General features: G+C 42.8%; 1 protein-coding gene across 1 annotated transcript; it reads left to right on the top strand.

Moving 5' to 3' along the window:
* The first annotated feature begins 23,123 nt into the window (after nucleotides 1-23,123).
* On the top strand, nucleotides 23,124-43,295 carry LOC147679926 (gastrokine-1-like). The gene is made up of 6 exons (XM_086943494.1): nucleotides 23,124-23,235; nucleotides 26,348-26,401; nucleotides 29,080-29,217; nucleotides 40,200-40,310; nucleotides 42,348-42,492; nucleotides 43,049-43,295. Exons 1-6 carry the CDS (start codon nucleotides 23,224-23,226, stop codon nucleotides 43,138-43,140), a joined length of 552 nt encoding a protein of 183 aa, XP_086799620.1. The 5' UTR covers nucleotides 23,124-23,223; the 3' UTR covers nucleotides 43,141-43,295.
* Nucleotides 43,296-72,089: the final 28,794 nt, after the last annotated feature.

Below are 72,089 nucleotides of genomic sequence, written 5' to 3'. Positions count from 1 at the left end.
ATTTAAAATATGTGTGAGTACTGGCCATGCCGGCTTTCTTCCAACCCATATAAAGTCTCCAATGAGATGTTGCAATTTAGCCAGAGCCGAAGTGGGGGGGTGCAACAGTAAGGTTTTCATAACATATAACATCTTGGAGAGTAGGGTCATTTTAACCACTGCCTGCCCACCTAGCCAGGACAGTGTGTGTCTTTTCCAGGTCGTAAGCCCTGTTTAAACTGTGGCAAGGAAGGTAGAGTAGCTTTCCTCAGATGTGTGCTCAATTATAGAGAAGATCTAGAGTCTCAGATATGTCACTCCATTGATCGCCCAGACAAAGGTAAACATATTTGCCAGTCGTATCTGGTCATTCCTGGGGATAGTCGGACCGAGGGCCTGTGTTTTCTGTATGTTGATCTTAAAACTGGACACTAAACCAAAGTCCTCCATTTCACGCAAAAGGGGGCGGGGGTAAGGAGGCAAATGGTTGTGTTAAAATATACATAACATCATCAGCATATAGTGATAATTTATGCTCTCTTGTCTCCCATGCAGATCCCGCGATAGTGCTGTGCTGGCGAACTTGTTCTGCAAAGGGCTCCATGTAGAGTGCAAAAAGAAAGGGAGACAACGGACACCACTGGCGGGTGCTCTGCTTAATACCAAAGGGGGGGGGACGAGATACCATTAAATCAGACCTTGGAGTCTGGTGCGGTGTCGCTACAGTTCACCCAACACCGTAATCTAGACCCCAGCCCAAATCTAGCAAGTAATAGGTGCAGGTATGGACAATGTACCCAGTCAAAGGCTTGTTCGGCATCTACCGACAAATGCTGGGCAGGCATTTGAGAGCATTGTGATTTATCAAGGAGGTGCCATTGCTACAGCCTTTCTCTGGAATAATCCCAGACTGATCTGGAGGTTTGAGGACCTGCATGTATGACACCAGATGACAGTCCAGCACCCTAAAAAATGAATTGAAATCAACATTCGAGGAGCGAGGAGCACCGTGTCCGATCCCTGCCCGGCTTTGGAATAATTACAATTGCACCAATCCGCATGGAGGGGGTGAGATTCAGAAAGTCACTGAACAAATTGTAAAGACGTGTGAGTAGTGGAGTGAGGGCAGATGCAAATACTTTGTAAAATTCTGAGTTGAGGTGAAGCCATTTTCCCCGGGGCTTTACATGTAAGAAGCTTTTGGAGAGCCCGGAGTACTTCCTCAGAGCGTATGTTGATGTCCAGTTTGGAGGACTCCAAGTCTGTGAGCAGAGTCACCAGAGCTCATGCCACAAAATCGGCAGCAGCAGCCGCATTAAGCATCTCAGCTGTGTATAGTGGGGAATAAAGGGGTGCAAACTCTTACGCTATAAGGTTGTGGGTCTGCAGTCTAGTCCCCTGCATTCCCTCAATGTTTGAGACCTGTAGATGGGCAATCTGCGCCCAGAGCCAATGTGCCAGAGGCTTACCGAATTTATTGCTCCCCTCATAATGTCGTTGTCCAGTGGGTAGGGGCGAGTGTTCTGCCCTGTCTAAGTCAAGTGCCCTCAGCTGTTTTCAAGGAGCTGCAAGTTAGCGTCTAGCTTGAAAGGAGCTCGTTCGCAAGTGCACTCCCTCTAGCTCATTAACCATCCCTTCTAACTGCTCCCGTTAATCCTTCATGTCCCTATTAAGCCTGGCCGCTATAGCAATAAATTGCCCTCAAATCACCTCCTTTAATGTGTCCCACAACAACACAACTGGCACAGTGCCATCATAATTAGAGTTCTGAATAGCCTGAATTGATTTCGAAATCTCTGTATGTGAGCAATTTGTGATTCAACCATCACACCCGTTGATGAGATGAACCCCCAGGTAGATGCAGTGTGAGAGTGATTGGGGAATGACCCAATAATGCTTCCGCTACTATCTCGGCCACCACCATGGCCAAGGTAAGGTGGGGAGATGTCGGGAAGAGATCTATTCTGGCATATGTCTGGTGTCTTGCAGAGAAAAGGGTACACTCCCTGGTAGAGGGATTGTGCTGGCACCACATATCCACCAACCCCACATCCGCCAACCATTTCTGCATTTTGTCCAAGAGCGCCCCAATCAGCCCCATCATCCACACCGATCTATCTAATTGAGAATTACCAACTATATTAAAATCCCCCCTATCAATAGATGATCTGGGGACACCAGCACACTGGCCAGCACATTCCTGAGAAAAGTTTCTTGCAGATCATTTAGGGCACATATAGAGGCCAAAGTCTATGTATGGTTCCACACCTCCACCCGAAGGGCAAAAACCTACCAGATACTTTGGCTTGAATCTTAAGAATCTTCCCCGGGAAATGTGTCGGAAATAGGATGGCCACTCCCACCTTCTTCCCTGGTATGGATGCATAATATTGGCGATCAAACCACTGTGAATAAGACATTTCAAGTCGAAACAGAGTAAATGTATTTCCTGTAATAAACAATCATCACATCTTGCTTCTCTGAGAAGAGTAAGGACTACCAATAGCTTTGCCTGGCATTAAGACCCCGTACATTGAGACTCAATATCTTGGGCATACGGTTAGGCATAAGAGGGATGTAGAGCTGGCAAATAGATAAGGGGTAACCCTTCCCCCATAATTGAATCTGGAGCCTAGCAACACAGGAGCTATACTGTAGCTAAAAGGAGAAAGCTGTCAAGTCAAGAAGAAAGAGTCCCTTCGAATGCAGAGCAAATATACACTCCCAATGGCGGGTCACAGGGAATGCAGTGAAAATCATTCTTAAACCCTTTCTAAAGTAGAACCAAGCACACAAAGACATTACTACCCAAGAGTTCCCCCCCTTGAAGAGTATGCAAAGGCATTAGAGAATAGCGGAGTTGGGGGAGAGGGAACATATGCAGAGGGTCATCAGATTCTGTCATTAACAGCGCGTGCAAATAAACCCCCATCGGTGGTCATTAAGAAATAAGCGAGGTAAGGCTTTAAACTGACCCCATGGGTGCACCTCCAGTGGACTTGGTGGGAAAGGAAACGGAGACCCAGAAAGATATAACAACATCAGAGAACTCAATATTATAAGAACATCCCATTTCTGGGTAACAATGTCACCATTGAGGAAGGGTCTATATGCCAGGCGTCTTGCCATTCCAGCACCACAAAGTTGAGAAAGGAGGGGGGAGCCCGACCATGCAAGGCAGTTGCAAATGGAACACCCCAGCATTTCCATTCAGGGAAGGGCCATAGACATAGAGCTCATGCGAGTTCCAGGGGGACTCCCTATATTCCCACAGCCTCCGACGATTCTTCTCGTTGTTGAAGTTGGCTAAGGAGTACCTCCCTTTCCTTATGGCTTTCACAGTCGGAAGGTTTTCACAGTAAATACTTCCTGGGCCGGCGCTGACATCTCGACTTGGTGCCAGGCTGCATTGAAAATTTAGGTTGAGTATGACTGGGCTCACTATCAGAGGCTAGTTCAAAGCCCAGCACAGAGTGTGCTTCCTTCAATGAGCAGGCTGCATGGGTCTCCAGGTTCCATATGAAGATAAACCAAAAGGGATGACCCCACTTATATCTAACCCCTTTCTCACGCAGGAAGGCTGTGGCCATTTTCAAAGCTTTATGCCTTTGGATGGTAAGTGATGAGAGGACTTGAAAGATTCCAATCTGTCTCCCCTCGAACGATATAACTGACAAGTCTTGAGTTGCCGCCATGATCATCTTCTTTTGCTTGTAGGAGTGGAGACAGGTGAGTATATCTTGCACCTGCCCTGGCCCCATGGATGGGTGCTCAGCTCTATGGGTACGATCGAGAGGGATCTTTTTGTCTCCCAGCACCGGAACAACATGCCTGTAGAGCTACACCACAAAGTAGTCTAACCTTCCTGCATCCGCTTGAAGAGGAGCACTCTTTATACGAATGTTGGAACATCAACACCCCTTCTCCAAATATTCCAGGCAGTAGTACATCTCCTCATTCTTATCTCTCATTCCAGCAGCTCACAGTTGTGATCGTGGAGTTCCTTCTCCAATCGGTCCCCAGCTCTCTCTAGGGAGTCCACTGGTACATCAAACAGTAGGAAGACGAACCCCTAAGAAGTTATTTGAGTCGTTGACTACCTGACCGCCTCGTTCCTGTGGTAGCCAGTATATTCTAATTTTTATTCACATATGCAGAGTGACGATCTAAAATAAAGGTCCTGATGAATTCCGCTGGATCGCTTTAAGGGGAACGGTTCATGCCAGAAGCATGTTGACCCATATTAGAGGTATATTGGTTTAATACCTAGTCCTCTCTTTTAATTTGTCCAGAAGACTACCCAATCAAGATTCAGTGGACCCATGGAGATAATTTTAAATCACTTTTAGATTACACTTTTTGCATTCTGCTTCTCATTCACCTCTTGTCATCACTCATCTTGAGAAAACACCTCAGCTCCTCCCCTTGGGGACCTGTAGCCCACACCTTGGTGTGAGGAGGGAGCCCATATGATGAAGCATGTCACCTAACGGTGTGTGAGGGTTCTCGTCCTGAAAGGATTTCTCCTTCTTCACATCCTTTGACAATACACTACGTCCACTTTCTCTTTTTTTACATATAGCTAGGCATATTTTGTGCGAGATATTAATATGGCATCATCTGCGTTCGAAGGGAGCATAAGGCATTGCTCACATACTCTTGAGTACTAGTTGATTTTCTAAGTAGATTATGTACAGTGTGGAGAAGAAAGATGCTAGTTCACACTTCTAGTGCACTCCTGTGTCTCATTTAAAAGGCTTGCCACATTCTCCTTTTCAGTTGTTCCGTAGGATGCTAAACAGAGATGTACGCACGCTCTGTAGATACACCACCATCTGCTCCTCGACCAACACGCACCTCATAATATTCCAGAGCTTCAACTCATTCAACAATCCACAGGCAAATAACAGAACCATGAATTCCATGTGCAATGTTCCCTTTCTGCCAACTGCTGTGGCATACAAAGGCCTTATGTGGATTTTGCCACATCTTTTGAAATTTCACTTGAAAATGCCAATTAGGGCTTGAGCTTTTGACAGTCTGAACTTTATAGCTTTTACTATTTATTGCAAGGAAGAAAACGATCTTATTTACTGTCTATTTTTACCCCCACCACTGTGCTAAAGCCCTCACTCAAAGAACTATAGCTAAACAAAATATCTATCCTTCAGTGTTGAAATGGGCACATTGAAATAAAATGAGAGAAGAGCACCTTTGCCAATAAAAACTACAAAAATTGAAAAAGGTCTTGTCTAGAATATCTGAGTGTTTTTTGAAAATTTCCTGCATTAATTTTTGACAGTTTTTGCTTAGGTTTCCTGCTTGTGCCCTACTTCCTGTGTGTCCAGTTGTCTTACATGCTTGGCAATTGCGCCTTCTACAAGCAAGGTTAAACCACCTCGAGCTTTGTCAGGAAAGTTCTTCATGAGGCATCACATGAAAACCTGCAATCACTAAGCAGTCATCTGTTTCTGGCAATGAAGCAACTCGTCTAGAGCAGGAATGATCACTGTTCTAATGAACTTGATTGCATTTATCCTCTGTCTAGCTGTTGTTCTTACTTGTGGCCTCAACCTGCATGCCAAATTGGTTATCCTTTCTGCCAAATGAGCTCTGACTAATTTAATTCAGTACAATAGCTGAGATCAATAAATGGCAGAAGTCCACAGACCACAAACGTTGGGTGGGCAATTATACATAAAGCAAATCGACCACTCATATACCATACAAGTGGCAGTCAGAAAGTATAACAGAAATTTCTTTCACACTGCTTATGTTTGGTCTATTACATGTTCCCTGCAAAGCTGCTCTCACTGCTTCCAGATCAGGGTCAACAAGATCTGTATCATGTCTTATGACTAAGTTGGTATTGAAGTCACGTATAAGTATGCCAACCAAGTGAGTCTAACTGGCATATTGATTGTATGACATTAGTTCGAGGAAGTCCAATAATTCCACTAAAAAGAGTGAAATATTACTGAAAATGTACAGTAAGTATTACAAGCAAAGTCAAATCATTCAGAAACTTAAGTTACAGGTATTTCACATAGTGCTATTGTATGCAGTAGTACAGGAAAACCAACCACTATCCAGATCGTCAAACACCCTCTGGGTGACCTTTCTTGCCAGCGCAAGCTGATACATTTTAATATGTGGTAGTTATCAATGTGTCAATTTTCTTAAAACATATTTTATTGATTTTCTTATAACAGAGATTAGTACAGAATACATGATCAATTACTTGCATCATCTCTAAACCACCCCTGCTCAATCCCCCCTCTTCTTTGCCTCCATTTCTCAGGACTAATCAATGCTTGGTAGAGTAGGTATGAACACCTGCCTCCAGGGACCAAGAGTTCTGAGGGCATGGTTCCAGGAAAATTCCTAACTATTATGCCCATTCATTCCATATGTTCTGGTGCTTATGTGCACATCCTCGTCCTCATAGATTGGCCTCTCTAGGCTGATATAGAAGTCCTAACCATAATTCCAACTCTGCAGCAATGGCATAGCCTCTTGTTTACATTTCTGTGCACTATATCTCTTTTGGTTACAGTAGGCCAATCCACAACATTGCCAGTTTGTATCTATTACTGTCAAGCTCCACTCCAATACGTAACAGTGTCACCTTTGGATCCCAATGGAGGTCCACCCCACCTCCAAGGCATTTAATACTCCATCCTTAACAGTTTCAGACCAAGGGGTATATTCTCAAGGATTTATCGCTAAGTTATTTGTACTTTATCACAGTCAAAGCAGCGATAAATGTATTGCCCCATTCACAAGCTTGTGCTAACAGTCGATATCACCAGTGTACCTGCGATAGCAGCTGCAAAAAACATTGCCACAGATGACACCAGCAACTATCGGTAATGAGATGCAGAGTAGGCGTTCCCGTGTAAAACACAACTCCGCAACATTCTCAACGACCAGCCACATCGGCGATAAGAACCCAAAACCGGCGATATGGCGCATTAGCTGCAGGAAATCAACTAGTGTAAAGTCGGACGACAGCCTGCACCAGAAAAGGGAGCCAAGCCGAGACCCACACCTGAAGGGCAACAGATGCCATGGAGCTACTGATCATGCAGCTGGGAGCCCCAACAGGGCCACAACAACCACCGCCACCGTCCCGGTACCCCACCCCCCCCAGCCACCCCCATCCCCCGGGAAAAGACAGGTCACATCACCTTCACGAAACCATGTGCAAAAAAATTGGCCTGATGTCGCACAATCACAACAGGCAACATGCATGTGTTGTCACAAAAATGAGCACTACACATTCACTTTCGAATCCCCAGGTGAAACATTTTATTAAAAAAAACTCAAAACAAAATTTATGAAGACTCATGGTGGGTCTCCTCGGGACAATCTGTAGGTCACAGCCTGCAATACATAAATACTGATAAGAAGGTGTGTTATGCGCTCATCAAAGGACAGAGAGAGAGCGAAAGAGAGCGAACCAGTCCTGTGATCAGCAGATCACTACAGGGAAGACCTGGGACATGTAGCATTGTCGTCCTCCCCTGTGAGCTTAAGTGGAGTGGGCTGGCCTGGCGTATGCCAGTCCAGGGTAAGGGTGTGAATAAGGACCCTGGGGCTCTGGGTGTGGTCCTGTCCCGGGCTGTACAAGGAAGAAACTAATGCGTGTGTCTCTGTTGTAGTGTTGGGGCTACCCAGACCACGTTCGGTAATGGGTCACCTTGTGACTCAAGTCCAACGACATGAGCAACACGTATGTAAGGGGGAATCACTGACCCTACATTCATCCATACTTCTACCCTTGAAAGATCATAGACATGACACATCTGTGTGATTATGAATGTTTAATGCACATTCAGTGGAGTGTTGCATTTGGAGCAGAACAGGGCCATGCAAACCCCACTTTATAATTTTGGCCGGTGGAGGACAAGCCAGAGTCCTTCAGGGAATGACAAGTCCAAAGGAAGATGAAGAGTTCAGTCCGCAGTCTTATTGTTGTATCATTGGCGATCAAACAGATTATGGCAGTCCCTTTCGAGGTCCAAGGTGAGTGTTGCAGAGTGCATTGGGGGACAGTGGAAGGTCATGATGCAGAGGGCAGAACCAAGCAGAAACCGGCCATGTGGCGGAGATGAATGCTACAGTTTTCTTTTTACCAGTAAGGCAGATTCATCCATATCTTCTTCCTCTGCTGTTTCATGTGCCTAACGTGTGGGTGGTGGTGTTCTGTCTCCAGCACTGTGTGGTACTGACACTTCAGGGGGCGTAGATGTGGATGTAGTGGTAGCAGGAGCATGCATCAGCACCAGGCCTTGTGGCAGCAATGCCATGAAGATGGTCCTGAGGTCGACCCAGCTACCTCTTGCTGGTGTGCAGCTGTAGCAACTGCTCTATCCGCCTGCATCCGCTCCATGGTCTCCATTACCCTCCGCATGTGTCTCAACTACTGTGTGACATCACTAAGGCCACTCGGACAGTTGTTCTAGTCTCTGAGTCAGGGCTCCAGCACTGTCAGCCATGGTCCATTGAAGAGCATGGAGTGCACTGTGGGTGTCCATTAGGGTCTGTGAGTTGTCCCTAATGGGACTTAGACACCCACGAATGGCATCTAGTTTGGCTGCCATGCGGTCGAACCCCACACGCACCTGTTCAGCCAGATTCTCCTGGCACCCCAACACAAGGCATTGGAAGACGATGTGTTCTTCGTGGGAGTCCTGGAAGGCAGCTGTGGTGGTGTCTGCTGCCTGCTGTGTGGTTTGTGCAGGAGGTGGGGTCTCATCAATGCAGCTGGGCGGCCCTGCTCCTGGATGTGGGATGTGGAGGCTGTCAATGAACTCTTAGAGGGCAATGATGTCGTAGGTGAGGTGGTCCTCTTCGTCATCAGAGAAGAGAGGTTCGGACTGCTCTGCAGGACCTGTTGGACCTCCCTCTGCAATGTGAAGGGGAGATGCAGTTTAACATTGTGTTCACATGTATGTTGTTGCCTTTTACATGTTTACATACAGACTGCATGACTGTGTACATTGTGGCTGTTTGTGAGGAGCTGCCTATTTGATGCGGGACAGTGGACATTTCGAAAACATCACGGATGTGCGTTGGTACTTGTACATTAGCAACTCACATTTCCCTGCAATGGCAAAGTGTTCTGTTGTGGATGTGTTGCAGTTTGTACATCATTATCAATGTCAATGTGCTCTGCATGTTATGTGTGTGTGCTGCATTTTGGGTGAGTCGCCCCTGCAGCTCTGACTTTGCTGCTCCTTCTCCCTTACATGCGGTGTGCCTTTGACTTCTGTGCTTGTACAGTGCTGTGATTTTGCATACTTGGGTACATTGATCTCTTGATGGGAGTTGGGGGTCTGGGGCATGGTTTGTCTGCAGATTTGCTCTACTTAATTGTGCATGTGTGCCATTGTGCCCATCTCCTCCCGTCCCCCTAGTCTCTGGTCATCACTCACCCTGTTGCTGTTGTGTCCGGTCATGTAGAGCAGTGCCCAGTCCCCCAACTCCTGCCACTGTCTCCCCACTGATGACTGTGGACACCATTTCCTCCATATCGTTCAGCTACTCCTGCGGCGCTGGACTCCCAACTCCAGTCTGCATTGCTGCCTTCCGGTTGTCCGCGAGTTTCTGCTTGATTTTGCGTTTGACATCATTCCAACACCTCTTGACCTCTTCCATTGTCATCTTCAGCACTCCGACTGCATTCACCTTGTCAACAACGGACTGCCATACTCCACTTTTTTTTGCCAATGACACAGTGGAGGTGAGGAACAGTAGTTAATGGTGTTCTACCACCTCCGGTATCAGGATCCTTGTCTTCCTCTTCTTCTTTGTCCTTCCCCTTCCCTGACCTCGAGGTCCCAGGCTGGTCCTCCAGGGGGCTTATGGGGTTCTGGTTGTTCTCTGTACTTGCTCCGGCAACATCCATTGTGCATCGCTGTTGTTTGGCTTTTATTTGAATGTTTTTTTTCTACTTTTATGGTGATTTTTCCCACCTGACGAGTGTGAATTGCAGGCCTGTTGCTGGTTCTCGCAGATTCTTGTATCGAGATTGGCCTCATCGCAGCTTTTTTTGCGTTCATGTTTCGCATTTTTGTGGCGTAGCATTGACTTTATCACTGACATTTGACGTGTTATTGTGGGCCTATCGCATGGTACCACCGTGCTGTGAATACAACGTTAACACAGCGTTATTTTCCCGTGATAGACTTCAATAAGAAGATTTGCGTTAAGTTACTTTTGCAATAAATAATACACATTCTTGACAATATTCCCTCCATGTGTATTGAAATCGTCATTTTCTGTGTTACATCTGAGGCAAGGCAATAAGGCTATCAGCCCCCGGCGCCACAGTTTTTTATCTAGTGAAGTATGTAAATATTTCAGTTGTATCAGCCTAAACTGAGAGGCAGTGGCAGGTTCTCTGGGGGAGCCTCATAGATACTTATAGTACGGCCCGCGGGCCTCCATCGGCCCGGAAGGCCTTACTTGGTGGCCCGCGGACCTTGCAGGTAATGCGCCCAAGGCCCCCCAGCTTTTGTTTAGAGAGAGTGGAGAGAGAGAGAGAGGAGAAAGAGTGGAGAGAGAGGCTGACTGACTGAGAGAGAGACTGACTAAGAGAGACTTAGAGAGAGAGACACTGACTGACTGAGAGAGTCTGAGAGAGAGAGACAGACTGGTTGACTAACAGAGAGAGAGAGAGAAAGAGAGACTGACTGAGAGAGACTAAGAGAGAGAGACTTAGAGAGAGAGAGAGACACTGACTAACTGAGAGAGAGAGAGACTGGCTGACTGACAGAGAGAGAGAGACTGACTGAATGACTGCCAGAGAGAGAGAGACTGACTGACTAACAGAGAGAGAGACTGACAGAGAAAGAGAGATACTGACAGAGAGAGAGACTGACTGAAAGAGAGAGACTGACTAACAGAGAGAGAGAGAGACTGACTCAGATAGAGACTGACTGACAGAGAGAGACTAACATAGAGAGACTGACTGACTGAGAGAGAGGCTGACTGACACAGAGAGCTGACAGACTGACAGTGAGACTGACTGACAGAGAGACTGACTGACAGAGAGAGATCCTGACTGACAGAGAGAGACTGACTGACTGACAGAGAGAGAGACTGACTGACTGACAGAGATAGAGACTGACTTACTGACAGAGAGAGAAACTGACTGACACAGAGAGACTGACTGACTGACAGATAGAGAGAGACTGACTGACTGACAGAGAGAGAGTGACTGACTGAAAGAGAGGCAAAGACTGACTGACAGAGAGACTGACTAACTGACAGAGAGTGAGACAGAGAGAGATATAGACTGACGACAGAGAGAGATAGAGAAACTGACTGAGATAGAGACAGACTAACTGACAGAGATAGACTGACTGAGAGAGAGACTGACAGAGAGAGGCTGACTGGCTGACAGAGAGAGAGAGAGACAGACTGACAGAGAGAGAGACTGACAGAGAGAAAGAGAGACTGACTGAGATAGAGACAGACTGACTGACAGGGAGAGACTGACTGAGAGAGAGCCTCACTGAATGAGAGAGAGAGAGAGAGAGAGAGAGAGAGAGAGAGAGAGAGAGAGAGAGAGAGAGAGAGAGAGAGACTGACTAATCGACTCAGAGAGAGAGACTGATTGACTGAGAGAAAAGCCATAACATCAGGATTTGGCAAAGAAATGTATAAAAAGCCTTGCAATCATAAGCAGGGAGCCGCTCCAAAGCCCACTCTATTTAATATTGTAGGTAAAGCTGTGAAATACTACTGAAGCTGTCTATAGCTAGCCCACAAAACTGATCAGAACAGTCAGCTAAACTGACTAAAGACCTGTCTCGGACCTACAATGTATATCTGGTTACAGTGGGCTTTACATATTTGGTGGTACGCATTACACAGAATATACATAGATCATGAAAGATTAAAAAGCAACCACAAAGATACAGACTCTAAATAGATAACAAATTCTGGACACCTTTGCCCTATCACTTCTAGGGCTATCAACAGTTTTTTTTAATTGTAGCTCTACCATGCTATATACCAATAACAAAACTATCCATTCCAAAAACCATTTTGATAAAAATGTAACTGCATATTCAGATAGAATCTCTTGCAGTACAGAATAACAAGGACCACAACTATTTCTGCCATGCACATCTTTGTTGGTAACCTCTTCTTTCCAAGGACACCATAATTACCACAGAAAAAACATGCGGCCCAGGAGATTTATTCAAATTGTAACTGATGTAACCCTGTAACTCCTACTCAGTAATTGCTTCTTTTTTATGTGTCTATTGCCAATCAACTTAAGATGGTCAGTGAAGGAAGGTGTAGGAAATGTGCCTTCTCTGTGAGGTCCCCCTGTATGTTTCACTTTTTGTTGTATCCTATGCTATACTTTGCTATACTTTGCTGGTGTTGAAACTGTGCATTGTTTTCTTCCTAATCAGTGGTAAAGTTCCCGTGCTCCATCTTAAAAATAGTTGAATTGCATATTCCCAATTTGTATTTTTAACTTAAGTATAAGTCCCAGTACATGGTACAAAGTGCACCCAGGACATGTACGTTTTAAATTGTGCAACCCACTACCATGACAGTGAAAACCATGGCTTCAGGCCTACAATTGTAGCCTGGATGTGGCTGTTTAAAAGCTGCAATGTGACCTGTCAAAATAAACCCTTTAACAGGTCAGAACCTCCCTGTTAGATATGAATATGTCACCCCAATGTAGTCCTTGTCACCCACAAAGCAGAGGGCAAGATATTTAAAAGAAGGCCATGTGGAAATGTAATGTTAACATACACATTGTTACAGTTACTAGCACGCAAAAGTTTTTTGTCACTGTGGCAGGCCTAGCTGTTCTTTGTAGAAGACAAGAGTACAGATTATAATCCTAATAATGTCTTTTGGGAATAGTACTAGCTAGAAAAAAAATAAACACGTATTTTGAATAGCTATTAAAAATCCAATTCAATGGTATAGTCAGATTGTTATTAAATAATAAGCCAAAGTACTTTTTTTAATGTACCTTTTCCCTGCCTGAAGTTACTGGAGCTTAAATTTGTAGGTGCTCTCCCACTTCTGCCAGCCAGCAATTAGCATTTGAATAGGTGTGAAAGTCCTTTGAAATGGAGCAAAAATTGGCTGACCTAAATGGGTAGAGAGGATTCCTCTGAACCTCCCAGAATATGCAGTGTGGGGGCTGTGAGCATCTTTCTTGACATTCCAGTCAGATCCTGCTTGAGTGTCAAAGCCTGCTTCACAGGTCTGTTGTATTTACATATGACACCGGAGGTATACTTAAAAAAAACCAACAGTTTTTTCTGCATGCCACAGCGCGGTCGCACTGTTGGGAGAAGGAGTGCTATATGTGAAGAATTGTTTTAACTCTACCGAAGCTGAAGTACTGTTATGTGTGATTTTAATAATTCTTTTTATCGTGGAGAGTGTTTTTGCAAGTCTGGTGGTTCCGTGCTCTGATTGGTTATTTTCCATCAATCAGAGGCGTGCCTGGGAGGAGCCAGTTGTGCCCCCACAGCACGGATGCACAGCGGACGCGCCGCTGGCGTGCCAAAGGCAAGCCCGTCTGCACCCATCCGTGCCTGGACATCACCAGTAGTAGTAGTTATTTATTCATCACCAGGAGCCTGGCACTATGCCCATGTATCCCCCCACAGGCTGAAATATTCACATGATGCATTGCTTACAGTACGAATGGATATGTCCCTGTGTGGGACACATAGTTGGTCTCTATATGGGGGTACATTACACTGTAGCCGATGCATTTTCTAGCCCCATTACCGCTTAGGTGCCCCGACAGGCAGGCTGCAGATTGAAATTAATATCGGTAGTATTAACTGCTGTTCGTTAGTTAAACATCATGTGTCATGTAGTTCCTATATACCCTATACAGGATTTGCACGCTTGGATAACATAAACTGTGGGATTGGTGGCAGACTGGTTCAGTGCACCCCCACTGGATATGTTAGCCTGTCTGTATCAGATAGCTCACAGTGTCACTATAATCTCCTCTTACCAAGGAGAGAATAGATCCTGGCAACCTCCGAACATTACAACCCTGATCCCTCAGGATCGTGGAAACAATATACTACCTTTCGCTCAGTCATTCGTGCTCATTTAGGCGGTCTCAGAGATACACAGAATAAACATACTGGGCGTTTTGTCAATAAGAATGTACTGAACAGTTGTTAATTGTTATTCTAGTGTAGAATAGATGAGTTGTAACAACCATTAGACAATAGCAGCGATATATGATTAACAGTACTATGAAAGTGAAAGGATGGTACAGTTCTACCACTTTGCAGTATTCATGAATAAATTCAAGTACATAAAATACATGATAAAAAGTGTGTACCCCTACCATGCCTCCCTAACTGGATGTACCTAAATGTACCTAAATGTACTGTCATCTATGTAGGTGTTATGCCAAGAATCCCTCTAGGATCTAGTCAACCCCATTACCTGAGAATGAGAGAATATGGGACCCCGTCCTGGTCTCGAGTTGGACAACCCACAAGGGATGTTTGACCACTGCGAGCTGGAGTGTCTGCATGCAGGAACCTCAGCGTCTCTGGTCAGTATGCCAGCCGGGAAGTCACAGTCTCCACTCTCACTGGAGTGAAGTCTATAGGCTCACTCACTTTTAAAGTTCTGTAGCTGTGAGCTTGACTTGAATAAGGGGTTGTCTTAATGTTGCGCTTTTTATTGTAAAGGCAATTAGTATAAGCAAAAGTATAGTCTTATTGACACCATGATGAATCTTTGATGTTTTTTAATCTTATAGGAATTTCTGAACAGGAACTTTGGCATGTTTCTGTTCACAATGATGCGTAATGGGGAATGTTTTTTACTTATATTTTTACAATAACTGTGTGCTTTATTGTGTTTGTTTCTATTTTCTCATGTACGCTTTTATGTTTTTTTTTACATGCTGAATAACGTTTCTAATCAAAATCGATCAACTCACCCTTGTCCTTCATCATATTGGTATGAAGTGCTGCACAGCACAGAAGTAGTGTATCTGTCCTGGGTGTATGTGGGCCTCAGAATGAGGCAATAAAGGGATAATGCAGAACTGAGCAGTGTGTGCACAGTGTATGCTGGATGTACACGTGTCAATGAAGTGTACAGTGCCCGAAGGATGTAGTGCAGTGCGTGCATAACAAAGGCATGTGCTGGATGTATGTATACTTGTAAGTGGTACAATATATGAAGACTATAGTGTGTACATGTTAAATGAATACACTGGATATATGCTTGTCTGTGAGTGTTACAATACCTAAGGATACAGTGCAGTGTGTGCATGTTAAATACAAATGCTGGATGTATCTGTGCCTGTGAGTGGCACACTGTGTGGAGGATGCAGTACTATGCATATTTTGTATGCTGTATACGTGCACTGGGTGTATGTTATGTTATGTTATGTTATGTTGTGTTAATAACATTTGTAGAGCGCTCATATACCCTTAGGTGTCTTGGCGCTGACCGATATGTGTGCTTGTGGATGGTAAAATACAAGGAGGGCCCTAGGTTCCATTTTGGGAGATCCAGGCCTGCATGGTGAAACATGGAGAGGAGGTAGAGAGATTGCCCAGACAGATTTGTGTATTGTTGTATTTCCAGAAGCTGGGTGGACATGCTGGAGGGGAGTGCCAGGTTTCCCCTGTAAACTTCAAAGGGTGCTCTTTGATTCTTGAGAGGCCACAAGGAAGGGGCCTGGGCACATATCAGGAAAGAGATTGGGCTGATAAGAGAATCATAAAAATTAGTGCTCAGCCCTGGGCTAACCTTTTGTTGCACATATCACTGTGGCTGACATCCAGGTGTGAGCTCTAGTCACTCCCATGGCCTGTGTTATGGGACTATCAGCTTTGCAGACACTCCTTTTGTGACAGACTCCATTTCAAGATGAAGACACAACAGAGGGGTGGGTACTTCAAAAGAAGCAGAACCCCAATGTATAACTTCAAAGACTCAGACCCTAAATCACATTTGGAGTCTGGAATCAACTATAAGAAGGGGAGGTTGAGATCACAAAAATTGTCATCAGCCTGATGGACTTTCAAAGGAGGGGAAGCTCTGCAATCTCAAGTTCAAAGTATTGTCATTTAAATAATCAAAGAATCCTTTAAGTTCTTCCACAGATCCAGTCCATATCAATAGGCAATCGTCTATGAAACGTCCCCAGTAGTAGACGATTGCCTATTGATATGGACTGGATCTGTGGAAGAACTTAAAGGATTCTTTGAATATTGATCATAAATTTGAATACTATTTGGGTCAAGAATGATCTACTCTAAGTATGGAATGATAGTATTGTATCACAATATTTAATAGCCACCTGTATATGTGTGTGAATTTGCATAGTAACTGTATAGTTTTGTAAACAGAAATCCCTGGTGGACCTGTACCAAATATTCTATTGGATTAAGCCTTAATTGTAATGTACACCGTATGATGTCATTTAGGAGGAGTACCTATATTACTAACTTGCTTCTCTCCTGCTCTATTTTCACATCTATTTGATCCCCTTTTCAAGTCTTTATAAATTTTATTTTATTTACTGTAAATAATGGAGACTTGTGTGGAGGCACAACATTATGCTATAAGTGTGGATATTATATTATGCTAGAGGCGTGAACATAGTATTATATCGTCACCCGCTATAGTATGAGTCCCCATATTATGGATAGAGATGGTTGATATACACATAATAGTGCGATAATTTGAAGACGGCTACTTTAATAAGGTATACCGTATATCGATATAACTATGAACTTAATTTAGAGAAATGGTTTAGTGACTATCAGGGATACGCTAAACGTATTACGATGATTGGTTATTTCAAGATAGCGCCTATACTAAACGCGAGTACCATCATGGATTAGACTTATGATAGAAAGTGAACTTCGTAACTGAAAGTTATCAATAGCCTGTGCAACGATAGACCTGGTGATGGAAATTTATTTTGGGTTTTGTTCGCCCTCTGAGACATGTATATATTCAGTAGTTGGATGTTCATTGAATAAGTTATACCAAAAATATTTTACCCATTACAAGATGGCGCTCATGCACTATTACTATAAATTGCCACTCTAAGATGGCGCCTTTGCAGAACGCCAAAGATTATTACGGACTTTGCGAAGGAATTACAGGTGAGCCCCGTAACAGGGAAACTAACGAAAACTAGTGCAACTATGAATTTATTATGGGGATCATATTGTATATCTGTTTAATTACAGAACACGTACACATGCATTTTGACCTGAGAATTGAAACAAGTGGCGATCGGTGTGTTACGGATAGAGAATCTTAAGGTGAGAGCGATTAAGTCTATTGGGCTCTGCTATCATTACACTTAAATTGCTTTTGAATTTATGATAAACAAGCTTTTTATTATACTCTTCTCAGAAACGGTCACGCCGGACTATAATGACGAGACAACTTTCTCGTTTGGTTTAACTTGGTGAGTTTCAGATGAAGATATTTGTAATCTGAGGACTCTTTCTGTTGGGTGAAGGGCATGCTATGTCAGTTGACAGGATATATGGATAATTCGTGGATAAATAGTATATGGATGGTTACTTGGAATTGACAGATATTACTTTGACGCTACTCTTTATGTATAACTCTATTGATATAAAGATACTGAAGGAATTGTTTATAACGTCTTTAAGGAAACGGGAAATTGATGAGCTGGGTATGTATTTATTGCCTCCACTTTTCTTTTGTTCTATTGCACTTTAGCTAATAAGCTAATGTGAACTATATCAACTTTATAACATTAACTCTACCAGAGCACTTTTATATATATTTAAACAATCTTTTGGGTGACTTTAGTTTGAATTTGGTCGTGGTAACTTCTTTCCTTTACACTTTCACTTATCGGATATCTTATGGTGTGAGGGTGTATCCCTTACAGTTCAGTTTTACGTTAAAGATGTTGCTTCAATTTGTAACATCACCATGATGGTAAAATTTGTTTTATTACTGTTATTTGTGTTGCAGTCCTGAAGAAGTCTTTAAGTCATTGTACTGACTAGACGAAACACGTGTTGGCTGAATCTGGACAATGGAAAGAATTGTGAAGAATATTAAACCTGGATATTGTCAATAGAAACACTACGTTTGAAGGACTGTTGAAAATATTTATTTGAGAGTGCTCGGATGAACCCCTCTTCTTGTCTGTTTAAACTACCTTTGGTGGTTTATTAGTTGGGGTCGTGGTAACCGGCCTCATTCTCTCCTTGAGCACAATTTGGACTTGATTATTGTACTCACCTTTACTTGCTGTGCGCTCTTTTCTAACTGTTACCTTGTTGTACATCCTTAAATGCAATGTATTAAGCAAAAAAAAATCCAAAATGCCCTTAAGGAATCGCAAATTACCACCAACTTCTAGTTGGTGGTAAGTTGCGATTTCCTTGAAAAATGCACATTTCAGCATTTTTCAAAGTGCCTTGTGTCGCACATACTTATTTCAGGGGTGCAACAGGGGGTCCTTTGGACAACCCTGCACCCTTGAAATTATTATCAATTTGCGATTAGCAAATTGCGAATCGCAAATTGAGAATAAATTCCCATTCCTTCCTATGGGCCCGGAGGCCCATAGAAATGAATCGGAAAGTATTCCTTAATTGCAAATTTGCAATTTGCGAATTCGCAGTTAAGGAATATTAAGAAATCGCTAAAAAATTGCGATTTTCTTGATACATACCAATTAGCGATAAAAATCTCTATTACATAATCGCTAATTGGTATCTTGACACATATGGCCCCTTGTCTCAAGGGTTGTGTTTCAATGTTTGAGTAAAACATTGAAATAGGCTTGTGTTTGGCAATTCTTTATTCCAGGTCCCCATAAATCCGTATTTATAAAGCAAGAATTACTCACCTTACTGGTCTCATGGTGCTGGGGCCGTCGTGGAAATTAAGTGAGCTATTGCACAGAGTCACATGGTGCTGAGCTGAGCTGCCATCGGCAGCCGGGGATCGAACCGTGAACCCTGTGCTCCGAAGTCAGCTGCCCTGTCTGCTGCAACACACCTCTCCACCTCATAAAGTAATTGCTTTACGTTCTCCAAGTATTCTCATCCATGTTAGCTCAACAAAAAGATCCATTTCAGGACCGTGACTTATGGTAAACAGGATGGATTTTATAAGCTTTCCCCTGCATCATTGTCAATGAAAGATGGGGCACCCAGCCTGTTTCTTCCATGCAGTGTATGTGCCCACCCTATGGCCTGTGCCCAGTCCGATCTAGTTGCGTCACGGTGCTACACACAGTCTTAGGCTATCCCCATCCTGTGCAGTAGTCAGAGACAGGAACAACAAATAGCTACAAGAAGCAAGAAAGTACTTTTGAGATGTGTGATCCCATGAGGACAGCAACAGTACTTCTTGTGTACCCACAAGAACACCCTCACGCTCCGGATAATCTGACGTTTCACAGGGGAGTCATTTTGTTCAGAGCAGCAAAGTCATTCAGATCAAAAAGGGACATATAACACTAAATTTGGACCATGCATTGAACAGTCTGGCTGTATCTTTAGCAGGAATTGAGGGTGGGTGCTTCAGTAGCTGTGAGTGGGAGAAGAAACATCTGATTGTATCAGCAGTACTATGTGCATCTTGTGTTAGGGGAGGTCCATAGTGGGAGGAACAACATAGTTATCTATGCTAAAAATGAGACGTTGAGGAAATGGTAGGTTTTCTTACTGTGCATGCAGAGTATTTCAGGAGCAGTTTCTGCCTCTACAAAAGAGCACTTAGCTTACGCCTTATGAACTTGAAAATAATATGCCAGAGAAGGACACGTGCACTCTGCACAGATTTAGTCGGTACAATAAGCAAAGAGAAAAGTTTTTAGTCAACCAGCAGCATGTCCCTCAAGGAGCATTCAATGCTAACTCCAACCCTATTTGCATGACTTTTTGTAGGTTTTTCTCACACATTGAGTCGAATGTAAACTCGGAGAGGCTGAACTGGTCATGTGTGAGTCGTTGCTTAGAAATGCCAAACATGAGAACAAGGCTGTGTAGTCAGAAGCGAGAAAGCTGAGCAGGCCTACATAGAAGAGGGGCCCAATATACACACAAGATGGCAGCTAGTAATCCATCATAGCGGCAGCAGTTGCGGTGGTTTTAAAGTAAAGATTAAAACTTTATACAGTTTCACAACTGCACTGACATTTCTAGAAGGTTCAAACTCCTTTTAATGAAGCACATGAAGAGGCCACCTATTTAAGAGCTACAAGCAGAATCTGACAGAAAGACATTTGTTTATTCAGAGGTTCCTAGATTTCATTTCCAGCTGTAGTGCTGTGGTGTTGGCAACCCCGAGAACCACAAAGTATTCCAAACAAACCAACATGCAGTCATAGGTAACCAACACACCCCACACAAACCAAAACACGCCCTCCCAAACACTGAGTATACCATTCATCGTACCTTTTAATTAAACAGCAAAAAACAAGATATAAAGAAAACTAACCATACTCATAAAAATAACAAGGGAGATTGTTATGTGAAAAAGGACATCTAAATCTCTTCTGCTGGGCCAGTCGATGTAATTAACGTACACATCTCAACATCTTGAATTTTACATGTCTCAAATGTATAGACAAATAATTCATGTTCCATGTACGTTGATTGTATGTTTGCATGCATGTGGTATTTCAAGAATGCGAACCTACCCAAAAGGCACTGTACAGCGTCAAAGAAAAGCATAAATTCAGAGTGATAAAATAGGTAGCTGTATTGTGCACGGTTAATGCATTGTAATGTGGTGCTCTCTAAAGAGGTGCATCTTCAGCTCTTTCCAAAATTGGAACAGCATTTGTGCAGTCTTGAGGAAAATGGGGATGTTCCATATCCAGGGCGCACAGATGGAAAAGGCCTAGTGCTTTCTTTTTCCTTTTCTAGATTCCTTATTCTAGAGGGTTCCTGCTTTGGGTGTGCTGAGAACGAAGAGATGGTGACCTTGTCTGCTAGATGTGCGAGGGTGCTGTTCGTGATAACTTTGTAAATTATGCAGCTAGTTTTGAAGATGATGTGGGCGCACAAGGTGAGCCACTTGAGTTCCATCAGGATGGCGGCGATGCGATAACATTTCTTCAGGTCCTAGGTGTGATGTGTTGCATCATGTACGATGCAATTAAGGGATGCCTGAGAGGCCATGGAGCTGGGGTTGCCACCATCCAGATGCGAAAATATGAGGACTTGAAGTCGCATTCTGGGAGAAGTGGTTTAAAATTATTTAGAGGAGAGAACTGGCTCCAGTTCATTGTTGTTTGTTTTTTTGCAACATGTTCCTTTTTCCTGAGGATGAGGTTGGTGTCCCGGGTGAACCCGATGGGCCTAGCGTTCTACGAGAGTTGGGTTCAAAGCTGTCAAGGCTCGTGGCATTGAGCCAGGTTTGTACTGTTTCTTATTCTTAGAAAATATTTGGAAATGTCTTTGTTTGATTGAGAGTCATTAGACATCCATGTATAGAAGAAGTGCAGGCAGTGCTTGTGGTGCTGGATATCTCAAATAATAGAGGAGACTTTTAAGTAGAGTTTTGTATCATTGGCCTATTGAGGAACCTAGGTGCTGTTGTGTGTTAGAAAAGCACCAAATGGCTCCATGTGGACCTTGAAGATGGGAGGAGAAAGTGTGGAACCCTGGTGAGCTCTGCAGATGATCATTTGAGACCTGGAGTATCCCACGTCAAAAAAGTAACTGGTATTGGTTGGAATTGTTTACATGAACAGCACATGATTGTCCTCTGATTCTCAAATAACTGGAAAACATGAAGAACTTTTCTTGTTATAAGTTGGCCAGTTAATTTGCATGCAATCATCTTCTCCCACTTACTGTCCACAATTTTCAAGTACCAAATAATTCAAAAGTGTTACTTAGAGATGTGATTTCTTGGGCTACATATCCCTCATTGAACTCCAATAGGGGTAACGTAAACATAGGTTTGCTTTTTTAACTGCAATCTATTTAGCCTTGAGTAATTATTTGCGGGACTTCGGTGTGCATTACCATATAGTGTTGTTGATTAATACATTTAAGAAACTTGTTTGGAGTGAGGCATTTGTCTTCCGCTCTGAGAATGGATTGATTATTTATAGGTGTGACTGCAATCTTTTTTCAATTAGAGAGTTAAACATGGAGCAAATTCACAAGGGTAAACATAGACGTTTGTTGTAAACTTGGACCAAACTTGTAAGTTTACAACTTTGGGAATTCACAAAGGGCATTTAGAAGTACTATGTTTATGTCCGCACTGGTAAAACAGCATACTGGATATCCATCTTGTGATGAAGCATCCCATCTGCCCAAATCAGGCTAAATCAGGCTCTTAAGTTCTTTTTCAGATAAAGCATACTGACAAAAAGTACGGGCAAGTTCTCAGTTTCCATTGAACATGAATTCATAAGAGGCAGAAGCCAGAAACAAAACCAGTTCCACAATGCCCTAGTGGAAATGGCATCAAGTAAATGTACTACATCAGTAACATTATTTGAGGTGCTTAAACTCTCAGGGGCACATCTAAATGTAGAGCTCTGTAAAGCAGAAGTGTTGGAAATAATGTAACCCAAGCAGAGCATGCGGTAGTCTGTACACTGCATAACGTGCAGAATTAGTAGCCTCCATCAAGAGGGACTCCTTAGGTAAAGAAACTTTGCAACTTATCAGTGAAATCTATCTTTTTCTGAGCATGAATCTGATCAAGGAAGCCGTATTCCTAGAAACTCTACACCTATGGTAAATAAAGAAACTTTAAATAGGCAGCTATGTTTGAATTAAGTTTTTGTTAATCTTGAACGTGATTTGGTGAAAATGGAGGTAGCAATGGTTCAGAAGGGTGTGTACTGCTGAGAAGGTGATAAATGTTCTGACCCCTAATGTGATTTTTTTGTTGGTTCTACCTACACAGGAATTTCAGCTTTGTGTGCACCAGCTTTTCAAAAAGCTAATCAGGGTGGGCCAGTGTGTGGGTGGGTCTTCATTTTGAACTTATGGCGATTCTCAATGGAGAACAAATAAATCAGGTGGTGGGGGTTATGCAAATATAGGGATTGGTTTACCACTGCAAACATCAGGGGGAAGTAGATAAGAGAGATCAGGTCTAACATGGTGCAAGCCCTGGTCTTTCCACACAAGGTACGGGTTCAAATTCCCTATAAAAGCACTGGGTAGAGGGGACCATCTCAGGCAGATCTTTACAGACTCTCAACACAACACCATGAAGCTGACTGTAAGTATTTGATCCTGACTCGAACATGTGTCATTGCTGAGTGATTTGAATGGTCTATGAGTGAGGGTAAAAGTAACATGGAAAGGCAGTGGGTCTCACATTAATATATAGAACTGTAAGGCCTTATCTCTCAGACTTTTACAACAACAGCTAAGACAGACGAGCGGCCAATCTTCATGTATATAGCCTTGTCTCATGCAGCACAGGCCTCATACCATTGGCCAATTGGAAGTCATACACCTGATGCACAGTTAAGGGTACCTATCTGGATTTTGTGAATTGCTTATTGGAGACACATACATTTCAAAATATTTGAAGACTAATCCTGGTTTCCAATCTGTTTCACAATATGGATGCAGAAGATCTTCTGTATTCCACTTTGGTTTTCATGCGTCAGTAATGGTCATCATGTTATTCCTGGTTTAGTCTCTGTCAACTGACAAGTAAGGGTCTACTTACACATACCCTGTAAAATTCCTGACTTTCACAACAACAGCTAAGACAGACGAGCTGCCAATCTTCATGTATGCAGCCATTTCTCATGCAGAACAGGCCTCATACTATTGGCCAATTGGAAGTCATATGATTGGCAGGAAAAACCTGGTGCACAGTTAAGGATGTCTTAATGCATATCGTGAATTGCTTATTAAAGCCACATAAACAACACAATATTTTAAGACTAGACCTGGCTTACAATCTGTTTCAGAATATAGATGTAATATATCTGTTGATAACACTTTGGTTGTCATGCCTCAATAATGGTTCATCGTGCTATTCCTGGTTTAGTCTCTGTCAACTGGTGAGTAAGGGTCTAAATACAACTAGCCTGTAAAATTCAAACCCCTGCAGAAACTCCTGTACCTTTCTTCAGTCAAACCTGCAAGAATTTAAGGGAAGCAAAAGGTTAGGTTAACCGGGATGTGGATTTTGATGTACTAAGAACCAAAATCCATATGGTACACTCCATTACTGTGTAAACCTCCGCATAGGAAGAAATTAACTCCTTAAAAAAATTGGAACCCTGAGTTTGAAGATGTATTGCGTGTAATAAATTCTGTATATCCCCGTGCGCGGGTAATCATGTCCTTAGTGTGCTCTGCGTTAAATAACATATGACAAACAGCTTCCATATTGGTTGAAGGGAAATATCCAATTTGTTTTTTTATTTAACAATTGTGTGAACTGTTAACTGCACCAGGTGTCAGAAGTACATGTTAAATGAAGAAGAAAATGACAAGGAACGAGTGCAACCACTGAAGAGTAGAGTATTGGAGAAGTAATGAAAGATGCCATAGTGTAAAACAAAACAAGCCACATTGGGAAAGACAGTAGTGGGGCCCTGTGTTGTGGTAATGGGCTTAGTTTAGGTGCACACAGAAAGGCTCCATTGTGAGAGCTCTAGTGAATGACATGAGAGCCAGTTGAGTTCTCTGATGAAAGGGTAGAATGTTCCATACTTTATTAGCTACCTGGGAAAAAACTTCATGGCAAGGAATGCCTGAAATGTAGGTGTTTCAAATAGAAGAGAATTCTTACTCCGTAATGCATGTTGGTCTCGCGAGACAATTGGAAGATCTTCCCAACAAGACAGTCTTTTCATGTGGATGGCTCTATTTATTTATTTAGCTAGTCTTAAGTGAACTGGTTTACATCTATGGATCCCCTGTTCAGTCATTGGAGCCCAGGAATATAACTTCGAACATCAGACTGGTACAGTTCCTGGGCATCTTTAAAACCCTTTTCAAAACACATGCCCATACACAGATTGGGTAGGTGGAGTGGTGAAGAATGCCCCCGATAAGAAACCCTGTGTGTACCACGCAGTGGCGCAGTGGCGGCTGCTAGGGAAAATGAACATATGTTGCTCCCTATCCTGTTAAGCTCAATACAAATTCAACATCACCTTGTCTGTCTCTTGGTTATTTGCACTTTCAGCATAAATTTGCACAAATTTGCACAGTTGCATAAATGTATTTATCTTTTTGCAGGCTGTTAGGGGCCATAAGCTTTGCGGTCTTCAAGCCCGGAAAGTCAAGTACCAGTACTTTTATTACTACTCCTTTTCTGTGGCTAAATATTGGTACCTTCTGTGTAAATTTGCACACCGCATAGGCTTCACCAGCTTTTTAACCTTTACACATTTGCAATTTATGAGAAATGGTCCACTGTATGTGCAGCAAATGTTGTATTAATGACTGCTCCCCAAATGAGAATGAATGTGTTCATGATTGATAGCCATTTTTTATATTTTCTATTTATCTGTTTTATTGTGTCTTTCCTCTTGTCGAGGTGTATGGTTTTAATTGACTAATAAACAAATTATTCACTCAGATTCTTTGCTAATTCGATGCAACTGGTCAATCATTAGGACTAGGCAAGGATCAGTTATGTAGCACGTATACCACTGTCTAATGCCTACTTGCCTCTAAAAGACATGATTCTTCAAGAAACTCCCTTCACTTCCCAACGAGACAGCTCAACGTTGGTGTTTCGTTTCAAATTTCTTGACACAGTAGGAGAACTGATTAAATATGGGAGTTATTGCTAGAGTGAAAACTAACTAACCTCTCGGAGATAAGTGACGCTCATGTAAAAAAATGGCCGAGTGACATACTGAAGTTGTATTTAGTTATATTTCATTTTCTGCTGTTTAGTGTCACCATGCCCCTTCACCATCATCTGTGCAAACTCCAGCTCCTCTCACTAATGACCATTATTTCACAATAGACCTGCCCACTTATCCCGTTCGAGAGCAGACCCCACATTAGATATAATTCTCTAAGCAGTGAAGTAAGATTATTGGCAAAACATGGCGGTGGACCGTGGAAATTGTAACTTTGATTTATATTTGGTTACTTTGTGATTTCAATTTAACTGCATCACTGTAACATTGGGGCACAATAGCTGGTGTCACCAAGAACAAGCAAGGCCAGGGGTAATTAATGAAGCAACAATAAGGTTTCACCACTTTGACTGGACTGGACTAGATTGATTCCATAGCTGGTCCACCAGTAATGTGCATGGTTTATGTTGTTAGTAGGCTAAACCTAATTTGTTTTCCTGCATTAGTGGTTACTGTGTCTGATAATCTGTGTATTTATGTCTCTCATAGATCTTCCTCCCTGCCCTTCTGGCAGCCTTGTTGATTCCATCCCTGGCCGATGACGTAAGTGGAAAAAATATGATTATGGTAAAATACAGCTGTTTAAGAATGTAGGCTGTCTTGGCAGTGATAGGCCCAGATAATCCGTATACACTAATTATGTACACATTTCCATGCATGTTTATTTTGTTTCATTTTGCTAACTATTTAAGATGCATTTGTTTTCTTGAAAAAATGGTAGATTGATACATTTATTAGATCAGAGAGATTATTGATGTCTGTAATGTTGACATTATTTTTACATTGCACTACTCGTTGGATGTATTGTTTTCAGTCTTGTATAGCTGTGGTGCTGTATGACCAATCAGTACAAAAAGAATTTAGAATAAAATGTGGCCACACCCACTCAGTACTTCAGAATTTTGTAAAAAAAAAAAAACAGTCAAGGGCCCAAAAAGAATAGGCTGACAAAAAATTCCAATAGTAATTCTCATAAGGAAAATATGTATGGAAAATTAAGAAAGTATAAGAACACTGAATAGATTGTCACAAAACCTAAATGTGGTGAAGCAGCCTGGTCAAACGTACAGTGTGAACATATGTTCAGTAGAATTTTGGGGAAACACATACATTTGATTGCATAATGAGTTAAAAACATGTATAATGTTATGAGCAGTTGACATTGATTTCTTTTAGTCAAATCTGAATATGTGAGAAATTAAATTGTTTGGCAAAAAGATTCAGTTTTAGTTTCGACAATCTTGAACTTGTGATTGCAGGGCAAAATGTTATCATTGGAAACATATTTGACCTTGTGTGGATGGAATAGTAACTAAAGGGCTGAGTAAGGAGTGTTTCCCAAATCTGCTCCCTGTCCTAATTACCCACTATGCATGACCCACCTCTGTAGCAGATGATTTTGTGAAAACAGGGTCCCTGAACTTAGGGGCATATTTATGGTAAATGGCGCATCCCCAGGAATGCGCCAGTTATTTTGCGCCGCTGTTCCGCAACCCATGGTGCGCTGCATTTACAATGCGGCGCACCATGGGGCAAAAACGGCACAGATGCATGACGCATCTGTGCCGTAAAGGTGGTGCATTGCTGGAGTTTCGTCGCAAGCACGACACAGCTCCAGCAATGCTCGGGGGTGCCCTATCTGTCCAATGCTGCCTCAAGCCTTACGCCTGCTTCAAGCAGGCGCAGGGTTTTGACGCAGCATTGGCCTGAAAGTGACTGAGTGAAATATTATAGATTTCACTCAGCCACTTTTACGAGGCGCACCTGCGCCGGAACGCCCACAAGTTGCACAGGGCTTTACAACGTGACGCATCTGCCTAGATGCGTCACGTTGTAAATGGGTCATAGGGATGCGCCACGTTTACGCCGCAGTTGCGTGACGCAAACGTGGTGCATTACCAACATAAATCTGCCTTCTACTGCATACGTCTAACCGCACACAGGGGCCACGTGCAGGCTGGATCCAAAGACAGTGTACAGCTGACTGTGGCAGTGCAGGGCCTCGGCATGAAGTGTGGCCATGTGCAAAGAGTTTTGTGAACTCAAGATTTCAGGTTTCAATGAAAATATTTATGGGCAGCTGTGCTGGGCCATTAGTCCTGCACACCTGCATCAGAAAGTTTACTTCTCAAACCTGCTGAACTTGGCCTTTGGTCATGCAGAGGTGATTCGGACGAAGAGGAGCTGACACTGCGCATGGTTCAAATACATACCCTCCAGCCAGACCCCACTGCTCCCAGATACCGTGGGCACTGCGTTTGGTCGTTAGTAAAAAAAAATGAACACGTGGCCATGCTCATCCTTGGAAGGTCCGGTGGCCTACAGCAATGTTATGGTAGAAGGCAGAAGAAGTGCCCCAAGGTCCGCTGCCCACTGCCCGTGGCTGAAGCCCATGGGCTGTGGCATCTGTAGACTCTAGACTGGTCATCTTGGGGAGGAGGGGTTAGTGAAAGCAAAATATTGACTTACTGGATATGCTGTGTATGGTATTGCCTATGGAAGGGCACAATGACCTCAGAACATTTACTTCCCAAATCAGGTTAAATGTACACACAGCTGACTTGAGACGTGGAAGTGGGCACAGAATGTGGCCAAATGCCTCACCACTGAACTTGTGGCCCTTGAATTTTGTGGACAAGTCCAAAACGCACTTTTGTTTCCTAAGCAAGCAGTGCACAGCCAAAGGCATACATTGTTGCCTGGTGAAAGCTACACAACTAGTGTATCTGACAAGCCCTCTTTGTGGTCTCATCCCTTCCACTCATCTATGGTACATGGTCTAGGTCCTTACTTGGAGGTCTAAACTGTGATCTGAATCTTGTGCCATCTATTGCATCCATCCTTCCAATGGCTTAATCCTTTATCCAACGCATGTCCAATGCTATTGGTCTGTATACGTTTAATATAGCTAACACTCTAGCGATTTGATGCTTTTGATTAGAGCCTATGCCATTGCTAAAAATGTAATGTTGTTTATTAGACTCTCTGCCATGAAACTCATCTGATGATGCCCCACAGGCCCTTTACAATGTTAAATGTGAAGAGACGCAGCAGTTCTACACTGTAGATGGTTTGTTCACTTTTCCAATAAATGTATCTATTAAATTAGATCTGTTGATGCTATGATACGTTCTGTGCACTTCTGATTCGCCACTTTACAGTATAGGGCTGCTCTGAAGATCATGTTGTAACTGCTAATGGTTTGCTGGCTTTTCCGGCAGTCTGTCACCCTTACTAACCAGGGCAATGATGGCGGCAGCGTCCACCAGACTGTGAACATCAACAATGGACAGAACATTGCCAATATCAACACTAACGCCGGGTGGAACTCAATGAACTCCATCTGGGACTACAACACTGTGAGTACCTGAGTGGGTGGACTTTGCATCGACGTGAAAGACATTTGTATTACCAAATACAAAAGTAGATCGCATGTATATAACACATTAGTGTTAAAGGGGATGTTGGGTCTCCTTCACTGGAGGCCATCAATACTCTCGACCACCACTTCTTGATCCATTGACTGGACTCTGTAGCCACTATGTTGGTGTTCATTTGGCCTGGATCAAACCCTTTATCACAGGCCATACCATTCTACTCGAGCTCGAACCTTAGTATCTATACCCGAGACTTTAGATTATGGGGTAGCACGAGGCCTGGGCTTTTCTCCACATCAATTAATAAGCTACATCTAATGCTAGGACTTTACTTTGTCAATCTTATTTTAATGATACACAGATTTAAAGGGAGTTTAACATATATAAATAAACCATAATTTAATTTTCCCTCACGTTTTGAACACTGATTGCATCTTCATGCAATTTGAAAGAGATAAATTGGAAGTAATTCAGGCATACTTACAAGCGAATATCGCCACCACTATGTCACTTTTAGTGACTTTCTGGTCGCGATATCCCCTTCTCCTTATTTACAAAGCAGCATTAAGCCACTTAAGGCTTGAGCAGTGTTAAGTCACTTCCAATTAAGGTTCATTTTCACGCTTCACTTAGCGTGAAAGGGGCGCCTAATGGGTGTTATAGTGGGCATTCCGCCGCAACACCCATTGCTTTTTGACGCTGCTCCACATTTAGAAGCATGAGGCAGCGTCAAAAACTAAGGTGAGGTCATATCTGGTCTTAGGATGGTGATACAAGGAGAAGTTATTAATTTCTCCTCATATTTTGCTCTTTCTATGATTGCTGCTTTCTGACACATCCCTCCGTTTAAGAATGTCAGAGTACGGCTTCCAATTTTGGCCTAACACCGCACTTCAACATTTGATTCTAAACATCCTCCTTTATTTTCTAGGTTAAAGCTAGAAAAAGCAAATAGCTAAATGACACAGTATCACCATTATTAATGCAAATTGTAACAGTGTTCCAATAGTGAATAATCCAGGTATTGAATCTGTAAAAACCATGTTTAATTCACAGATTCCTATTTAACATCACATACACATTTGAAACAGAGCTGCATAAGTTGCACTGTCTTCCAGTCAGGAACCGCATCATCTTTAAGGCCCTCTGCATCACATATAGAGCACTTCAGGATACTGGCCCCATATTCCTGAGACGCCTACTTTACTAGTATGTCCCAAATAGGTATCTGCGCTCTGAAGGAGCTAAATTGCTAACAGTTCCAAGAGTCTTCAAATCCAGCTGGGGTGGCAGGAGATTCAGGGCAACTGCCCCCAAACTCTGGAATGCACTCCCTTCCTCCATCAGAACACTTCCAACTCTATTTGTCTTTGGAAGGCCCTGAAAACCTGGCTATCTGAGAAATAGAGACCCACGTCTTACAGAAACCTGGTTACTCTACCTTTCAGCGCCAAGACACCTCCTGGTATTCGTGCGCTTAATAAATATATTAACATAACATAAAGTTCTCTATCAAACGGTGAGGAGTTTAAGGATCTAAGGTACCGCCCTCCCATCTCCTCACCGTTTATTGCTGGGCCTTTCAAGATGGAAGAATCACATTGCTTGAGCAAAACACATGAAAATCTCTGCCACAGACACACTCCAGCTCTCAAAAGGGAGCATGAAAAACTACTTTTCGCTCACTTGATTCATTGTTCTGGAAGACAACTACCTGCCCACCACCCAGTGATGGGTTTCATGAAGGGACTACATAAATGTTCCATTCATTCATTCATTTAGTAAATGATCACAGTAGTATTAAAGGGCACCTTCCTGGTTGCACACATAATGCTTGTCAGGCATGCAAAGCCACTAAACAACAACACTTGACCAGTGTTGGACATGGATGGGAGCGGTGGGTAACACCATAGGCTCGTCCTTGCATTTTTGAGCAGCCTGAGATCACATTAATTGATGGTGGAAATTATAAGCCTGGTGCTGTTTGATAGCAGGAAGTGGGAGCCTGTGGACCTCTGAGGTTTCCTCCTATGGTGGTGGTTTGGAGTACCAGGAAGGCAGGAGATTTCCTTGTAGACTTCAAAATAGTTATCTTTATTGTTACAGGAAAGAAATGATGCTCCAATGTTATGACAAATATTTACAGTTCTGTTTGTTTTTCAGAGTTTACTTGCAGGAGCAACTTGTAATTTTGGCAAAAACATTAGAAAGGTTGTTTGGCGGGCAGGGTCCAGTGGGTTTAGGAATATTTAAAGCCTCATGTTGTGTTTTTTTCCCAGTATCTCTTTATTGATTTTCTGGTACAGCAGTTGCACACAGTTTGCCAAAGCATTTAAGCATATTATCATACATTTCATGCATGTCTGTAACATAGTGTACATCTATCCCAGGTGTTTTGTGGAACTGAAGGTACATGACATCCCCTTCGTTAGTTGGGTTGCACATTTGTGCACGCAGTCCATATCCAGGCAGTCTTTTCTTGGCTGAGGCCAGCATTAGAACTAGCATGAAACCAGAAAACTATTACAACTCTCCCTTATCTGGAGGAATATACTTATTAAACTGGGGTTTAGCCACTGTTGCAGTCTACAATATAGCCCCTTCATGGTGCGTCTGGGTGTTGCATCCCACTTGTTCCTGTCCTGATAGACAATAGACTGTCATCATAAAAATACCAGTTGTGAACGCTCTCTCTACAGTGAAGGTTTGTGTTACATAGGTGGCATTCTTTAGTGTATAACACAGTTCGCACCTGCTACACTCGATATAAGAGGTGTGTGGTGTATTGAATGCACATCCCGAGTGAGACCTGATGATGATGATTCAAGTGAAGGCAGTTTCTTGTCTGTTTTAGATTTTAGTGCTGTAACATAGTCATCCCATTTTGGCAGTCCCCTAAGGCCCTGTGCATTTAGTTTATCCCATGCATCTGTCTCTGCTGTTCCCTATTTGAGGAGGTCTTTTAGCCGCCATTGATGGCTCGGTGCCCAAGGCGATTTCCAGGCAATGCTTCATTTGGCTAGTGAATTCGCCAGGGCTATGAATCTCACATTGGTGGTTTGTTTGTAAGCTCAGCCACAGTCCTCACCATGTCTTCAGAGTAACTTACTATTTCAGGACAGGACCACAACATATGTTGGAAATCCTCTGCTGTTGAGGTGAACATAGGACATTTGGGTTCTATCCCTGAGAACATGAGGTTCAACAGCACTGAGGCAAGGCAGGTTTGATGTGAATAGTTGAACTAGGTGTACTTGATTCTGTGGTTCCTTGACGCTGTCTTTCCAAGCCTCATCGCTCCTTCCCGCTGCTTATTTGTCAATTCCTACCCCACAATGGTATTCCATTTACCCCATAGGCTGGGGAACTCATTAAGGCCAGTGCACAGCAGAGCATTGTATAACAGAGTTAACATTCCACCTATACTTGCCATATGTTAATAAAAGCCCCATCATTTTGAAGGTGCGCTGCTCTGTCAGATCTTGCTCCCATGTCTTTCTAAGGATGAGTCAGTGCATTATATGTCAGTGCCAGGAACTGCCCTAAGCCAATTCCATGTTTCTTAGTCACTTTCGGGAATGTGAGCACTATGTTGTGTTCAAATATGTCTCCAAATATATATATATATATATATATCTATATATATATATCTCCAAATATAGACAGTGGGTTCTCTGACCAGTGCTGCATGTAAGTGTCGGGTGATTGCTTCGAAGTCCTCCACTGTGGCCAGTATGTCAGGGAGATCCCATTGAGCTTCCATGAGGTAGAGAAGTGCTTCTTCCACATACAGGAAGATAACATCCCATGTGCCATGGCATGTTAGTCCCCACTCTGGGACTCTCGTCTTAATAGGAGCCGAAAGCGGCTTAATGACTAGTGCAAATATTGAGATTGACAGTGGGCACCCCTGCCTGGTGCCCCAGCCAAAGGGGAGAGTTTCAGAAATGTCTCTGCTGTGTGGACTCTACCTGTCAGGGTGGAGTATAAGAGACTAATCCAGCATCTAATTTCGGGCTCATACCCCATGCTTTTGAGTACTGCCTTTAGGAACGGCCATCCCAACATATCAAATGCTTTCGCGATGTCTAGAGAGATCGGAATCGTATCATCTTCCATTCCATTATCACAAACAGTCATCGCAGTTTCAGGAATGTATTCCTCCCGGGGATAAACCCATTTTGATCCAAGTGCATCAGTGTGGAATTACTTGGGTCAATCTGTTTGCTATCACCTTTCCTAAAATCTTGCAGTCAGTGTTGAGCAATGACAGAGGCCAATAGGATCACACGTCTAAGGAATCGCGATCTGGTAATACTTCATGTCATGTTTAGCCTGCATTTCTTATCCTAAAATTATGTTTCTATTTTTATCGTAATATGGTTTGGGAGTGTGCATACACCTTCACCCTGAATTTCACTGGGCACTACTCTTCAAAGTATGAAACATTCTCAAGCTCTAATAGAGCACCTCTGTATACACTTATATGTGAATATTGAGTCATTCATATGGCTCTCATATTGTGCTCAAACTGAACTGCATTATGCAGTTCTAGCTCATTTCTGAGGAGCTCGCAAACTCTCATGATGCAGCTCTACACTCACTTGGACCGTGTATCGATATTTCAGTGCAAAGAGATTCACAGATATCTAACAATTCACGTCCATACTAGTATGCACCCTACATTCAAATGTTTGGTTAGCCATTCACAGGGCTCTCATACACTTCTATGCTGATGTAAACTAAGCACTACTATCCTCTAAAAGGTCGATCGTATAGCTACAATGCCCCTCACTTCTGTCATTGACTGATATCCTTGATCTGAGACATTTGCATACATTATATTGCACAGATACTAAATTCTGCAACATGCACTGCCAGCCGACCCCTGAGACATTGAGTGTTCACATTTTACACAGCAGCAACATGTACTGATAGCCAAGTACTGTACCATTTGCCTAGATTACCCTGCACTTTATACTGACGTACAAATACTGAGACATTAGGAGTACTCTGAAGTTGAACCTCTGTGCTGACCAACATTACACACTGATGTCCCTGTAGTAAAGGCATACATTGAGCCACACTCTAACTCACCTTAGTAGAATGTTTTCCCAGACATGGATACAAATTAGCAGCTTCTTTGACATTGCTATGGAGAGCATTTACAGACAGGGTTCATCCTCTCCTCACATAATAATATGTGGACAGTGGGGAAAAATATGACTTATGTCCAAATGGCCAAGCTATTGAAACCTTGTTGGCATACGACTGCATCCACTGAAGAGAGATGCGCAACAGGTAGATTTAGAGAAATAGAAGTTGCATGTATTGCAGTGTTCACACATCACTTTAGAAGGAGATGCATAGAAAGGTTTGCCTTAGCCCTGATTGGATACGATAAATGTTAATTGGGCCAAAATGTTAACGATAAAGTCTTGGTTGCAGTTTCATTGACCCACATTGTGTACCTCAAATAGACTTTTGTCATGGCTCAGTATTAGAGAGTGGCCATTACAACCCTGGGTTTTCAAAACGCATGACCCACTGGACAATTCTTATACATATAGTTCAGGTGTTAAATTATGCTGCACACCAGAGTGGTCTCCACTTAATCGAGCCAGTTCTCTCTGGGAGGGATTTTCAAAGTTTTGGATTTCAAGGGATCAAGGCTGTGCATCTGTTCTCCTGGCTACAAAAAAGAAAGTCCTGATTACAAGTTTGGCGCAACGGCACACCTCTGCTGGCCAAACCTGTGTAAGGACTGCAAGCCGAATTACGAGTTGTAAAAGTACAATTCATAATACGGTGGGCGGTCCTTTGGCCTTTCCCGTGGCGGTGCGTTGAAAACAGGCACCGCAATGGTAATGGGCAAAAAGTTCCAGCACGGCATGGGTGGTGATGTACATGCTGTGCTAGAACTGGGGGGAATTCTGATGAATGTATCATGCAGGGAGTCATGGGGGCCATGCAGGGCCCCCTTTGTTTCTGCTTAGCCAGCCTTTTTATGGCGGGACTCCACTATGAAACGGTTGGTGGTCAAGGAATGAAAAATATGCTGAGCGGGACCGCGCCAGTCCATGCTGAGCATAATGTGTTGTAGCACTCCTGTGCCACCGCCAGGGAATGACTGTTCCCTGTTGCTGCCGGTGGTCCACCACTGATACGATTTAGAAAGTCATAATCTGCAAAACTTGGACAACCACTTCCTCGCCACTGCAAGTTTAGGGGTCGCAAGACAGCCTGGTTTGTAATCAGGCCCCAAGACTGCTCAGGAGCAAACTTTACTACCAGAAACTAGGACATTTCATACTCCCACAGAATGCATAAGCAATGTCAGCCCTTCCCTTTTCATGTCCAGAATCTTGCTTGCTCTGCCAGGTAATAAAGAGCAGGGCAAGTTGTGCCTGAAGTCATGCCCAGAGATGAGCTCTGTACATCCTTGCTTCCTAGACTTCTGTACCCATGAATGCCAGGCTAGAACATTAGGATGAAACATTATAATAATAATGTCTTGTCCATACCCCAGCTCTCCATTTTGAGGCAATGCAAAGTAATACATATTTTAACAAATCGTTATATTATATATTTAATTAACATACATATATTACATTGATTTAATTATTATACATTAATATTACTATATAACATTGCTGGATTTGCATGTTGTTCTCTTCATTGGCAGTGTTTTCCATAGGTTTCTGATAGGCTTGTTTTGCATGAATCTACCTATCTAGTTTAGAACAACACTGACTGCACGTCTTTCCCTCTCAAACTCACTATCCATTTCTTTCTTTCTTTCTTTCTTTCTTTCTTTCTTTCTTTCTTTCTTTCTTTCTTTCTTTCTTTCTTTCTTTCTTTCTTTCTTTCTTTCTTTCTTTTCGTGGCACTTGGCTACATCTGCACACAGTTTTTCCTACTTTATCTCTCTTAAATACTGCACATTTAGCAGAAATTGCAACTTAAAACTGTCCACAAAACGACACTTGGTGGAAATATTAACCTATGATGCACCACATCATTTTCTATCCCTGCTTTCGTAAACCCCTGAAACCTGTTCGAAAATTCTAACCGATGACTGTGTCCGCTCTTCTGTGCACGTGTGGCAGTTGTGCTGCCAATGTATGGATATTCATAGCTGCCAACCTTCCCCATTATCAAATGTATTACTTCTATCCAGGCCGAATTTGTTAACAAAATTATATAGGCCTCAGGAAATTGTAATATTGCTTTAACCAAAGTAAACATGGGCTCACAAAACCCAGAGTGCCCACTGTAGCTGCTGAAGTAGCCTGAGCGGGTGGATTCACTTGGCGGCTATGCTGAAAAGCATCACTCTATCTGGTATTTGGAAGATGCGGTATATCTTCACCATTCTCCTCTGCACATTTTTTCAACGTGTTATCAATTCACTACTCACATAAACCCATCATTCCACAATGCACTGAATGACTTGAACCTTGGATGTTTGGCACGTGTTGTGCTATGGGTACTGACTTCTTTATCAGATTTTAATTTTTAACCGGCCATTCTGATACTCAGTGGCAGACTAAAAGCAGTAACAAAAGCTCAGGTATGATTTTAATAATCTCATTCTTTCTAGAATGTAAACCCAGAGGGAAGATCAAATGTAAAAGCTAATCTTGTAAACCTTTAATCTCTGCACAGTAAGAAGAACGGAATGATGCAAACAGTCGTATGTTAGAAAATCTACTACAGAAGCATTCTGCTATCAAAACATTGTGACCAAAATATTGAGGACCACAATTCAGAGAAGATATGTGTATAGATGTACTAGTCATAACTACATATCAATGTATCAAGAAGACATATATAGTCAAGGTGAATTTATGTACAGTCAATTAAAGTAAACTAATTATTACCTATCTATATTTATCAACTTGACATTTTGGTCCTCGATATTTTACTCAAAATATTTTGATAGTGCAAGTTTCTAGAAATTATGTTACAGAGGAATACAAGGCATTTAAAAGGAAAAATTAGAAAATCATCAAAATGTATACACATTATTGTTATTCATTTATTACTTGTTGCAAAGATTTACAAAAAGCCAATTGTGTTGAGGGCTTCTTGATAATTCAGAAATGGCATGCTTTCACTTTTGTTTAATTTGCATTGGATGGTGCATTTGTGTGATTCAAAAACACCCCTAGTTGTATGTTCCTGCCTCCCGCGTTGAACAAGAAGTCCATAACAGCTTAAGAATTCAGTAAAAGGTGTTTATCTGTTTCCACCACTATGGGGGTATTTCCTTTCATTGTGGTTTCACCATTATTTTTGCATTTAAACTTAAAACAGGAATGTATAAACATAATGCATAAGGATATCCCTAGACACATAAGGATATCTGTGAATAGCAGTCGAGTGTCACTGGGCATGTGCTTCTTTTCTTTGGAAGAGGAGAATGGTCAGATGCTGTTATGGTGCTCGGTTGAAGGTATATTGCCTGTATAGTTTTAAAGAGGGGCAGGAGCTTGGGCCCCCCTAAACATTTATCTCCAGACCGATGTCTTGTAGCAGCTTGAGAGATAAAAGAGAGAAAATAATCACAGTTAAATCGCAATACAGTGTAAACAATTTGGCAACACAATAATCCACTAGACAACTTAAGCTGAGTTTAGTAGGGTTTAATTATGAATTTAGATACAAATCAATATAGACCAGCCTCAACATTATCACATGGAAATACAGAACGAGCAAAATAAGCTACAATCTCCTGAAGAGATTTTCCCTATATAATACGAAAAAGACAAAACTATAATGACAATGCAAATGATCAGGAAAATAAATTGAGTGTTAAACTACATCAAATGGCTTTCCAAGGTAAGCAAGAGCAAGCTATCTCTCCCTAAACTACCTTAAAGAGGCAACCCTAAACTTAAAAGTATTTAGTAAAGGTGAAATTAGAAAACTGTCAGAGTCTTCAGTAGAAGGCCCTCCAACCATGGGTCACCTAGTATGAAGCCACACAAACAGACACATAGATCTCCTCCCAGTGAAGACCTAAGATGTCTTTCTGTCCCTCACTAAGCTACAGAATAAAATATCTATTGTATTCAAGGTAGACAATCCCACGTGAATTTTGCTAGTACTTTTTCAGTACTACAGCACAACTGGATACCTGCACCACCTTTCCTAAATCAATAAGTTGCAACTTCATTGTCCTTGGTCATTCTTCTCCTCCTCCATGAGAACTTGTCTCTTTGCTCATTACCGCACTTTTCCTTCCCAAACTTAGTATTCCCCTAACCTGATATCTAATGATAAAATCTATGCTAACTAATGAGATCTTGTCCACACCTGCAGTTGAAACAAAAATACAAGCAAATATATTCTACATTGAAGGTTAACTACGAATTACATGTTAGACAACATGTGAGCTTTAATTGAAGGGGTTTCTCGTGGCCCACTCTACTCAACTTTAGCAATTCACAGGTTTACAGAATACATGCACATTTCTAAACACATAATAAATGCAGCTTCTTAGTACATGAATACATTGTAAAGAATTACGAAGATGTCCTTCTAAATGTACCTACAAAGAAATATTTCTTGTTACACATATAATGTTCAAAAGATTAGTCTACACATACACATTCTATTTTATTAACATCACAATGGAACACATTTTACGGTAACTTCTACTGTCACATTAAAATGGAAATATTATGTAGATCTCTATTATTCACGCTCTATACACAAAATTCCTCATGTGGAGTATGTTAAATATGCAATACTCCATTTCCCTTAGTAACATTGATCACACAGAATATATCCGAGTGCTGACTACACAGATTATGATGCACTCCTACAGTAGCTCAGAATTTGATCAAAATTAAAGTTCTCCAAGGGTGATAGCATGTCAAGCTAGTGCAACTACAGCATATATTTGTGTTCAATGTGCACATCACATTTTCAAATGTCAGTAAAGTACATGGTGCTAGTTCGGTAGCTCAGTGGATTCATTTTCCCACTAAAGAGATGTTGGTGTAACCTGCAAGTTACAAGGCAGCATCAGACTAGTTCAGGTTGTTAATGTGACTCTACTGCAAGGCATTTTTCATGCTCACACAGACAGGTATTCAGTGTCTTAAGGACAGTTGGAGGTGTGTGTGCTGCCGAGACCCATATGTAAACTGCAGGTCACAAGTAGTTCCAGCCTCAGTTAAACAGTCTGTGATTCATCTTGCTGAAATCTCTGCATAATCCGCTGATCACAGGTGCAAATTCGCACAGGACAGAATCAGACTTTAACACTTTCAAAGTTAAAAGAATTAGTACATTGGATGTGGTAATGAACGTTCTCTAGAATCTTCACATATTTAACTGGCTCCACTGAGTATATATAAAAAAAAAATAATAATACATATTTCCCATTCTTTGCAGTCCTAAAAACACAGTGCAGCCATGTATTCTTGTATGCATTTAATTAAATAAAATAATCTTAATGTAAATGGCCTTGCATTAAAGTTATGGTGTCACCATTCCTGTTTGTACTGCGGGGAAAGCAGGGGTGTAACCTGGGAACAATGGACAACATTGCCTGCAAACAGACGCACTCCTTCTTAATTTCCCATTGAATGACACAGTCCTGCTGTACACTGCAAACCTTGAGTAATAACAGCAAAAAGGTGCTGGTCCAAAAGCTTTGCTGTGTAGTTTTGTGGCTCTTCCCCTCATTTCTTACTACAGTACAAGCTGTAACATGGAATCCTGCCCTGAGTAATCATTGTGTGGATTTGAACCACTGACCTGCATAGAATGCATATATCTCTGCAGGGAACACAAAAAGCTATCTCTCAAGTTTTTTGCGGGGTTTTCCTATCAATTCAGTGCACTTCAAAATGCGTCTATTCCCTCCATAATTCCACAATAAGCCAATTTCATACAGCAATCTTGTGTAGACAAGGCATTATGTTGATCAAGGGTTTTCTATCTTCCAGGGATTCATTGCAGTCCGGCCCTTTGCCAAGAAGTCCTGCTACATCCACAGGATGAACAAGAATGTGGTGCCCAGTCTCCAGGAGCTCGCTCGCCTCACCAAAGAGAAGAAGGTGACAGTGGGGTTGGTGGGATATTGATTGGGCCTGGGACTCTAAGAATATGGTGTGCTTAGGAGTGACTTACCCTTTGAGGAGTCCTGACACTTCCAAATTCCACTCATTCATCAGGAGTACTTTTGGCCTATTCCTAAAATTGAGGAATAAGACAACCCCAAATGTAAGTCACATAAAAACTACAAACTCATGTGCACACTCATACACACTCAGTCAGTACTGGACTCTTATGTGCAGCACTGAAAGTCGTACCTGGAGTATGAACACTTCTGTGGATGTAACACAAACAGTGCTCCAGTTGCAAAAGGGGCCTTTACACGTATTGAAAGGGTAATTGTGCCGTCAAGGGTTTTTGTTAAACTGTTGAATATTCAGAATTATATATTATTTTGTGGTCCTAAACATTTGACACCACTGATGCATAATTTGTGTCAGACAAAGTTTTTAGACAAATGGAGCTAATACCAGACGGTAATAAAAAGAGAGAGCAATAGCAGGGTGTATGGAAAAGTTCTGTTTGTTTTAATTATTCACAAAACAAGAATAAAATATACATGGGTATACCATTTGTTGCAAAAGCTACAATAGGAAAAATATCAATAAAACAGCCTATTTGCAGCAATTGTTGTAGCTTATCCACCTATTTACAGATTATATCATTACAAGCGGTGGAACAAGCGCAGTCGACGTTTCGGTCTCTAGACTTGCGTTATGGAGACCATCCTCAGGACAAACAAATCACATCATGAATACCCTTTCTTATAGATTAATGAAGATCATGGAGTTTAAATGGGCCTCAAACTCTCTCTTTTCATTACTGTCTGGTATTAGCTCTATTTGTCTAAAAAAATAATATATAATTCTGAATATTCAACAGTTTAACAAAAACCCTTGACGGCACAATTACCCTTTCATACCTATCGCCCAAGCCCTCAAGGGTATATTGGGTTGCTCATTCTTAGTTGACATTTACATGTATTGAGCCCCAAGAGCATTGGACATTATAAAGGGGAGTCACAGCTCGTGTGCAGCACCTTCTATAATACAGATCATGCCGGAGCCCGTTTTGTGTGACTGTGTGCCCCACGGAAATGAGTGAAAGCTTTGCCTTCGTGCCTGAGCCATATAACAGATGCAGACACAGAGGCAATGGAGCTGTAACAAAGCACACTGGATATACGCCACAAAGAGGTGGCATGCAATCAGTGCGCCTATCGGGGTGCGCATTATAAGAAGGAACAGGGGTCGCAGGTAGATGCTGTCACTAATTGTACCCAACGGCACCTGCAGTGGGGTCTCTACTCAGACTGAAACACAGACTGGGTTGCCACCTGTATGAAAGGCATGCATGCAGTTTCAAACAGCTAGCTTGTATTCAGTCATAGTGTGCTCAGAGTGCATATGAAAGTTTAATCCTGCACTCTGCACAGTGGATGCATTCTCTGTAAAAGGATGCACTGTCTCACTCTGTGCCCAGCGCACCCAGTCATGAGTGTGTCAGGCACATATTAAGACAGTGACCCCAATGAGTAATACCACCACTAGTGAACTGTATCATGCTCTAGATGATACAGTTGTGGAATATTATATTCAGTTCTGTGGGCCAAATTTGATGTATCAGACAAAGTTTATGAGAGCATAATTGGGGTACTGTGTGGAGCTCTGAAGGCCTTACCTCGAGCATTGTGTCCAGTTCTGTGTGTGGCGTCTATGTACTGTATCAAGTTTTAAAGCCATATCTGCAGGATTCTGAGGCTTTCAGATGCCTTCATCTGGAGCATTATGTCAAGTTCTGTTGGCTATATCTAGTTTACTGTTTCTAGTTTACATGTGGAGCTTGAATTGTGTCCCATTTGGAAAAGTTAATGGTAGGCATTTCCAATAGAGGAGTCATGATGAGGCTAGATCCCTAGAAGACAGGCTATGAGGAAAAATCAAGAGAGCGCAGGAAAGGAGGAGAGAGACAAGGTGGGAGGAGAGGGGGAAGGACAGCAGTAAAACCTGTTATTTGATTACATCTCTGCCTCCCTCTAGGATCAGAAGGCTCCTGCTGGACCACCCCCTCGTTCCTTGCAATATACCGTCACCAGCGCTAAAGCCGAGAACTTTGCACAGTATGGAAAACCCATTGAGGCCATGTGCCGGGGAGTACCATCCTACCTTGCTGAGGAAGATCGTGGTGAGTACCCTGCAGCTCCATTACTCAGTGGCAAAACTGTCAGAGGAGGCCTGCACTCTTTAGAAGTAGCCCAAACAAGTGTTTTTTTTTTAAAGACTATGCTAAATCTGTGTAACAGTCACATTGATAGAAACAAGCTAGGGCACAGTTAGCCTTAAGAATTGGGGTTTTCCTAACATGTCTACTACACTGGCTTTTCAGAGGCAATGGCCTCCTATGGAGGACAACGCAATTTCCTGATAGTCCAATTTAGTTCTGATGAACTCATCTCAAACTTATAATCAATAAAATCATCAAGAGGTAGGTATTCTGTTCTCTTCTTTGATAAAGGGTTTGGCCACATGCATATTATATGTGCACGCCTTAGTGAGATGTGAGCACACTTTCCAGTATTAATGTTCTTATGTTTTGTGCAGGACCCAGTCTGATGCATTGCAATGTCGTTTTTCTGTGGTTAATTGGGGTTACCTAGCAGGTTTCTAGCCTTGTAATGAGTGCTCTTTACATTTGTTGATTACTCTGAAGGGGTTACATTTTTCCTTTCTTTCCTCTACAGGGAACAGTTTCTTTTTTGGAATCGGTGGCTGTGTACGGGCTGACCTTCTCTTTCTCATAAATATCAGTCTTTGTGGAGGAGTCGGTTTCTAAGTCCAGATTCCGTGAAAATCAGATCTTTCAGATTCCTGTCAGCCATTGTGTTTTTCCCAGTGATATCACATGTTTAACAGCCACTTGTCTATTTTACTTCTACTTCTAAGCTGTGTAACTCAAACATCTTCAAATAAATCTATTGTAGCATTTCATCCATCGGTGTCTTATTAACATTTATTAAAACTGAATGTGAACTTTTTTGTGTGAAGCAGGATCTCCAACTTTTTCTGTAATGAGAGCAACTTCTGATCAGCAAAAATCATTGTGAGCTACTGAAGGCAAAGTAACTCGCACATTGTTACCAGACACCCCCTCACCCAGCTTCATTGACTTTAAACCTAATGTCCTTGGAGTCCGATACTATGGTTTGAATAAAATACTGTGACTAGAGTGCTGCAAACCTAGATAGGCCTCTATGCAACCCTTGTTTCACCAGAACCACGACCTGCGATGAAAAGCATTGAATGATATACTATGTAAATGCTGATAAACACCAGTGAGGTTAGTAAATCTGCTGATTTGGGTATCCCAACCCTTACATGGAGAGTGCACAATAGTATAAGGGACTATCATTTTATGACAAAGACATGAGAAATGAGATTTTAACATTTAAAGTCATCACAACTACTTTTAGTTATCGCAACCCACTCATTTGATCACTTTCATTGAAGAAGAGCTGCTATTAACTTTCCTAAGAATTTTAATAATTTACTATATTAGGAACAGAATACATTGAAATCATGTGAGTCCCGATATTTTTCAAAAAGATTTGTCACTAAGCTAAACCAAGGAGGTGGTTTTTTTTAGATATGAATATGTCTTAATTGCTGTGAAAAAACACATGATTTGATTCACTCTGCTCTGTTGCTCACTGCAAACTGGTAATAGAATTAAAATAGGCGTCCCTATGACATATTAGTAGTCATGGCACATAGCTTGACATTCAAAAATGCTCTGAAAGTTAGGAAATTGGCACAAAGAGGCTTGGGGTAAGGTTATAGCTGTCTGTTCTTTAAATGATATTGGGACTTTCCTAAAGAGTATTTCACAGTTCAGTGTTTTGGGATTTATATGCTACTGACCGAATGTATGACGTTACAACGAGGTATTTACACCGCAATACGTTTACAACGCAGTCATTACAACGCAAGTCGTTACAACGACTTGCGCTGGAGGCGCTGGACTTAGGAATAGTATGATTTACTATTCCAACTCCAGCCTACATAACAGTAGGGAAGGTGTTTGAATAGTAAATCATACTATTCCTCAGTATATAGCGTCACCCAACGCAAGTCGTTGTAACGACTTGTGTTGTAATGACAGCGTTGTAAAGGTATCGCAGTGTAAAGACCGCTTTGTAATGGTTGTCTCCCCTACTGTCCTATACCTAACCAGACATTAGTTCGAGGAAGTCCAATAATTCCACTAAAAAGAGTGAATCATTACTGGACATTTGCTGTAAGTATTACAAGCAAAGCCAGATCATTCAGGAACTTAAGTCCCAGTTATTTCACCCAGTGCTATTGTATACAGTAGCACAGATAAACCAACCTCTAGTCAGATGGTCAAAGACTCTCCGGGTGACCTTTCTTGACAGCGCAAGCTGCTTCTTTTAATATGTGGAGGTTATCAATATTGGGTGTCGAAATTAAAAAAAATATATTTTTTATTGATTCTCTTATAATAGAGATTAATACAGCATACACCTTCAATTACGTGCATCATCTCTAACCCACCCCTGATCAATTCCCTCCCTCTTTGCCTCCACTTCTTCAGCACTAATCAATGCTGGGTAGAGAAGGTATAAACATCTGCCTCCAGGGACTAAGTGTTCAGAGGGCATGGTCCCAGGACAATTCCTAAGTATTGAGCACATTCTTTCCATATGTTCTGGTGCTTATGTGCACATCCTCGACCTCATAGATTGGCCTCTCTAGGCCCATATAGAAGTCCAACCTTTTGTTTCAACTCTCCAGTGATGGTGGATCTTCCAGTTTCCATTTCTGCACAATATCTCTTTTAGTTACGGTCGGCCAATCCATACCAATGCCAGCTTGTATCTATTACTGTCAAGCTCCACTACAATATGTAACAAAGTCACCTTTGGATCCTAGTAGAGATTCACCCCACCATAGTCTCCAACGCATTTAATCATAACCCCAAAAAGGGGAAAAAGCTCACAGCTGCAGACCACGTGTATTACATCGTCATTTTCTGTGTTCCATCTGAGACAAGGCAATGGTGCCATCATCCGCCTCCGCCACAATTTTTTGTCTAGTGCAGCATGTACAATGTATATATTTCAGTTGTATCAGCCTAAACTGGGAGGCAACGGCAGGTTCTCTGGGGGAGCTTCTAGACTCTCTATATTCATATTCAGTCAGGGGTCCTAAATATTCTTCCCAAGCCTCTTTCAAGCCGAGGAAGGAGTTAGGACTATTGTTCATAAATGATCCATATCAGTGGTTCTTATTCTGGGGTCTGTGGACCCCCAGCTGTTCCACAATATCTACTAAGAGGTTCCACGACTGTTTAAAAAAATTAAATAATATTAGCAGATTAATAAAGTATATATATACACAAAAAAACATAATGTAAAATTGAAAATTTTAAAACGTTCGGTAAATGTGAAGAAATTTGAAACTGGATGGTAACAATTTCATTAGTATCTGTAGGTCAATTTATAGGAGCAGCTTAAATATAGCAAATAGCAGTATGGACAATTGGTGACCTCAATTAAAGCACTTGTATGCACTATCAAAATGAGAGATGAAAAAAAGACAAAGCAATATGCTAGAGCTAGACTTTGTCTCTTAGAAATAAATCAAAATTTTTAAACACCACAACCTTCCCATTAAAATCTTGTTTTTTATATTGTCTATTTCTAAAAGTATATATTTGTTTAGTTTACATTTTTTGCCGTAGTTTTGTGTGTTTGTTTGAGGGTCAAATTGTGGAAATTGCTGAGGTGGGCATCTCCCGTGTCTAGTAGTCAAGTATTAGGGGTTCCCAGAAGTAAAAAATTAAAGAACTTTGGATCTATATAATTGTTTGATCTTATTTGTCTGCAATTCTTCTATCAATATTTTACCCTCTAAAGAGTTAATATTAGGGAGTTATGCCAGACCGGTGTTAAAAGGTGTAAGTGCATTTCTGTACTGCAGGTATTGAAATAACTGAGTGCAATGAATATCAGACTCAGACTACAGTTCCTCAATGATTTAATCAAGCCAGCAATCCCTGACATAATGTCACCTAGCTGTGAGATCCCTATGAGATTGCTGCAATTGGGACGCTTGGGAACGCCTTCAACCCAAGAGCTTTATAGAGCTTTGCCAGGCCTGATTCACCACCCTTAAGGCTAGTGGGAAGGAGACATGTGTAGCACCCACTGCAGTAGATGTAGTTGCAGCCGAAGCCTCACCTACTTTTCATCACTTAAGGCAGTGTTCCTCTCTGTGTCACATCATCTTTCAATTAGGATCACATGGATAGATGCCTATAATAAGACCTAATGTCAGCCGTCACTATTTCTCCCTCATATGTTGATTTGATGCATTTCTATGCGGGAAACAGGATTTACAACGTGGGCAGAGCGGGAGCCACGCTTTTGGTTACTCTGCAAGTGTTACCACCAATGTTCCCCCTCATTTTTTTCCTCTGTGTGCGGCAGTGGAGGGTCTCTGTAAGCTGCCACCATGGCTATGTGCGCCAGGAACCAGACCGCGCGTGCGGTGCTAAATGTCACTCAAAACGTTTACTTAAAATAAAAAGTGAAAAGATGGTGCATTTTAACACATACAGTGCCACAATAAGGGTCTTAAGGGCAGTTTGCAAATTGGATAAACATGAGAAAGGGCTCTGATTAACATCAATACTTTAACAAAAGCCCACAATTGCTCTTGCAGCCGCGCATTACTAACAAAACAGTAAAACCAGTTTAAAAACACAGCGCATACTTGCAGAATGTACACGCTGTCTTTTTAAACTGGCTCGACTGTTTTGTTAGTAAAGCGTGGTGCGGGGGAGATTGTGGCCTTTTGTTAAAGTATTGATGTTAATCAGAGCCCGTGGACAACAATAGTTTTTGCTTCACGATATTTGTGTATCACAATATTTCCCCCCGATATTTCTGCCTCCTGATATTTACAGCTTAATATTTTGTCCAAACACCATAAAACCATTTACAATATTATAACCTCTACCATCTCTCATAATGTACAGTAAATGTATTAGAGCATGAGTCTGGAGTTTGTTGCCTTTAGACCCCAGATTCTACACATCATTTCCACTAATGCCCTCTGTGTAAAGAAATACGCCTTGTAGAGCACATACCCAGTCACTAGTGAGATGAATGCAGGCAGGGATCCTGTGTCAAACCTGTTTTTACATCCTCACAGCCTCTGACCTTGTCAAGACGATCTTGTCCATTTATTAATCCCAGCCTTAAGGGGTCTGTTTAGAGATTTCCGAAGCAGAAGTTTTCACTTGTGTCTTACAGAGCACCCTTGGCATGAAACCCAGTGCAACCCTTACAAAGCTGGGAATAAATAGCCTGTGGTACAGTGGCCCTGGTATGAAATAAGTGGTAAAGCATGCCCTCAAGAAGTATGCCTTCTAGGGTAACTATCTCAGTAAGTTGTTGTCACTGAGCCATGTAGCAGCCCACTGTAATTTTGCTGATCAGCAATGTAATTCAAAATCCATGTATATGACTTTGCCATTGTAATCTCTATCCCATAAACAGTCTCAAAATTGTGCTAGGACACAGTGATTGGGACCATGTGAACCCTCAACTAACTTATGAACAATAGGCCTGTCCATCCACAGAGGAATGCCCAAAGATGGTTCTCAACTCTAGTTTAGCCACAAAGAGTTCCATTGCCTGCACAAATAACAATGGGCAGCCCTGCCAAGTATCACACATCGATTCAGAAAAGGGGGTGGTGATGAACAGAGTGTCTGAATTAAGCAGACCACTCTTACCCAGTCCAAAGATCAGGGCTTGATCCATCACCGTTATTTAGCTCACTGCACCATCCCAGCTCAGAACCTGGCAATATGCAAATCAGTCTGTCCCTGGCCCATTGCATCATGGGAACAGGGCAGACTAAACTACCAAGCCAATTCTTCACCAGAAAGGAGACAAGCTACCGGGGACCGGTTTCTGGCATTTCAGCCGTCGTCGGCCCGGCTTACTTGAATCCTGATGGTGCAGTGAGCAAGGGTCTCATGTCTGAGTATACCATGCCACACCTATAGTGGCCAAAAACGATTCAGAAAAGGGGGTGGTGATGAACAGAGTGTCTGAATTAAGCAGACCACTCTTACCCAGTCCAAAGATCAGGGCTTGATCCATCACCGTTATTTAGCTCACTGCACCATCCCAGCTCAGAACCTGGCTATATGCAAATCAGTCTGTCCCTGGCCCAGTGCATCATGGGAACAGGGCAGACTAAACTACCAAGCCAATTCTTCACCAGAAAGGAGACAAGCTACCGGGGACCGGTTTCTGGCATTTCAGCCGTCGTCGGCCCGGCTTGCTTGAATCCGGATGGTGCAGTGAGCAAGGGACTCATGTCTGAGTATACCCTGCCACACCTATAGTGGCCAAAAACGATTCAGAAAAGGGGGTGGTGATGAACAGAGTGTCTGAATTAAGCAGACCACTCTTACCCAGTCCAAAGATCAGGGCTTGATCCATCACCGTTATTTAGCTCACTGCACCATCCCAGCTCAGAACCTGGCTATATGCAAATCAGTCTGTCCCTGGCCCAGTGCATCATGGGAACAGGGCAGACTAAACTACCAAGCCAATTCTTCACCAGAAAGGAGACAAGCTACCGGGGACCGGTTTCTGGCATTTCAGCCGTCGTCGGCCCGGCTTGCTTGAATCCTGATGGTGCAGTGAGCAAGGGACTCATGTCTGAGTATACCCTGCCACACCTATAGTGGCCAAGAACGATTCAGAAAAGGGGGTGGTGATGAACAGAGTGTCTGAATTAAGCAGACCACTCTTACCCAGTCCAAAGACCAGGGCTTGATCCATCACCGTTATTTAGCTCACTGCACCATCCCAGCTCAGAACCTGGCTATATGCAAATCAGTCTGTCCCTGGCCCAGTGCATCATGGGAACAGGGCAGACTAAACTACCAAGCCAATTCTTCACCAGAAAGGAGACAAGCTACCGGGGACCGGTTTCTGGCATTTCAGCCGTCGTCGGCCCAGCTTGCTTGAATCCTGATGGTGCAGTGAGCAAGGGACTCATGTCTGAGTATACCCTGCCACACCTATAGTGGCCAAAAACGATTCAGAAAAGGGGGTGGTGATGAACAAAGTGTCTGAATTAAGCAGACCACTCTTACCCAGTCCAAAGATCAGGGCTTGATCCATCACCGTTATTTAGCTCACTGCACCATCCCAGCTCAGAACCTGGCTATATGCAAATCAGTCTGTCCCTGGCCCAGTGCATCATGGGAACAGGGCAGACTAAACTACCACGCCAATTCTTCACCAGAAGGGAGACAAGCTACCGGGGACTGGTTTCTGGCATTTCAGCCGTCGTCGGCCCGGCTTGCTTGAATCCTGATGGTGCAGTGAGCAAGGGACTCATGTCTGAGTATACCCTGCCATACCTATAGTGGCCAAAAACGATTCAGAAAAGGGGGTGGTGATGAACAGAGTGTCTGAATTAAGCAGACCACTCTTACCCAGTCCAAAGATCAGGGCTTGATCCATCACCGTTATTTAGCTCACTGCACCATCCCAGCTCAGAACCTGGTTATATGCAAATCAGTCAGTCCCTGGTCCAGTGCATCATGGGAACAGGGCAGACTAAACTACCAAGCCAATTCTTCACCAGAAAGGAGACAAGCTACCGGGGACCGGTTTCTGGCATTTCAGCCGTCGTCGGCCCGGCTTGCTTGAATCCTGATGGTGCAGTGAGCAAGGGTCTCATGTCTGAGTATACCCTGCCACACCTATAGTGGCCAAAAACGATTCAGAAAAGGGGGTGGTGATGAACAGAGTGTCTGAATTAAGCAGACCACTCTTACCCAGTCCAAAGATCAGGGCTTGATCCATCACCGTAATTTAGCTCACTGCACCATCCCAGCTCAGAACCTGGCTATATGCAAATCAGTCTGTCCCTGGCCCAGTGCATCATGGGAACAGGGCAGACTAAACTACCAAGCCAATTCTTCACCAGAAAGGAGACAAGCTACCGGGGACCGGTTTCTGGCATTTCAGCCGTCGTCGGCCCGGCTTGCTTGAATCCGGATGGTGCAGTGAGCAAGGGACTCATGTCTGAGTATACCCTGCCACACCTATAGTGGCCAAAACGATTCAGAAAAGGGGGTGGTGATGAACAGAGTGTCTGAATTAAGCAGACCACTCTTACCCAGTCCAAAGATCAGGGCTTGATCCATCACCGTTATTTAGCTCACTGCACCATCCCAGCTCAGAACCTGGCTATATGCAAATCAGTCTGTCCCTGGCCCAGCGCATCATGGGAACAGGGCAGACTAAACTACCAAGCCAATTCTTCACCAGAAAGGAGACAAGCTACCGGGGACCGGTTTCTGGCATTTCAGCCGTCGTCGGCCCAGCTTGCTTGAATCCGGATGGTGCAGTGAGGAAGGGACTCATGTCTGAGTATACCCTGCCACACCTATAGTGGCCAAAAACGATTCAGAAAAGGGGGTGGTGATGAACAGAGTGTCTGAATTAAGCAGACCACTCTTACCCATTCCAAAGATCAGGGCTTGATCCATCACCATTATTTAGCTCACTGCACCATCCCAGCTCAGAACCTGGCTATATGCAAATCAGTCTGTCCCTGGCCCAGTGCATCATGGGAACAGGGCAGACTAAACTACCAAGCCAATTCTTCACCAGAAAGGAGACAAGCTACCGGGGACCGGTTTCTGGCATTTCAGCCGTCGTCGGCCCGGCTTGCTTGAATCCTGATGGTGCAGTGAGCAAGGGACTCATGTCTGAGTATACCCTGCCACACCTATAGTGGCCAAGAACGATTCAGAAAAGGGGGTGGTGATGAACAGAGTGTCTGAATTAAGCAGACCACTCTTACCCAGTCCAAAGATCAGGGCTTGATCCATCACCGTTATTTAGCTCACTGCACCATCCCAGCTCAGAACCTGGCTATATGCAAATCAGTCTGTCCCTGGCCCAGTGCATCATGGGAACAGGGCAGACTAAACTACCAAGCCAATTCTTCACCAGAAAGGAGACAAGCTACCGGGGACCGGTTTCTGGCATTTCAGCCGTCGTCGGCCCAGCTTGCTTGAATCCTGATGGTGCAGTGAGCAAGGGACTCATGTCTGAGTATGCCCTGCCACACCTATAGTGGCCAAAAACGATTCAGAAAAGGGGGTGGTGATGAACAGAGTGTCTGAATTAAGCAGACCACTCTTACCCAGTCCAAAGATCAGGGCTTGATCCATCACCGTTATTTAGCTCACTGCACCATCCCAGCTCAGAACCTGGCTATATGCAACTCAATCTGTCCCTGGCCCAGTGCATCATGGGAACAGGGCAGACTAAACTACCAAGCCAATTCTTCACCAGAAAGGAGACAAGCTACCGGGGACCGGTTTCTGGCATTTCAGCCATCGTCGGCCCGGCTTGCTTGAATCCTGATGGTGCAGTGAGCAAGGGACTCATGTCTGAGTATACCCTGCCACACCTATAGTGGCCAAAAACGATTCAGAAAAGGGGGTGGTGATGAACAGAGTGTCTGAATTAAGCAGACCACTCTTACCCATTCCAAAGATCAGGGCTTGATCCATCACCATTATTTAGCTCACTGCACCATCCCAGCTCAGAACCTGGCTATATGCAAATCAGTCTGTCCCTGGCCCAGTGCATCATGGGAACAGGGCAGACTAAACTACCAAGCCAATTCTTCACCAGAAAGGAGACAAGCTACCGGGGACCGGTTTCTGGCATTTCAGCCGTCGTCGGCCCAGCTTGCTTGAATCCTGATGGTGCAGTGAGCAAGGGACTCATGTCTGAGTATGCCCTGCCACACCTATAGTGGCCAAAAACGATTCAGAAAAGGGGGTGGTGATGAACAGAGTGTCTGAATTAAGCAGACCACTCTTACCCAGTCCAAAGATCAGGGCTTGATCCATCACCGTTATTTAGCTCACTGCACCATCCCAGCTCAGAACCTGGCTATATGCAACTCAATCTGTCCCTGGCCCAGTGCATCATGGGAACAGATTCAGAAAAGGGGGTGGTGATGAACAGAGTGTCTGAATTGAGCAGACCACTCTTACCCAGTCCAAAGATCAGGGCTTGATCCATCACAGTTATTTATCTCACTGCCCCATCCCAGCTCAGAACCTGGCTATATGCAAATCAGTCTGTCCCTGGCCCAGTGCATCATGGGAACAGGGCAGACTAAACTACCAAGCCAATTCTTCACCAGAAAAGAGACAAGCTAGCGGGGACCGGTTTCTGGCATTTCAGCCGTCTTCGGCCCGGCTTGCTTGAATCCTGATGCAGCAGTGAGAAAGGGACTCATGTCTGAGTATACCCTGCCACACCTATAGTGGCCAAAACGATTCAGAAAAGGGGGTGGTGATGAACAGAGTGTCTGAATTGAGCAGACCACTCTTACCCAGTCCAAAGATCAGGGCTTGATCCATCACCGTTATTTATCTCACTGCCCCATCCCAGCTCAGAACCTGGCTATATGCAAATCAGTCTGTCCCTGGCCCAGTGCATCATGGGAACAGGGCAGACTAAACTACCAAGCCAATTCGTCACCAGAAAAGAGACAAGCTACCGGGGACCGGTTTCTGGCATTTCAGCCAGAAACCGGTCCCCGGGAGCTTGTTTCCTTCCCAGTGTAAGAATTGGCTTTTGTAGTTTGGTTTGCCCTGTTCCCATCATGCACTGGGACAGGAACAGACTAATTTGCATACAGCCAGGTTCTGAAACTGGGATGGTGCAGTGAGCTAAAAAACGGTGTTGGATCTAGCCCTGATCTCTTGACTGGGTGAGAGCTTTCTGCTTAATTCAGAGACTCTGTCCTTCACCACCCCTTGTTGTAAATATTTTTGTCCACCCTAAGCGTGGAAGGGTATTCTCAGATGTGAGACCCTTGCTCATTGCACCATCAGGATTCAAGCAAACCGGGCCGAAGACGGCTGTAATGCCAGAAACCGGTCCCCGGGAGTTTGTTTCCTTCCCAGTGTAAGAATTGGCTTTTGTAGTTTGGTTTGCCCTGTTCCCATCATGCACTGGGACAGGAACAGACTAATTTGCATACAGCCAGGTTCTGAAACTGGGATGGTGCAGTGAGCTAAAAAACGGTGTTGGATCTAGCCCTGATCTCTTGACTGGGTGAGAGCTTTCTGCTTAATTCAGAGACTCTGTCCTTCACCACCCCTTGTTGTAAATATTTTTGTCCACCCTAAGCGTGGAAGGGTATTCTCAGATGTGAGACCCTTGCTCATTGCACCATCAGGATTCAAGCAAACCGGGCCGAAGACGGCTGTAATGCCAGAAACCGGTCCCCGGGAGCTTGTTTCCTTCCCAGTGTAAGAATTGGCTTTTGTAGTTTGGTTTGCCCTGTTCCCATCATGCACTGGGACAGGAACAGACTAATTTACATACAGCCAGGTTCTGAAACTGGGATGGTGCAGTGAGCTAAAAAACGGTGTTGGATCTAGCCCTGATGTCTTGACTGGGTGAGAGCTTTCTGCTTAATTCAGAGACTCTGTCCTTCACCACCCCTTGTTGTAAATATTTTTGTCCACCCTAAGCGTGGAAGGGTATTCTCAGATGTGAGACCCTTGCTCATTGCACCATCAGGATTCAAGCAAACCGAACCGAAGACGGCTGTAATGCCAGACACCGGTCCCCGGGAGCTTGTTTCCTTCCCAGTGTAAGAATTGGCTTTTGTAGTTTGGTTTGCCCTGTTCCCATCATGCACTGGGACAGGAACAGACTAATTTGCATACAGCCAGGTTCTGAAACTGGGATGGTGCAGTGAGCTAAAAAACGGTGTTGGATCTAGCCCTGATCTCTTGACTGGGTGAGAGCTTTCTGCTTAATTCAGAGACTCTGTCCTTCACCACCCCTTGTTGTAAATATTTTTGTCCACCCTAAGCGTGGAAGGGTATTCTCAGATGTGAGACCCTTGCTCATTGCACCATCAGGATTCAAGCAAACCGGGCCGAAGACGGCTGTAATGCCAGAAACCGGTCCCCGGGAGCTTGTTTCCTTCCCAGTGTAAGAATTGGCTTTTGTAGTTTGGTTTGCCCTGTTCCCATCATGCACTGGGACAGGAACAGACTAATTTGCATACAGCCAGGTTCTGAAACTGGGATGGTGCAGTGAGCTAAAAAACGGTGTTGGATCTAGCCCTGATCTCTTGACTGGGTGAGAGCTTTCTGCTTAATTCAGAGACTCTGTCCTTCACCACCCCTTGTCGTAAATATTTTTGTCCACCCTCAGCGTGGAAGGGTATTCTCAGATGTGAGACCCTTGCTCATTGCACCATCAGGATTCAAGCAAACCGGGCCGAAGACGGCTGTAATGCCAGAAACCGGTCCCCGGGAGCTTGTTTCCTTCCCAGTGTAAGAATTGGCTTTTGTAGTTTGGTTTGCCCTGTTCCCATCATGCACTGGGACAGGAACAGACTAATTTGCATACAGCCAGGTTCTGAAACTGGGATGGTGCAGTGAGCTAAAAAACGGTGTTGGATCTAGCCCTGATCTCTTGACTGGGTGAGAGCTTTCTGCTTAATTCAGAGACTCTGTCCTTCACCACCCCTTGTTGTAAATATTCATGGGAACAGGGCAGACTAAACTACCAAGCCAATTCTTCACCAGAAAGGAGACAAGCTACCGGGGACCGGTTTCTGGCATTTCAGCCATCGTCGGCCCGGCTTGCTTGAATCCGGATGGTGCAGTGAGCAAGGGACTCATGTCTGAGTATACCCTGCCACACCTATAGTGGCCAAAAACGATTCAGAAAAGGGGGTGGTGATGAACAGAGTGTCTGAATTAAGCAGACCACTCTTACCCATTCCAAAGATCAGGGCTTGATCCATCACCATTATTTAGCTCACTGCACCATCCCAGCTCAGAACCTGGCTATATGCAAATCAGGCTGTCCCTGGCCCAGTGCATCATGGGAACAGGGCAGACTAAACTACCAAGCCAATTCTTCACCAGAAAGGAGACAAGCTACCGGGGACCGGTTTCTGGCATTTCAGCCGGCGTCGGCCCGGCTTGCTTGAATCCTGATGGTGCAGTGAGCAAGGGACTCATGTCTGAGTATACCCTGCCACACCTATAGTGGCCAAGAACGATTCAGAAAAGGGGGTGGTGATGAACAGAGTGTCTGAATTAAGCAGACCACTCTTACCCAGTCCAAAGATCAGGGCTTGATCCATCACCGTTATTTAGCTCACTGCACCATCCCAGCTCAGAACCTGGCTATATGCAAATCAGTCTGTCCCTGGCCCAGTGCATCATGGGAACAGGGCAGACTAAACTACCAAGCCAATTCTTCACCAGAAAGGAGACAAGCTACCGGGGACCGGTTTCTGGCATTTCAGCCGTCGTCGGCCCAGCTTGCTTGAATCCTGATGGTGCAGTGAGCAAGGGACTCATGTCTGAGTATACCCTGCCACACCTATAGTGGCCAAAAACGATTCAGAAAAGGGGGTGGTGATGAACAGAGTGTCTGAATTAAGCAGACCACTCTTACCCAGTCCAAAGATCAGGGCTTGATCCATCACCGTTATTTAGCTCACTGCACCATCCCAGCTCAGAACCTGGCTATATGCAAATCAGTCTGTCCCTGGCCCAGTGCATCATGGGAACAGGGCAGACTAAACTACCACGCCAATTCTTCACCAGAAAGGAGACAAGCTACCGGGGACCGGTTTCTGGCATTTCAGCCGTCGTCGGCCCGGCTTGCTTGAATCCTGATGGTGCAGTGAGCAAGGGACTCATGTCTGAGTATACCCTGCCATACCTATAGTGGCCAAAAACGATTCAGAAAAGGGGGTGGTGATGAACAGAGTGTCTGAATTAAGCAGACCACTCTTACCCAGTCCAAAGATCAGGGCTTGATCCATCACCGTTATTTAGCTCACTGCACCATCCCAGCTCAGAACCTGGTTATATGCAAATCAGTCTGTCCCTGGCCCAGTGCATCATGGGAACAGGGCAGACTAAACTACCAAGCCAATTCTTCACCAGAAAGGAGACAAGCTACCGGGGACCGGTTTCTGGCATTTCAGCCGTCGTCGGCCCGGCTTGCTTGAATCCTGATGATGCAGTGAGCAAGGGTCTCATGTCTGAGTATACCCTGCCACACCTATAGTGGCCAAAAACGATTCAGAAAAGGGGGTGGTGATGAACAGAGTGTCTGAATTAAGCAGACCACTCTTACCCAGTCCAAAGATCAGGGCTTGATCCATCACCGTAATTTAGCTCACTGCACCATCCCAGCTCAGAACCTGGCTATATGCAAATCAGTCTGTCCCTGGCCCAGTGCATCATGGGAACAGGGCAGACTAAACTACCAAGCCAATTCTTCACCAGAAAGGAGACAAGCTACTGGGGACCGGTTTCTGGCATTTCAGCCGTCGTCGGCCCAGCTTGCTTGAATCCTGATGGTGCAGTGAGCAAGGGACTCATGTCTGAGTATGCCCTGCCACACCTATAGTGGCCAAAAACGATTCAGAAAAGGGGGTGGTGATGAACAGAGTGTCTGAATTAAGCAGACCACTCTTACCCAGTCCAAAGATCAGGGCTTGATCCATCACCGTTATTTAGCTCACTGCACCATCCCAGCTCAGAACCTGGCTATATGCAAATCAGTCTGTCCCTGGCCCAGTGCATCATGGGAACAGGGCAGACTAAACTACCAAGCCAATTCTTCACCAGAAAGGAGACAAGCTACCGGGGACCGGTTTCTGGCATTTCAGCCGTCGTCGGCGTGGCTTGCTTGAATCCTGATGGTGCAGTGAGCAAGGGACTCATGTCTGAGTATACCCTGCCACACCTATAGTGGCCAAAAACGATTCAGAAAAGGGGGTGGTGATGAACAGAGTGTCTGAATTAAGCAGACCACTCTTACCCAGTCCAAAGATCAGGGCTTGATCCATCACCGTTATTTAGCTCACTGCACCATCCCAGCTCAGAACCTGGCTATATGCAAATCAGTCTGTCCCTGGCCCAGTGCATCATGGGAACAGGGCAGACTAAACTACCACGCCAATTCTTCACCAGAAAGGAGACAAGCTACCGGGGACCGGTTTCTGGCATTTCAGCCGTCGTCGGCCCGGCTTGCTTGAATCCTGATGGTGCAGTGAGCAAGGGACTCATGTCTTAGTATACCCTGCCACACCTATAGTGGCCAAAAACGATTCAGAAAAGGGGGTGGTGATGAACAGAGTGTCTGAATTAAGCAGACCACTCTTACCCAGTCCAAAGATCAGGGCTTGATCCATCACCGTTATTTAGCTCACTGCACCATCCCAGCTCAGAACCTGGCTATATGCAAATCAGTCTGTCCCTGGCCCAGTGCATCATGGGAACAGGGCAGACTAAAAAACGGTGATGGATCAAGCCCTGATCTTTGGACTGGGTAAGAGTGGTCAGCCAGCTGTTGCAAAGCTGCTCTAAAGGAGGGGAGTTGTTGGAAGTTGGGGTTTAGTTGGGGTTTAGTTCCTCTCCAGTGGTACACATGAAACCTAAATCTGGGGTGGACGAAAGAGTGAAGGAGTGGGAAATGGAATGGCACAACTAAAACATATGTTTAAGTCGAATATAAAAGGTTCCTATCAGGACATAAAGTTTATATCCTGGAATGTCTGGGGGATAGGCTCACCCATCAAAAAAACAGAGTTACCTTGTTAAGAGAGGCGTGTACAGAGCCATGCTACAGGAGGCTCATCTGACAGCAGACGAAGGGATCAGTCTGCGACGTAGGTGGAAGGGCCAAATACATGCAACCACCTACTCTGCATTCTCTAGGGAGGGGCAATGATTTGGATTAGAGTGGGAGTCCCGTCCGAACTACCACATACACACAGAGACAAAGAGGGCGGATATGTACTGGTACAGGGGAGGCTGCTGGGATGGGTAATCACCTTAGGAAGCATATATTCCCCTAACCATGACCCGATCAGCTTTTTAGAGAGATTGTTTGCACCACTGGCTTCTCTGAGCACATCCGACCTATTTCTAGGAGGGGGCTTTAACTGCCTGGTGAATGTTGCGTTAGATAGATCCACCCCTTCACAGCGTGGCACCTCAGTCCCCTAGTTAGCTTGCAAATTCGGGGAATGGCTGAAAAGGTGGGAACAATCAGATGATTGGAGGGTACAAAATGGACTGCAATAAGACTATTCTTATTATTTCCATCTGTACAATCTTCACACCAAAATAGATATGTTTGTATGCACTGTTCAACTGACCATGGCGGTGACACATTCTGAATATCTGGGATGCACTTTCTCAGATGATACCCCTTCTCCTAAACCTCTGCCCTGTTGGGGATCCACCGGCTACCCCTACTATGGCGCTGCACCCAAACTCCTGGCTGAGGACAATTTCAGGCACTCACTAGAAGTGGCTGTCACTGAATACTTTCAGCATTATCATAGCTCGTTGAACTAAAGAGCTATAGAGTTGGACGCACTTAAAGTGGTGATGAGAGAGCACTGCCTCAGACATACAGTGGGCCTGAGAAAAGAACTACTAAGGAACTGACTAGGCTGGAAAACGCACTGCACAACCAGGGCCAACAACTGTTGGAGGTCGCACAAACACATAGACTAGGGGACTCCACGAGAAAGGAATATAATAGTGCGCTAGAGAGGCTGCAACACTATGATCTCCGGGAATTTCATAATAAGATGCATGAAGAGGGAGGTAAGGCAGGTAGATTACTCACATGGCTAGTAGGACCGGAATCAGGAGGGTCTCCCATCACCCATATTATGTCTGCAGGTGGAGTGAGCTTATACTCTCTCAAAGCAATAAATGAGGCATTCAGTACCAACTATGAACAACTATATGGGACATCGAACCCGGCATAAGGGGATGACATACAGGAGTACCTGTCTCCTTTGCTACTGCGTACGCTGGACCCTCAACAGTGGGTAGTGCTTGGGGACTGGTGACAGCCCAGGAAATTCAGCGAGCTATTCGAGAAAGGGCCACCTGGAAAACACCAGGGCCTGACAGCCTGACTGCCTGCCGGTGGATTTCTATTCCGCACTGATACAAACCCTGACTCCCAAATTGGAAATCTTATAAGCTGAGGCCTTGGAGGCAGGTGTACTACCAGCCTCGACGATGAACTCTCTGGTGATACCACTGCCAGAAACTGGACAAGTGGGAGCAGGGGTGCCAGGGTTCCGACTCCTTTCCATGTTGAATGCTTGTTTTAACATTATGAGCAAGGTGTTGGCATCGTGACTCCTCTCACATAGGCAACACCTTGTCCACCCAGACCAGAGTGAGTTCATTCCGACAAGAGCCACATCCGCCAACATTCGTAGGCTCTTGTATATAATGCATCACCCGGATGGGAAAGAATACCCAGAAGCCCTAATAATGTCAGTATATATGGAGAAAGTCTTTGATTCAGTAAGTTAGGACTTTCTCTGTGCTAAGAAGGCTTGTATGGGACTCGGCAAACAGCGGATAAGGTGTATCCAACAGTTACATACTGATCCCATGGCTCGGGTAAATGCAAGTGGGGTGAAATCGTGACCATACAATGTCTTTAGGGGCACAAGACAGGGATGCCCATTGTCCTCGCTTTTGTTTGCTTTGGCCATTGAGCCATTGGCTTAATTGTTCAGACTGAATGGCCCATGCATGGGATGAGAATAGGGGAAAGATCATGTTATCTTACTCTATGCAGACGACCTATTAATATACTTGGGTGACAGGAATTGAGGGGTGACACAAACACTGGGGCTGTTGGAGTCCTACTCTTCTTTGGCGGGGTTAAAACTAAATGAAACGAAAACGCATATATTCCCGCTATTAGGAGAAATGAAGTGCCCAGTAGACCTTCCTGCAGATCTGAACTGGGCTCCCCGTACATTTAAGTATCTTGGAATACAGGTATTCAATGAACTGGAAGATCTTCATGAGGGAAACCTGACCCCAGTGCTGTGATCCCTTAAGTCGTGTGTTCTGTTTTGACGCTCACTTAAATTACCCTCAATGGTTCAGATCGCACTGACCCAAATGATTATGCTTCCCAGATTGCTGTATTATTTTGCGAATCTCCCAGTGATAATCCCACCTCAGTGGTTCACTGAGTTTTACAGATTAGTACGCAAACTGATCTGGGATGGGGGACGACATAGAGTCACGTTGGTTACAAAACAAAGAACCACAGACTAGGGAGGACTTGGGGCCTCAGAGTTTGAACTATATTATCTGGTGGCCCAATGGCCATGGCTGGCCCAGTGGCTATACGGTTGGACTGCGGAGTCACTACACACTACAAACTCAGTTATTATCCAACAACAACTGATAGCTGGGTTGCAACTTCCCTCAATGGCCATACATGACCCAGGGGTACTCCTAAGGGTGGCACAATATTGTTCAAAAAGGTGTTTCAGGTGCACGGTGAAAACCTTGCCATATGCACCAAGCTTGTCCTTGATAGGGCTTATGGGAGATAAACCGCCTACTTTACTATTAAGCACCCAAATGACCTACTAGACAGAAGCTAGAGTAACAGCAGTGGGAGACTGCTACCATGATGGAATGCTGATTCCTTTGGAGGAAATCCTCACTCACTCTGACCTGGCTGGTGGCCAATGCCTCACTTGCCACTCTGTAGTAAATAAGTTTAAAGAGCTATGGCGCAGAGCTCTGCAGGAACCAAAAACGCATTAGAGCTTACAAGTATTGCTAACATTGGGATCCGCCTGACACTTAGTAAAGTGGCAGAACAAGGCACGGAACAGTACGGTGAAAACACCTCTGGAAGGTTTCAAGATGGGATGGAATAGAGTAGTAGGAAGAGACCAGTAGGACAATGAATGGTCCCAAGTGTTGAGGAGTCCCAAAATAATATCTAGGAATGCCTCACTAAAACTCACCTGATTAACTATGTGCACAGGGTTTATCTTACACCTCATAGGTTGAATGTTATGCACGGAGGGGAAACCCGTGGATGCCCTAGATGGGACCAGCAAGATGTGGGGTTCATACATAAAACATGGGGACGGGGGTATTGCAAAAATACTGGGACGAGGTGCTGGCCCAGATAAATCTTAACTTGGCCAGATGAATTGCATGCATGGTGAAGGTATGCCTCTTGAGATTGTTCCCTAGACCAAAGGATAAGAAGGTGGGTTCCCAATTCACAGACCTAGTGCTAGTTTCGGCACGTAGACAAATCGCCATAAACTGGAAAGCACTGAAAGGTCCCTCAATAATAATGTGCGAACAGTGGATAAGTGGACTAAGGCAGAAGGAAGAGCCTTGCAAAGAGAGGACGGAAATGTTGAGATCTTGGGCTGGTAGGCAGGATGAGCATAGCAATGAACAGGGGCACACAAAGGCGAGCACAGGCAACAATAGTGACACTTCTGAAAGCTTATAGGAAGAAGGTGTGAGACCTCCCAAGGGATGAACCCACTCCCCACATCTCTCAAGAGAATCATGCTAGACACATAAGGCACACCACTGGACAGCCCTACGTGATATGGTTTCCCAAGAACTGGGACAATTCGAATGTCAACAAACACAAGATATGGTTTCGGGAATGTACATGGATGTAATGCCCCAAGATAGACGATATTGCACTGAAAATAGGGATGATTGTTTGAATAGTAATACAGTGTAACCGCATTGTATGTGTATAACAACCTAAAAATGGAATTGTAAGTTATGTGCATTGATATTATAGACGAGTTGGCTAACCACGGATAAAAATTACATGTACAATATTGTGATTTAGGTTCAACGAGGCCTGTATGTATGATATTATGGAAAAGTAAAAGGAAAATGACAATAAAGACATATCTAAAAAAACAAACATTTGGTGCCTGCAGCCTGTGTCCTGGGTCGCATGATTAGGTAAGTCTAGCAGCTGGCCTTTAAGTAGTCCTCCCAGACAGTGACACAAAGGATACTAGTGGTTGACATGATGGGCCATCCTGACAGGATGGGAGGAGTGTGGAGCTGTTCCCTATCCCATTTACATCTCAAAGGAGCTGCCTGAGCACACTCACTTTTTTTTCTACCAGAGAAGAGCATACAATCAACTACATTATGGAAAAAATACATACAAAAAAGCAGATTTTGAGCACAAATACAGTACTTCATCGAACAATATATTCATTGTGTGACAAATATGTACAAAAGACTCAGATTAGACCTAGGTTGATATAAAAATATATATAGGAGATGCCCTCTATTTCAAATCCTCCTTAAACATTTTGACCATTAGATGATTAAGAGCCTGCTATAAACCGGAGACCAGTCAATCTCTTGAGTCATTGTGGCTGCTCATCCAATCCAACTTAGGGAACCAGGGAGCACATGTGCAAGCCCCAATCCCCACGGGAACGTCACTTTTTTCAATGTTCCTGTGCTGATAGGGCCTTCGCCTTATTTACAAGGCAGCATTATGTAACTTAACATGGCTTCACACTGTTTTGCAAAGAAGGCCCCCTTTCCCGCTATGCTTAGCGTGAAAGGGGTGGGCAGTGGCTCTTGCTGTGGGCATCCAACCGCAACACCCATTGATTCTGACACTGCTTCTTATTTACAAAGGAGGCGTAAATAGGAGGCAGCACCAGAATTAAGACCAGTGAAAACCTGGTCTTAACCTGGCAAAGCAAGGAGAAATGTTTAATTTCTCCTCGTTTTTGCTGTTATCATGTGTGCTGCATTGTGCAGCACACTAGAAAACAGCAAAACACCAATGATTGTTTATGGACAGGAAGGTTCCCCTTCCTGCACATAAAAAATCATAAAAAAATGCTACTTTGCAACTTCTATGTGAGCAGCACACATAGAAGTTACAAAATGGCATTTCAAGATTGTTTATGTGCAGGAAGGGCCACCTTCCTGTACATAAACAATCTTCCCCTGCACGCAGACACCCTTGCATTATGGAGCAAGGGTGCCTACGTTGACACTAACCAGCTAAACTTAGTATCAGCGAAACGGGAAAGCAGGGCTGCACCATATTCTTGTAAATATGATGCAGCCCTGTGTTTCAGAAGAGGCGGAGTGTGTCGTTAAGCCAAGGAGGCTATCGACAAGCTCCGCCACTACCCTTGTACATATGCCCCCAGATCTTTTGTCACCACTTCCTAGCATGTCTACAAGTACAGTTATAAAGAGTTCTTTCTTGATCATATATGGCTATCAATCAACCGAGCTAAGCCTGGAACATGTGGGGTTCTGGTTCCTTGCATCCTGCTGCGATGAGGAGTTTAGCCACTGCAACTGATATAAAGACAGATTAGTTTGTGTTGTATCAAATCTCCTGCTATTATCATAGCCTATCATCAAGGAAGGGCTGAGACTGATCCTTTGCCCAAACAATTTCTACCAGAATGTTTCTAGACCATTTTTCAAGGGTAATAGATTATTGCAGCTATAGGGATCACTGACAAAATATTGACCTACAAAATATCGACCTACAGGAATATCGAGTCAAAAATATCAAGGGCAAGAATATCGACATCCTATCTACAACATGGTAAGTACAAAAATATCGAAAAAATAATATAGATGTTAAAAATATCGTTTTTTTTCTTTTAAAATATAAATGTAAAATAAATGAAAATAACACTAATAAATAAAATCTACATAGTTAAAAGTATCTAATAATGTTTAAAATTAATAAATAATACATATATAATAATAATACATTCATTAAATATATACAGTAAATATATAATATATATGTACTGAACAATAAGTTGTAATAATTATTTGACTAATTTATAAATTAATGAAATTTATCTAAATTACAAATACATTTACAAACATAAAACAATAACATAAATAAAATGTAAAAAATATAAAAAATTAAATATACTTTTAATATTTTTTAAATTAAATATATAAAACGTTAGATAGCGTAGGAGTATAAATTACTATTCCCACTCCAGAGAGTGCAACAGTAGGGAAAGTGTTGGATAGAGTAAGAGTAAAAATTACTATTCCCACTCCACAGAGTGCAACAGTAGGGAAAGCGTTGGATAGCGTAGGAGTAAAAATTACTATTCCCACTCCAGAGAGTGCAACAGTAGGAAAAGCGTTGTATAGCGTAGGGGTAAAAATTACTATTCCCACTCCAGAGAGTGCAACAGTAGGGAAAGCGTTGGATAGCATAGGTGTAAAAATGACTATTCCCACTCCAGAGAATGCAACAGTAGGGAAAGCATTGGATAGCGTAAGAGTAAAAATTACTATTCCCACTCCACAGAGTGCAACAGTAGGGAAAGAGTTGGATAGCGTAGGAGTAAAAATTACTATTGTCACTCCAGAGAGTGCAACAGTAGGGAAAGCGTTGGATAGCGTAGGGGTAAAAATTACTATTCCCACTCCAGAGAGTGCAACAGTAGGGAAAGCGTTGGATAGCGTAGGAGTAAAAATTACTATTCCCACTCCAGAGAGTGCAACAGTAGGGAAAGAGTTGGATAGCGTAGGAGTAAAAATAACTATTCCCACTCCGTAGAGTGCAACAGTAGGGAAAGCGTTGGATAGCGTAGGGGTAAAAATTACTATTCCCACTCCAGAGAGTGCAACAGTAGGGAAAGCTTTGGATAGCATAGGGGTAAAAATTACTATTCCCACTCCAGAGAGTGCAGCAGTAGGGAAAGCGTTGGATAGCGTAGGAGTATAAATTACTATTCCCACTCCAGAGAGTGCAACAGTAGGGAAAGAGTTGGATAGGTAGGAGTAAAAATTACTATTCCCACTCCACAGGGTGCAACAGTAGGGAAAGCGTTGGATAGTGTAGGAGTAAAAATTACTATCCTCACTCCAGAGAGTGCAACAGTAGGAAAAGCGTTGGATAGCGTAGGGGTAAAAATTACTATTCCTACTCCAGAGAGTGCAACAGTAGGGAAAGCGTTGGATAGAGTACGAGTAAAAATTACTATTCCCACTCCAGAGAGTGCAACAGTAGGAAAAGCATTGGATAGTGTAAGAGTAAAAATTACTATTCCCACTCCACAGAGTGCAACAGTAGGGAAAGTGTTGGATAGCGTAGGAGTAAATATTACTAGGGAAAGCATTGAATAGTGTAGGGGTAAAAATTACTATTCCCACTCCAGAGAGTGCAACAGTAAGGAAAGCGTTGGATAGCGTAGGAGTAAAAATTACTATTCCCACTCCAGAGAGTGCAACAGTAGGGAAAGAGTTGGATAGCGTAGGAGTAAAAATTACTATTCTAACTCCAGAGAGTGCAACAGTAGGGAAAGCGTTGGATAGCGTAGGGGTAACAATTACTATTCCCACTCCAGAGAGTGCAACAGTAGGGAAAGCGTTGGATAGCGTAGGGGTAAAAATTACTATTCCCACTCCAGGGGGTGCAACAGTAGGGAAAGCGTTGGATAGCGTAGGAGTAAAAGTTACTATTCCCACTCCAGAGAGTGCAACAGTAGGGAAAGAGTTGGATAGCGTAGGAGTAAAAATTACTATTCCCACTCCAGAGAGTGCAACAGTAGGGAAAGCGTTGGATAGCGTAGGGGTAACAATTACTATTCCCACTCCAGAGAGTGCAACTGTAGGGAAAGCGTTGGATAGCGTAGGGGTAAAAATTACTATTCCCACTCAAGAGAGTGCAACAGTAGGGAAAGCGTTGGATAGCGTAGGGGTAACAATTACTATTCCAACTCCAGAGAGTGCAACAGTAGGGAAATTGTTGGATAGCCTAGGGGTTAAAATAACATACTTATAAATAAAAGCTTTTTTTAAGAATAAAAATATAAACTATTAAATAAATATAAACCATATACAATACCTATACATAATTATAAAATACATGATTAGCTAAATATATTTAACCAAAAATAAATATTATAAAATACAATTTTATAATATTTAATTACCAATTAATAATTAATTAGCAATGATATTATTAACAAAACAATTATTTTAAAAACATTATTACTTAATTCAATTTAAATTACTTTCCACCATATTCCCCTATAAAGCGACTACCCGCAACAGAACACGTTTATCTATTTATGAATAAATTAAAATTATTTACCAATTAATTAAAATTAATTACCAATTAATTAAAATTAATTTATAATTCCTACTAATTAATAATTAATTAAACATAATTAAATTACTTCCCACCCTATTCCCATATAAACCCACAACCCGCTACAGAACATACATATGAATTAATCAATTAATTAAAATAAAATACCAATTAATTAAATTTATTTACCAATTATTTAAAATTATTTAATAATAACTACTAATTAATAATTAATTTAACATAATTAAATTACTTCCCACCCTATTCCCCTATAAACCCACAACCCACTACAGAACATATTTATCAATTAATCAATTAATTAAAATTAATTTCCTATAAACCCACAACCCACTACAGAACATATTTATCAATTAATCAATTAATTAAAATTAATTTCCAATTAATTAAAACTATTTACCAATTAATTACAATTTATTAATAAATCCTTCTAATTAATTATCAATTTAACATAATTAAATTACGTCCCTCCCTATTCCCCTATAAACCCACAACCCGCTCCTGTACTAAAACATATAATTTGCTTATAAATACATTTATTAATATATAAATGTAATACACATATAATATTGATTATTTTAATAACTTCAGTTAAACATATAACACATACATTATAAAAAACAAAAAAATAATACAAATATCAATATTAGTGTCATTGAAATTAGTGACATCGATATTATATATGCTATAGATATTACTAACTTCGATATTACTTACATCGGTATAAAGAATTTTGATATTACTTACCTTAGGGTCGATATTCTGTCCAACGATATTCTTGACATCGATATTCTGCACCTTCGAAATTTCAAACACGATATTTTGGTAGATCGATATTTATAACTCGATATTTTGACTGTGTACCCAGCTCGACCGGGCCAATACTGCACCTTGGGCATTTATCATCTACCCTGATTGCCCACCCAAACAGCTTAGTCGTAGTGAAGTGAAGGTTGAATATTGTCCTATAATGCTGTACTTTCAAACTGGCTTAGAGGGAAATCTTTGAAGCTAGCACTGATGACATATCTAAATCAACATCAGCATTGTCTAGCTTCCTGGCCCAGTTTGCTTCAGTCCTCTAGAGGTCACATTTTTCAGAGTTTCCACCCATAACATACGAGCAAGTCACCAAACTTCTCTATGCCACTAAATCTGGCTCACCATTAGAGCCATGCTCTCCTACATATATAATACACTCTACGACCGAGTTAGTCGCCTCCCATCTTACGGAGATATTCAATCTTGCCTTTTAAACTGGTATCTTATGGAAAATATGGAAAAAGACCTCCATTTTACAACTTAAAAAAAAGCTAATTTGAATAAAACAGATCCAGGCAACTACCGTCCTATTTCCCGCCTGCCACTACCGGCAAAACTTCTGGAAAAATATATGAACCAAGAACTGGCCATATTTATCATTAGTAATGATATTCTGGATCCATCACAGAATGGTTTCCGAAGTGGATATAGCACCGAGCTTGCATTGATCACGGCGTCATAAGAAATCAGGCACTCTGTAGATAAGGGAAGCATGGCGGCACTGATCTTACTGGCTCTTTCGGCAGCGTTTAATTTGGTGGATCATAGATTCCTAATACATCGCCTCCAAGAAATAGGCATAGCTGGTGCTGCCCTATTGCTGTTTAAACCCTTCCTTTCGGACCGGGAACAATTTGTGGAAATGGACACTCTTAGCTCCCAGAGTTTTAAACTCCTGTGTGGGGTCCCACAGGGCTCATCCCTGAGCCCGACCCTTTTCAATCTATATTTGGCCCCCCTGCCTACACACATTAAATTCTACGGATTTGCCATGGTGTCATATGCTGACAACACCTAGATTATAGTTTCTATTTCAAATGGTACCCGCAACACAGCTCACAACTTTCACACCTGTATGCGACAGGTGAGTAGATGGATGTCAGAAAACTGTCTCAAGCTGAACTCTAATAAGATGGAGGTTTTTCTTTTTGGCAGAGGGTCATCTTTGTGGTCCTCAGACTGGTGGCCTATGGAATTAGCCCCCCCCCTTTCCAGCCACCAAGGCAAAAAACCTGGGAGTAATTTTTGACACCACCTTGTCTATCTCCCATCATGTGAAAGTGATCACTTCATCTCCCTGTTATGCATTGAAGATTTTAATGACATTTTTCTTTTCATGCCACTGGACCTGCAGAAAACAGGTTTCAGCACTAGTCTTGTCGAGGCTGGACTACTGCAATGGCCTTCTGATTGGCATAAACGAAGCTCTGCTGCCCAATTGCTCTTTGGAATGTCAAAATATTCTTCCGACAAGATGGCCCTCAATGCTCTGCACTGGCTTCCAGTGGAAAAACGGATTAATTTGAAGACACTTAGCATCGCATTTAAGGCACTGCGTAATCAGGGCCCTGCATATATGATTGACCGTTTTCGCTGAATTACCCCGACCAGAATGCTGCGGTCCTCTTCACACATATTGGTGGCGGTCCCCAAATCACGACTGTCAATCTGGGGTGGCAATTGGTTTTTAAATATCACAGCCAGATTGTGGAATCGTCTGCCTTACAAACTTAAAAATTCAACTGACCTGCTTTTTTTTCAGGAAGGGTTTGAAGACTTGGCTTTTTACTGCATACATTTGGTTATACTTAGACTTTAGCCCTTCTCTATCTCATGGCTGGCAGGATGTTGGATGACAAGCCTTAGGGTATTAGGTGCGCTAAACAAATACATAAATAAATACATCTGGCATATTGCCCAGCAAGATATTGTAGAAGTTTCTTATCTTGCAGTCCATATGAACGATTGCCTCTAGAAGGTAAATTTTATCCAGGGGTACAACTCCCCTGCGGTTATTGAAGAATTCCTTTACTTGTAGATATTTAAAGAATGAGCTGTCAGGTATACCAAACACCTGCTGTAACAAACAAACTTGATCTGATAGGTAGATATCCCCTATCTTTGGAAGGCCCTGTGGCTCCCATTGCCTTCCATTACATCGTAAAAAGAGATGGGAAGAGCGGAGAACGCAACAGAGGTGTATATCTGCAAAGGTTTGGAATCTTCATACATTTTGGGATTTTACTCCAGATTTTCCAAGCATTGATATTAAACTTGAATCACACTTTTTTAATATAGCTCGGCTCAAGTTGTCGATGCAGCATCCCACCTGCCATCTTCTCTACTTCAAGCTCATAAATAGTTGGAGGAGTCACAGGCCATTCTAGATCTTCCCTATCCTTATTTTCAACTGAAAACAGTATACCCATCTGCTGCAGTAAAGTGAACGAGTACTAGAATGTGAAATTAGGGACAGCCCAGCCACCCCATTCCTGAGGGAGAGTGAGAAACTTTAAAGAGACCTTAACTTTCCTATGTTACCAAATGAAGTTTATGAAGATAAGAGTCCAGTGCCTTCAATATAGATCATTTGATTAAGGTAAAGATCTGAATAAATATAATATCTTTGGCAACATTACCATTTTGAAAATGTTGCTCATACCAATTATTGATAGATGTAATCTGTTCATACTTCTTAGATCGGTGGAGATTTTTCTGACCAGAGGATTGAAGTTAATATGGCTGATTGTATTTACCTTAGGTCTGATCTTGATGCCCAGATACGTGACTGTGTCCACTCGCTGTGTAACCAGATAGCCAATGTTCTCAGTACATATTATCTGAGTTTACATTTTATTCAGTAAATATCCTGAGCCCCATCCATACTCCCCAGCCATTGAGTCGATCTCCTTGATTGGGCTTTATCAGGGTGGGTTGTTACTGTGTCAATATGATCTGCATATGCTAATACATTCATTTCAAGGCCATTCCAAATGATTGAATACTTTTTCTGGTTATGTAGGATTTGCTCGATGAATGGGTTAATGTAGAGGGCAAATAGAATAGGAGAACAGGGACACCCCTGTCTTGTTCCTCTAGCCAACTTTATGCTTCCTGACTCTTCGTCCAATAATTGGAGCCAAGCATACAGATCTATATACATTGCCTTGATAGCAGTAGTCATTCGAGGGCTGAATCATTTTGCTTCTAGTGTACCACATAAATAGTTCCATGCCACCCTATCAAATGCCTTTTATGCATTGAGGAGGATAATACCCATCTGGCCCGCCTCCTCCGTGAAATCAAATAACAATATAACCTGCCCTATGTGGTTGTTTGTACCTCTTCATGGTATAAAACTGTGTTGCCAAGGTGTAACCAGACCAGCTATGACCCTCCCTAAGCAAACCGCCAACATTTTGGAGTATATTTTGACATCCGTATTTATCAAGGATATCGGTCGACAAAAGGTGGGATTATCCAAAGGTTGGTCCTTCATAGGGAAGGTAACAGGCTTCCAGGGGAAGCCTGTTATGTTGAACTCCTAGAAACGGTTCACTGACAGAACATTGATGACATAAATACCGATGTTAAAAATATTGATTGAAAAATATAGACTACAAAGATATTGACTCCCATACCTAAACAGGTAAGCACAAAAATAATAAATCAAAAATATAGATGTAAAAAATATAGATGGAAAAAATATCGATTTAAATATATATAAAACAAAATAATATATATTCAATATGAATTTTAATTTTAACAAAATAAATTTAATTTAATATACACTAATAAAATAACAAATAACCATAATTATAAAAATATAAACACACAAACATAATCATTTCTACATATACTTTAAAATAATTAATGAACTATTATCTTTAGTTTATTTTAAAAGCTTAAAATTATATTAAGATAAATTAAAACATTAAACTGTTAAAACATATTTAAACTTAAAATTCTCAATACAGTCAGTGCAACAGTAGGGAAAGTGTTGGAGAGCAGAGCAATTCAATTTAAGATTCCAACTCCAATGAGAGCAACAGTAGGGAAAGTGTTGGATAGCGAAGGATTCAAATTACTATTCCCACTCCAAAGAGTGCAACAGTAGGGAAAGTGTTGGATAGCGGAAGGGTAAACATTACTATGCCCACTCTAGTGAGTGCAACAGTAGGGAAAGTGTTGAATAGCAGAGGAGTAAATTACTATTCCAACTCCTGTGAGTGCAACAATAAGGAAAGACTTGGATAGTAAAGGGGTAAACTTTACTATTCTCACTCCAGTAAGAGCAACAGTAGAGAAAGTGTTGGATAGCGGAAGGGTATAAATTACTATTCCCACACAAGTGATTGTAGCAGTATAAAAGTGTTATATAGCGGAGGGTGAAAAATTACTATTCCAACTCCAGAGAGTGCTTCAGTTGGGAAAGTGTTGGATAGCGGAGGGGTAAAAATTGCTATTCCCACCCCAGTGAGCGCAACAGTAGGGAAAGTGTTGGATAGCAGAGGGGTAAAAAATTACTATTTCAACTCCAGTGAGTGCAACAGTAGGGAAAGTGCTGGATAGCGGAGAGGTAAAATTACTATTCACACTCAAACAGTTAAAACAAAAATAAAAAACATAAAAAATATAAAAGATCATAAAAATAAATAAACGATATTTAGAAAACAAAAATCAAATATATAAAATATATCAAAATAAGACATATTATAATATTAATTACATATAAAAAACTACAAATAATATATATTATAAAATAATAAATACATTTATTAAAAAGAAATATTTTAAACTAGAAAATATTTACAAGCAAACAAATTAATTAATTTATACATGT

This window comes from Lissotriton vulgaris, chromosome 11 (genome assembly GCF_964263255.1).
Source record: "Lissotriton vulgaris chromosome 11, aLisVul1.2, whole genome shotgun sequence".
Lineage (NCBI taxonomy): Eukaryota > Metazoa > Chordata > Amphibia > Caudata > Salamandridae > Lissotriton > Lissotriton vulgaris.
This window is presented reverse-complemented; position numbering and strand designations above follow the sequence as displayed.

Excerpts from the sequence above, each read along its gene's own strand:
- LOC147679926 (XM_086943494.1), top strand. Across the intron at positions 26,402-29,079 it reads TTCCATCCCTGGCCGATGAC|TCTGTCACCCTTACTAACCA; the intron begins GTAAGTGGAAAA and ends CTTTTCCGGCAG. Across the intron at positions 29,218-40,199 it reads CCATCTGGGACTACAACACT|GGATTCATTGCAGTCCGGCC; the intron begins GTGAGTACCTGA and ends TCTATCTTCCAG.